At 41.0% G+C, this 66,397-nt stretch overlaps 1 protein-coding gene across 2 annotated transcripts; it reads left to right on the forward strand.

Annotated features, from left to right (window-relative positions):
• The first annotated feature begins 17,963 nt into the window (after window positions 1-17,963).
• LOC121863191 lies at window positions 17,964-58,507 on the forward strand. Of its 2 annotated transcripts, XM_042361673.1 has the most exons (15): window positions 17,964-18,017; window positions 40,234-40,325; window positions 40,644-43,626; window positions 44,629-45,749; window positions 46,900-47,088; window positions 47,787-47,968; window positions 50,040-50,177; window positions 50,552-50,777; window positions 51,676-51,798; window positions 52,004-52,141; window positions 52,661-52,783; window positions 53,433-53,588; window positions 53,931-54,056; window positions 54,406-54,513; window positions 54,725-58,507. In XM_042361673.1, the coding sequence occupies exons 2-15, from the start codon at window positions 40,266-40,268 to the stop codon at window positions 54,851-54,853; spliced, it is 5,802 nt and encodes a 1,933-aa protein (XP_042217607.1). In that variant the 5' UTR covers window positions 17,964-18,017; window positions 40,234-40,265; the 3' UTR covers window positions 54,854-58,507. The 2 variants fall into 2 exon arrangements, with proteins under 2 accessions (XP_042217607.1, XP_042217608.1); XM_042361674.1 differs by lacking the exon at window positions 46,900-47,088.
• The last annotated feature ends 7,890 nt before the right edge of the window (window positions 58,508-66,397 follow it).

A 66,397-nucleotide genomic window follows, 5' to 3' on the forward strand; every position in this document is an offset into this window, starting at 1 on the left:
TGGTGTGGTGTGGTAGCTCTTGGTGTGGTAGCTCTTTGTGTGTAGCTAGCTCTTGGTGTGGTAGTTGTGTGGTTGTGTGGTAGCTCTGTGTGGTAGCTCTGGTGTGCTCTGGTGGCTCTTTGTGTGTAGCTCTCTTTGTTTATAATATGCAGTATATGGTTGTACACACACACACACACACACACACACACACACACACACCTGTCAGGTATAGTCCGGGCCCAGGTGACGTCACTCCTGGCCAGCCACCAGGTATAACGGGAGACAAACACCTGACTACCTGCCTCCCCGTCAAGGTTACTGTGCACACTGCTTCCTGTCAAACTGTGCACACTGTTCCCCGTCAAGGCTACTGTGCACACTCCTCCCCCCGTCAAGGTTACTGTGCACACTGCCTCCCCCGTCAAGGTTACTGTGCACACTGCTCCCCGTCAGGCTGTGCACACTGCCCCTGTCAAGGTTACTGTGCACACTCCTGCCTCCCCGTCAAGGTTACTGAGCACTACCTCCCCGTCAAGGCTAATGTGAACATTGTTGCCGGGGCTCCTCCCTCAGCATCTCTCCCATCCCTCACCCGCCCCTCACCCCCTTACCATCAACTCCCCCTTTGATTGTATTATAACTACCCTGTATTATTGTTATTTAGACTGTAGTAATTTATGTAACTGTTTAAAAGTATTTTATTCATATTCCCACTTAATATGTTGACTATTGTATTGTATTCTGTAGAGACTAACTGTATTTCCTTCTCTACAGGTAAGCTGGAGGTGGTGTGAGGGTCTACAGCAGCTACGGTGGGTCGTCTACAGGTACAGTACAGGTGTTATAGGGATGTTGTTGAAGGTGGTTCTTTCTTAAGAACATAAGAACATAAGAATGGAGGAAACTGCAGCGGGCCTATTGGCCCATACTGGGCAGTCCCGTTTACACCCAACCCCTATTGCTATTGATAATGAAGGTCTTTTTTTATAAGCCTTCACACCTGAGCTTGTATAGTATTTGTTGTATGACCCTTTTATTTTATTTATTATTTATTTATTTTTTATTGTTATTTTCTTTATTCGTTCTTTTTATTATATATTTTTTTCTTCCCGACCGTTACTTGGGAGTCTCCTCAGGGATGAACCAAGACCTACACGGGTGCCTGGCTGCTGCTGCTGGGGGGCGGGGGTCCTTGTGGGTGTCGAGTCACTGGGGTCACAGGTCATGGTCGCTCTTGCTAAAAATAGAAATTTAGTGTTTGAGAACCGTTACTACGTGTTTTTGTGTACCGAAGGACATATTGTTACCTAAGTTTGTTGACCCTAGGGAATATTAGGTCAAAGGTCAAGGTTATTGTTTCTTTAAAAATAGAATTTTGCTCTCCCAAACATATAATGAGTTTCCATATGCAGATGATGATGTTATAAAGGTTAGTACTTGCCCATAGCGAGAACAAAGGCCTATGGATTGGGTCAAAGGTCAAGGTCTTTGTGTGTGAGATTTTCGGATCGTGTTGTTGTTGTTATAATTTCACCTTTTGGCTCCTGTTAAACCCTAAACCAATTTCTCACCTAGGTTAAGTTAGGTCAGGTCTGGTTAGGTTAAGTTAGGTCAGGTCTGGTTAAATTAGGCTAGGTTAGGCTAGGCTAGATTAGGTTATGTTAATAGGTTAGATTAGGTTAGGCTAAGTTAGGTTAGGTTAGACTTTTACAACACCGCTTCTATACCTTTTGTTGTGGCTGGTAGATCACACCTCAGGGTTCTGGCTCCCAACGCTTACTGAGCTTCGTGGTCGAGTGGTCCAGGCTGCTGCATCAGTTCGCGGTGATCTGGTTAATGAGTTTCTTTTTCACGTGAGACTATTTTTATGAGGCAACAGTGCAGTATGATGTTGAGGTCCATGCTTTAACGAGGTAGTTTAGTATAGTAGAAGGTTCAGGAATGAGGTGGTTTTTCAAATGAGGCAGTTCTGTATGTAGGTAGTTAATTTATATGAAATAATTCCCAGATGGTTTACTTCTTGTTAATGAAGGTTTTATATTATGTTGTATTGTGTTGTATTATGACTGGAGGGGTTATTGCAGTAGGGTAGTGTTGTGTTGAGGTATATCTTCAGTATTTAGTTTCCTCCTGTAGTAGTGGATGACGATGGTAATACTGATGGTCACTTGAATCAGCCATCCCACGTCTCCTGTATATTGTATTATAAAATGTCAGTAATATAAATCATGGAGTGCGTTAATGCCATACTACACATAACATTATAATATGGAAGAGTTTCTTATTGTTCTCATCTTGTGGGTGTCGTCCGTAGTGGGAGGGGAGGTCAGTGTGGTTGTGTTAGATAAGGGAAGGGCAGTGAGGGAGGAGGAGGTCAGTGTGACAGGAGGTGACTGCGTGAGGTTGGTGTACCATGGGTGTACGTCAGAACACTTGAACTGCTCTTTGTACATAAGTGCATTACGTGTCTGATCAGGGAAGGCGCTTGGTAAATACACACATGTGGTGAGACAAAAGACACACATTATATAAACGAGTGCAGGAGAGCGGTTATGCGAAACACACACACACACACACACACACACACACACACACTCCAGACAGTTGTGGACGTAATGAAAACAACCTCCACCACCACCACAAATCGACCATACATAAACAAGCAGTACAACAGGATGCTAATATACAGGTAATGATTATACTCGTAAACATATACACTGTTACTAATGAATAACAAATGACGTAAGGTTTGTTTTACGTTGACAGGTGATGGGGATTGGTTCTCTTGGGCTGTATATATTAAACTCTCAAGCGGTTTATTCCCGTCCATAGTGTGTGGCCCGAGCCTGCCTCACCACTGACACACTGACCCAGACCAGCTATCACCCACATGCGTCGCAGAGCTTGTTATCTCCTTAATGATCTTCGCCCTATGTAAATGAAGCTGTTGTCACGACTCTGGGTCTTTACTCCCCCCCCCCCTGCCCCCCCTGTCCCGTCCCGCCCCCTGCTGCCGCCTGTCTCACCCCCATCTCCACTCACAGGTCTCACTCCCACCTCTAATCTCTCCAGCTACCTCCTCCTTCCACCGAGTCTCTCCCATCTATCGCCTTTACCTCTTTCCCTCCCTACTTCCACTAGCCTCCCTCCCCTACTTCCAGCTAACCTCCTCCCCTCCTCCTCTAATCACTTCTCTACCTCCATCTCTCTCCCATCCTCCCACTCCCTTCCTCGACCTCTATCACGCTTCTCCCTCTCATCTCCCACTCCGTCCTCTCATGGGATTAAGAAACCTTGCTAATGGAGGTTTGATGGTAGTTAGTGCTACTACAGTTTCTTTGATGATTATGACAGATTTACATATAATCTATCATTAGGCGAAGGTATACAGCTTTATTGCTTATAATCTCTTGAAAAGTACGCCAGACGAACGTTTGTTTAAGTTTTATGGTGCGAGCATGAGTGCCAAGAGTGTGGTGTGGTGATGTGCTGGAGGTTGTGTTGTAGTGATGTGCCGGAGGCTGTGTTATGATGATGTGCCGGAGGCTGTGTTATGATGATGTGCCGGAGGCTGTGTTGAGCGTGACGTGAAAGTATTGGGTACTGTGTATAGGTGCTTCACTTACTGCTAGGAAAGAAAATTTACGATATAAACTATTACTTCCATCACTAATATACTCAGGACTCTTGCTGCAGCTTTCTACCTCTGGCTGGCGGGATGTTCCGGGTTTACAGCGCCGTAAACAACTGGTGATCTTCACTTGTTTAATGGCCACCTGACTCTTTATGTTACAGCTGTTATGTTTTCATCTCGTATTTTGTACCGAAATCTTCCTGAAAGTCAACAAACGGAAGTAATATTATTATGTAAATTACCAGGAATTTTGGTCATTTTGTTGGAGGCTGAAGGCAGTAATACCTACCACGTCAATTCCCAGACGATAAAAGTAATAATCTGTCATTGTTTAGAAGACCAATGATGCCGGAGACCTGTAGTGCCTTACCACAGTTTATAGCTCCGAACGCGGTCGAACCGAGATGTTACCTTGACGTGGTAAAGTAGAACAGATGGTCCAGTGTGAGAGTGAAGCCTCCCTCTGTTTTGATGACACACAGACTATACCTCTTGTTTTCTTTTGTGTTTTGGATGTGCAGTGAATGTGAGAACTGTTTGTGTAAGACCTTTTACAGTCACTGGTGAAGTATTATTTACAGGTTGACCCAATAAATCTGTCTTGCGTTTACGACTGAGGTACAGGAAGCTAGCGGAACAAATATGGATACTTATGCTTGTTTATTGGCAAATCTCTTTCTCGGTTTTCGTTGCAGATTTTCATGGAGGCCAGATTTAGAGCCGTGAGAGAGAGAGAGAGAGAGAGAGAGAGAGAGAGAGAGAGAGAGAGAGAGAGAGATATCAACGCCCGGGGCAGTAGTGATCCACAGTAACGCAGAGCTGTACGCCTGAGGCTCTTCAATGAACATCATGTAACTCTACGGTGACGGAATAACTGCAACGTAACGATATTAACACCATCACCCGACGACCACCCCAGACGCTCGTATAGTTGTTCCGGTGTGAGGTAAACTAACACCGGGTTATGTAAATAAGGTTTGAAGTTTATAATGGTAAGACCTGAAAAACTCTGCCCGTAGGACCCGGATGCCTCGCTTGGCACAGTTACCACAGAGGTTAATCACTTGAACTGAGTTAAACACGAAGGTTACAAAGCACTTAAACAAAATTAAAGAAAATGTAGCAATACAGTAACACTAACCAAACTGCTAGTGAAGGTAAAGTGTCATGACTGGCGACAAGTGTATGGGAAAAAGTATAGCTCATATTTCATCATTAATTCGGGTTTAAGGACAAACAGACAATGAAAGGGACAAGAGTTAAACACATTATGCCTCTTCTGTATTTATAGCGGGTCACAAGAATACGTAAAATGAAGTTTATTTGGTGGCTTTATTCCCACTGGTTGTGTCCAAACATCAGATCATAATTATACTTGTGTTCTCGTTACTGCCATGCCACCAGCCCCGCCACCTGCCCCCGCTACCTGCCCCGCCACCAGTCCCCACCAGCCCCGTCACCAGCCCGCCACCTGCCCGCGCTACCTGCCCCGCCACCAGCCCCGCCACCAGCCCCACCTGCCCCCCCACCAGCCCCGCCACCTTCTCTCTCCTCACACACGATCACCAAATATCAACATGGCTTTGTAAATATCGTCACGTATTGCCAGTTGTATTGTTTAATAAATGTGAAATATTATAATAATCTGATGGAAAAAAAACATTAATTTTAGTAATTGTTGGTCTGTTTTAATTTGTATTATTAACTTATGAAATTGTCTTGTGGTCGTAGAAACACATTGTTGAAAATAGATAAAACACACACACACACACACACACACACACACACACACATTATTTTTTTAAAGACAATGGAGGAAAATTTGCTAATCATTTAAACGATGAATTTTATCCATTTTATTAACTCGTATTGTGGTTTAGTGGTGAAATTAGTTACATTACACTGAAGTCATCCAAGCAAGACTAACTTAACCCACTGTAACTATGTGTAATCTAATCAAAGCTAAGCTAATCAAACATAATACACTAATCTCTCACCTAACCTCACTGATTTATAACGAAGCTTGAACTACCAATAACCTAACCTGACGTAACGTAACCTAACTTAATGCAACCTGATTTAACATTACCCAACCCAACTCGACCCAACCCGTAACTCAACCAAACACGACCTTCCTGTAACACATAACCTAACCTAACCAGACTCTCTATTTGACTGTTGTAAAATTAGCTCTCTGCTCTGTTAGTCAGCTAGGATCTACATAACACAGCACAGAGGGTAAAAAAAAAAGTTCGTGTTCCACCCAAAAGAAAAAAGAAATCGTTGTCACGTCACGCTACGTCACTGAGACACGTGTCAATAGGGATGAGGTAAAGCTGTGAGTGTTGGGCGTTGCGTCATGACGTTAGCGTGGGCGTAACTCTTGGCTGGAGAAGGCGGTGGTCAGTACCTGGTGGGTGGCGTTGTGTGTGTGTGTCGCAAACGCTGGTCATTGTGTCGTGTGTGTGAGAGAGAGCAAGAGGGGGGACAAGGAGAGAGAGAAAGAAAGAGGGAGAGAGAGAGAAAGAGGACAGGAGTGAGAAAAGAAGAGGGGGAGACAGAGAGAGAGAGGGGGGGGGCAGGGAGAGAGACAGTGTGTGTGTGCGGGAGGATCAACCACGGGTACTCATTAAAAGTACCATAAAAAATGGTATCGGTATCAGGGAAGTAGCAGCAAAAGCGATTAACAGTAATAATGGTAACGATATCACCCCCAACGGTAACAGTTGTGTCGATGAGAAGTACAGCCTCAATAGCAACAGGGCGATGACTGTATAGCGCCAACAGTAAGACTCAACGGGTAAACGGGAATAGCTTGACTGTCACTAACGGGGGCGGCGTTGACAGTGCGGTGGTATGCCTCAAATGGTAGCAATATCGACAATAACAGTATAAACGGCAGCAATATCAAGACCATACAAGTAGTATCAATGACAGTAGAAGCTTCAATATCAACAACAATAACAGTAAAATTAACAACAGTAGCTGCAGCAATATTAACGGCAACAGTAACAATATCAACAACAGCAGCAATATTAACGCCTGCAGTAAAGGCATCAGCGACATCAACCATGTAAATAATGGACACAACAGCTGAGGCGACAGGTACCATTGCATAGTAAACAATCATTAGAATGACATGGGCATCGTGGCACAGGTGGCTGGGAGTTCACTCTTGTCATGATGATTAGGTCACGTCCCACATGTCCCCTCTCAGGGCCCAGCCTCACACCCTCAGGGTACATCCTTCACCCTCAGGGCCCAGCCTACCCCATCCAGGTTCCATCCTACTCTTTCAGGGTCCATCCTATCCCCTCAGGACCCAGCTTCAAGTTTCGTCAGGATGTCTCCTCGCCGTGTGTTTTGCTGTTTTCGAATTTTCTGTCTTTTGACTTGCCATGTTGCTCCCTTGGTGCTAATGGCTCTCTGTAAAGCAGTGCCTCTTAGACCAAAATTTGGGTCGCCGAGCTGTTCAAGTGAGTGGTGAGACCGATATTGTCATCATGGTCCCTCAAGTGTTTGCATCACTGACTCAGGGCTGCAAACACTTCATTATATATTACTGACCAGTACACACACGGTGTTGCTCGTGACGACGGCCGGTTTCTTATAAGTTTTGATTCAACATTATCACTGACAAAGACGAAGCCTCGAAACACGCTGCAGCATGAGTATAATCTTGTGCCGCAGTCTGTCTGCAACAATACCCTCGCTTTGAAGACCTGATTAACACAAAACACAGTCATCTCTCTCATTACTTTGAGTTATATATTTTGTTCCTGTTATATTGTTCTATTGCTCTACTGTGAGGTCACGAGTATCCCTGGCCGGTCTAGTTTTGGGTCGCGACGAAAAAAGTTTAAGAACCACTATAACGTACGGTGAGGTCTGGCCAGTGCCCGGAGCTGCCTGTAGCCTTGAACATTCACGGCACAGCACCCTCCTCCTGTGCGTTACTCCCTGCGCCAGGAAGTCTTCGTGCCTCGAGCATTATTCAGAGCGTATTTGTTAACTCTTAAGAGGCGTGTTATGGCTTCCTCTGGGGGTTTGTTGCTCTCTGGGGGTTCTGAGAGACTCTTGCTAACGTTGCTTTTGCTACTTCCGGGGCAATACAAGGATACAAGTAGTGATTGTCTTGTCTAAACACTGTTTACTTCTTTCCTTCATATTATTATTATTATTATCATCATTATTGTTATTCCTCGGTTTTTAGAATTACAACGCAACGCAAAAATTATTTATTTACTGTAAGCTGATGAATAATAATAAAAAATCGATTTGCATATTTAAGGAAGACGGCCATTTTAAAACATTAATATTTTGCTTCATTGATTTTTTTATTGTTTTATTTAGGTTTTAAGGGTTTCAACTTCAAGGGTCAGCTGTGCCGTTAAACCACCTACGTGGTCCGTGTTGCTGCTTCAACTGCCAGAGTTATAAGCACCGGTCTTATGTTGGTTTTGTTGTTTTGTTTTGTGTGTTTTAACTGCTACGGATATAAACGCCATTTTTATTTCTTTTATTTTATATTTTATTTTAGAGATTTCAACTGGCAGAGATATAAGCATTAATTTCACTCCTTCATTTCTGTTTTAAGTGTTTTAAATGATTCTTTAGCTATTTTCGCCGTTAAGCCGAGTATGTTTTATAGGTGTGTTAACCGTTGTTATTTCCACTGTTAGACCATCGATGTTTATAGTGATGCTTTTGTTTAGGAGATTCAGTTACCAGGGTTATTTACACTGTTAGTGGGTTATTATTGTTATTGATGTTTTGCATTAGATCAGTTTGTACGTTATTACTAATGTTGTGATAAACACACACACACATACACACAGGGGATTAGATGTCCATGTTGAGTGTTAAGTAGAGAGAGTATGGGTGATTGAAACGTTCCTGCGTTGTCTTTGTTGTTGACTAAGAACGTTTAACAATATTGCGTGTTTAACAATGACTGAGAGAACGTTCTGTTATAACTGAGAACGTTCTATTGTGTAAAATATTTGTGAGTGCTTCAAATCGTTCTCCTCTCCCGAATGTTCACGTTTTCATGTAAATTGATTGTAATTGTTAGGCGAGTGAAGGCTGCATTGTGTAGGAGTCCACGTTTGTGTCTTATGATATTTCAGTTCAACACGTGGGAAGGTCTGGCCAGCGTTATTTACGTTTCTTAAATCTCTATCATCATGACTAACTTGTTTAGCCATCCTGTTGTGTAAGTGAGTATATAACGCAATACTTGTGAGCATGAGACAGCCCCTTGTGAGCATATAAGACAGCCCCTTGTGAGCATATAAGACAGCCCCTTGTGAGCATATAAAACAGCCCCATGTGAGCATATAAGACAGCCCCTTGTGAGCATATGAGACAGCCCCTTGTGAGCATATAAGACAGCCCCTTGTGAGCATATAAGACAGCCCCTTGTGAGCATGACAGCCCCTTATGAGCATACAAGTCAACAGTTGTGAACAAAAGTAACGATATATTTCCACTTCTTTGCCCCTACGAGAGAAACCAACTTGTATTCTCGTTATGGCGCGGCAAAAATGAAAGTTCATTATCGTGAGCATATGACACACCACCTTACTGTGAGTCATGAGATAACCTTGGACTGGTATTTCGTGTCACCAACAACTCCCAGAGAAATACTGTACTGATATTCTTAGCAGCTCAGGTTTTAGTGTACACTTGTTGTGGTAACGTGCGGTGCAGCGAGCCGTGGGCAGACTCTTAGACTAGTGTTATTATAGTGTCCAGTGCTCTTGGCTGATCATGACTCTTTGAGAATTTATGTTTCAGCTCTTAGTAGTACTTGTTGTAGTGTGAGTGTTTAGTGGTTATGTAGCAGTACCGGAAGTGTTTCGGGATCATTGTGGATTAGAAATAGAAACGAGACTATATTAACCATTTGATAACGTGGATTTAAACTATCAATCTCATGTAATTGAACCACCATAAAAGATCATCGTGTAATTAAACTATCATCCTGAAATGGATTGACTGTCATACCTGTACTATTAAACCATCATCCTCAAGGGTTAAACCAACATGCTATAAAACATCGTCATTTAACGTCTTAAACCTACATTACTCTGTATGAAACCAACGTCCTTAAAAAGTTTATGTTGTGCACGTGTGATATCGAGCTCCACGGGCACCGCCTTCCCCTCCGTCTTCCCCTCCCACTGTTGGCAATCTCCACGCGTATACTGGAACGACGTACACTAATTGGTCCTTGCCTTCTGCGATAACAACTTGTACATTACACCGATCGTACTAATCGAAACCGAACCTAACCTAACCTCACCTCCCCTCACCTAACCTAACCTAACCCAAGAACACCAGTTGATATTCATGGTGGATGGGGATTGGTCGTGGCGTGATGCCCCCGTACACATGTATTTTACTCTGCCAGGGGAGTAGAGAGACAACGGACCGTGGTTAGCGAAGTAGTGAGGCTAGATCGACGTTGTATAGTGGGCGTTCGCGGGTCGTGTTTGTGGCCGGCAATCAGGACGGAAACTGGCGTGTTTGTGGGACGCATGCAGGACGGGCGCGCACGGAGCGACGCACTCATTACCTTGAGATGACCTCTTGGGCTAGCGCTCTCGTCTTCGTTCACATACACTACATGGCGGTCCTGAAATAACGTGTCTGGGTTTTTTCCACAATATGTCTGTACTCTGTAGCGGTGATGATGTTTTGTTTATCGTTCTCTTCGTTCACATATGCTACATAACTATAGTGAGGTAACTCTTAGTGTTGCTTCTTGTTCACATACCTGTCAAGTCAGTGTTGATTATTACTTGATGCTTTGTCGTTCATATATGCTTAATGAATCTGCTGATATAACATAGGTTCAGTTGTTCTTTGTTGATAATACATAGGCCTATACTACGTGACGATGCTCTTGTAACATAACTGGTGTTTAGTCGTTCACATAAGCTACATGTAAACTGTATATGATACGTGGTGGTACTTTGTTTATATATGGTGCATGACGGTGCTAATATTGTGAAGAGTGTTTCCATAAATCATCATACACGCGTGGCTCTTCTAATGCCATTCATATAGTGAACAGTATCACCAACTCTTGTACAAGGTTGGATCCTACAATTGTAAGTAAAGATATTACCGGTAAATATTAGATGTAAAAAAAGTTGTTTATAGCAGATTGAGACTGGACACTGTTGCCAGGTTGGGGGGAGTTAGTGTTGCCAGGTTGGGGGAACAGAACGTCATATCTCTCTTTCTCTTTTGTGTATCTTCATCTTCATCATCTCTTGTTTATCTCTCTCTTCATCATCCTCTATTTCATTTCTCACTTATGAATAATCTTTGTAAGTTGTAGTGACACGTTACCTGCTCAGACGGTGTGTGGGTGTGGGCGGTGAGAACTTGTTGCACCTTAATACACACGCCCACGCTACTGTGTCTTGTATGTGGAGTATCCCAGTGAGTAAGACAACTACTTCTAGCCCCTTGAGTACAATGAGTTAGCCCAGTGTGGTAGATAAGCACCTGAGTACTCAAGGAGTTAAGTTACTGTACTCGAGGGGTTGAGTCACCGTACTCAAGGGGCTAATATATCTTTTGAGAATACCTTCATTTTATCTGACAGGCTCCGTCATATCTTTTGCCACAGTCACCTCAGTGAAGACTGGACTTATTTTCAGCGCCAGTTCCTTCTGTTTTATCGAGGAACAGTTGACGATCAATTATGTAAGCCGTCATCTGAGGCTGGGTGTGGTGTCGGGACGCTTAGCCTCAAGGACTCCGTGTATAATAAAAACAACAAAATATTAACCTTGGTGGAAAGTTCCTCGTGCTGCACATCACTGGTATGTCTCGTTGCTTTCATTATTCTTCCTATTCCTCCAGAACCACTGACCTGACTAGCAATACTTAATACTGTCACCAGGGTGGGGGGGAGGGGGGTTCCTGGAGGGCCCTTGTCTCAGTGTTCTAGCCTGCAGAACCTTAACTACCAAAATTAATTTATGCTCCAGACAAGCACTTTGCGGAACTCCTTGCCGCTAGATGATTTACCAGTATCATATATGTAATCTCCAGCAATTTAAAACCTTTTGCTTCAGTTATCTTGTCCTTGGCCGGGGTAACGCCTCGGTGAATAGATCTAACACTGAGCGTCCGTACGTGCGCGCACACGCTTTCATATACAGGGAATTGGAACCTCCAAACGAAGGTTTCAAGTCATGGCCCTCACGCCGCTGAGCCTCCAACGAGACAAAGGCTAACCAGGTCAACCGCTACAGTCATACCTACCTGGCCCACCTGTGTGTGTCAAGTGTCAACAACCAGCGCTGCCGGTGCTGCGCCGGTCCTCGCCCACACTCCCCTGCTAGACAACTTTTTGGAAATAATCTCTCGAGGAAATTATTTAGCATCATAACGCCGAGGTCTTTTACAGACTAGTCTCTGAGACGTAACGATACCGCTTGGTTCTCACCTGTAGTGAAATTAATAATAATAATTTATTGGACAGGAAAACGGGTACAGATTTATATTAGCCCAGTCAGGTGGGGCTGTTGTCCTTCACTTTACGTCTAATGTTTTAGTTACTTAGAGCGAATGTTGTACTTTTTCACACATAATAATAAAGCAACACGAATGTATGCTTTTGTGAATCAGCCCAAAAGATTAACAAAATAATAAAAAGTTTACAGTAATAATTAGCAGGACATGGCAGATAATAGGCTCTCAGTTGGCCAAGCATGATACTGTACACGATGGCAGGATGACCCAGGGAGTCTTATTAATGTATACAGTGTGGCCCTATAAGTGATGAAGACAGTGGAGGTGAGGTGACCCCTGTGTCACTTCCACATGCTACCTGCCTCCCGCCGCTCCCCACAACAATGGCTGTTGATATATGTAAAAAAAAGTGAAACACATTTTTTCTCCCTCACATATAAATACCGTGACCGTGTCCTGTTTGACGCTCAGCTGCTGCCAGACAACCAACCCATTGTCTGGTATTTATCTTAAGGTTTATAATGATGCTGTTTTAAATATAGGCCAGGAAAGTCATTATTATACACAGTAAGTTGTTATAGACATATTATAGTGACTGATATCTAGAGCCGTGAAACTCTCATAGGGACTCACGTGTAGACAAAACTTACCTATCAGGAATTTGAGTCTAGATGAATTGTGTTAACCTTTGCAACAATCTTTTTAGAATTGTCTGAACAACTTTACCTCGAACATTTAGTAATCCATTTGTGTGTATTGTTGACTAAACTATATAATGTACATAAGGTGGTGTCTCGTTCCTGTGTTGACTACTGTGTGGGTGACGTGTTGTGGAGGCGTATGGAGGGGTGTGGAGGCGTGTGGACGGGGTATGAAGGCCTGCAGACGTGTGTGGACGTATGTGGACGGGTAGGGAAGCATGTGGACGTGTGTGTGAGCTTGTGGATGTGTGTGGATTGTTGGAAGTAATTCACTATACATTATTCGCTCTCATACACTCGTTAGTTTACTTTTCTAGATGATGTAAGACACTCGACTACATCCTGGTGTGCTTGACCAATAGTCTCACAGCTTCTGACTCACAAGGCAAGACGGAAAAGTTTCACGTGTTGTTGAAGTGAATTGATATTGTATGCGAGGTCAGTTGTTGTGTATAGGGCGGAGTATAGAGCTTCATGCAGGGCTCCGGGTTCCTGTCTCAGTGTATGCTGGTGCAAGATTACTGGGTCATGTTGTGTCTTTATTTGTCTCATTAAAGTCTTAACTACTCGTGCTCATCCTTTGAGTACGATGCCAAGCTCCTGGGTACGATGCCAACTTCCTGAGTACGATGCTAACCTCCCGAGTACATTAAAATAGTCCAGTGAATAAGTATACAATGGCTTACTCCTTGAATACGATATCTTAACCCTTGGAATATGATGATTTTATTCCCTCAGTACGATGGCATTGTACTCGGGGTTAAATCGTCCTACTCACAGCTCAAAGGGTTGAATATATTCCACTCATTCCCTAGTGGTGATATAACAGCCACAGTTCAGTAAATATCATCAAATAAAAGGTACAAAAACACACAGTAACAGTCAGTCCAATGCAGCTAATTCTGTTGGGAGGATTTTGTCTCTGTACTGTTGAACGTTTGTTGCTGTATGGTAAAGGAACTTAGATAAATACAACGTGTTATAAAGAGAGAAATGTTTATTGTATTAATGTTTGATGATCCCGATAGGAGGAAAGGGAGTGGGAGAAGGGGGAGGATGTAACACGGAGGAGGAGGAGGAAGCAACACGGAGGAGGAAGCAACACGGAGGAGGAGGATGTAACACGGAGGAGGAGGAGGAGGCAACACGGCACGGAGGAGGAGGATTGTAACACGGAGGAGGAGGAGGAAGCAACACGGAGGAGGAAGCAACACGGAGGAGGAGGATGTAACACGGAGGAGGAGGAGGAGGCGGCGGCAACAAGGAATGGATCATACCTCTCCACCACCTGGCCACTAACTCTCTCCATTACTGTGCCACACCTACACCGCCGCTCCTGGCCTGTCACTCGTCAGTCTCAAGGCCGAGGATTTAGACAGACAGACAGACAGTAAACAAAAACAACAGACGCGTGACGGGGTACATAGGTTTACTCTACAAAACGCTGGAATATTTTGGTTATTTTTTTCGAGTAATTAACAGGTATCATGAATGGCCAAAGGTGTGACATGATGGTTGTTTGTCAGGCTGAGTTTTAGGTCATGATGTGGCTCTCGCTTGTGTGGCAGTGGTCAACAAGTTAGCTGGACCTTGTTGATAGCCAGAGCAGGTAGACGAGTCCCGGCAACACGTCCCTGGGTGTAGGTGTGCCAAGCTTGTACCTCGGGCTGGTTAGTGGATGGCATTTTTTTATTTAGTTGCAGTAATAAAATTTCTTGGTATTTAAATATGTGTACTGGGTGTCATTAGCGTTTTGGTATTATTCAGTCAGAGGAATGTTGATATAATGATAGTCTTAGGCGATTATGTATTACGATTATGAAAAAAAACAAAAACACTCTGGTTGGTGTGTATTTTGTGTTGGGTGACTGCCGAGAGGATTTACATACGGGTCTCTTGCTGCTGTTGTAAATGGTTTTATTATTATTAGTATTATTATTATTATTATTATTATTATTATTATTATTATTATTATTATTATTATTATTATTGTTGTTGTTGTTGTTGTTGTTGTTACTGTACACTTCGTTTTTTCAGTGAGGTGGATGGGCGGACACATGTGGGGTCAGAGCCACCAGGGGGAGGGATCCAGGAATTAGTAGTCAGGTTTTTTCGCCAAGGAGCTGGGCGCGTTCCGGGAAGTTTTGTCGGCGAGTGCTTTTATCTGGGTGCTTGTTTTGGCAGCGGTTTTCACGGGTTTCCCACCACCAGCTCTAGGCACTTCTCTGGTGCATGAAGCAGCTGGTAGGCCCTTCTGTAGTCACCTCCGTTCACCTTTTGTTTTTCCTTTGCAAAACTTAATGTATAACCAGTTATTTTTACATTCAATATAAGGAAAAGCCTCGGAAATTATTAAATTCGTGTTTGAAGAAAATTAAAAACAATGTTCTTGTCCTTCGCGGTGTTTTTTTTTTTTACGTTGTTGATGAAGGCCGGACTTAAGGCGGTCATCACCGAGTACCTGGTAACAGAGGTGAGACACTGGTGTACTGTGTGGTGAGAGGCAGTGGGTCCAGGCCTCAGGTGAACCAGGTAGAACATCTCGTCTGGTGTGTTTATGGGGTGGGAGATGACAGGCATTTTAAACGATCATGTCTTGGTGTTAGATTTAAAGAATTGTTTCCCCTTCAGGTAGAAAATCTGATTGTTACTTTTATTGGAGATTAAATATACACTTTTTAACATTGAACACAACACACGTCATGCCCCGCGGTGTCAAGTATCGTCGGGTCTTGGTATGTTGTCAGGTTGTCAGGCGGGATTGTTGGACGACTGTGTGACGAACAGAAAGAAAAGATGACTCGTGCATGTATCGTATTGCGAGGTCTTAGTGTGAAGGAATTCTCACAAGGTTGTTGAGTGTTGCTCCGGGGTTGACAGTCAACACCCAGGTGGAGTAGGTACTTCTTTACCTGGTGTTGGTGGCCGTCAAGTGGGAGTTAATGACCGGTGTCTCGCAGGGTGACAGCCGGCGGCCACTGCACCGCCTCGGGAGCTGAGCCTTATACAGCTGAGAATGTGACCAATATCCCCGTCACGCCCGCAGCCCCCTGGCATCTTTCTCACCCTCATATACGACTCCAGCAGAAGGTGAGAGTGGATCACCTTCACTATCCATCAGAAACCTGTAGGGGTACAATAGTGGCAGGTACATAACTCCTCGCCCTTCACCGCTTGGTAGTGAGGACTAGCAATTGATAATGTGACCAAGTATGCCTGTCACGCTCGCCCCTCCTGGCATCCTACTCGCCCTCCACCACGCTTAGAAAGGGTGAGAGTGGGTGACCTTCTCCCATCATTCGCCAGAGACTTGCAGCACGAATACCAGCAGGTAAATCCCCCCTCACCTCTGTTTGGTAGTGTTGAAGGAGGAAGCCAAACAGAGACGTGCCACACACCACCAACAGCCACCCACATAAAACAGCATTTGGGTTTGTATTCGACACCCGCGATCACAAACAGATCCTGCGCATACATCAAGTTTAGTCCGTTGACGCGCTGGGACGGTGGTGATGAACTTTGGCAGGTGTGAGTGGGCGTTGGTTGAGCGAGTGTTAGTGTGAATGAGTGGGTGTTAGAGTGAGTGAGTGGGTGTTAGTGATTGAGTGAGTGGGTTTTAGTGTGAGTGAGTGGGTGTTAGTGTGAGTGGGTGTTAGTGTGAGTGAGTGAGTGGGTGTTAGTGTGAGTGAGTGAGTGGGTGCTAGTGTGAGTGAGTGGGTGTTGGTATAAGTAACGTAAGAACCCGACCATCATCTAAGTGTCAAGGACTGGTGGCTCGTGTGTGGTGGTGCTGCTCACTCGCTCAACACCCTGGACTCTTACATTAACCAACCCCTTATAACCGTTCAGAAGTCTTGGTCCTCATCTTGTGTGGATAACGAATACCTGTTTTGTTTTCCTACCATAAATACCCACATATTAATTATCTTGACGCAAGTTTTATGAGTTGATTGAAGCAAGTTATGGTTACCTCCTCCCTGTTATCTTTTCCTCCTCGCGTCTTCCTGCTATAATCTGTCACTCCCTCTCTTCTCTCTATATGACATGCACATTTACACGGAAGAACACACACCTTTGTTTATCCACTCACTCCCACGCCCTCACTCACGCACACTCAGGCGTCGGCAACTCTAGCAGGATCCTGGCAGTGTATTCCAAGTCTCCGAGAAGTCATGCAAACTCACACACACACACACACAGAGGAAAGGCGGCGTGTACTTCTCGTGATCTTAAGGAGTCATCATCTTCAGTTTGTTCAGCTGTGAAAGAATAACAGTTACCGTCCTCAATGAACAACTTGGCTGTGGTTCAGTTTGTTCAGCTGATCGATAGTCGTGTGGTGTCATAGTCTCGTATCATAACATCCATTAGTTGTGTTTGTTCTGGGCGGTTCAACGTGTTAGTTTGAACTCTTTCCGTTAGTCTTTTATTGGTGTTATTGGGTGTCAGTTGAAGGTTTTAAATTTAGCTGTGTTTGTTGATTGTTGAACGGTGTTGGAGTACTGTTATTTTGACGTCTCGGCACATTTACGTCCTGGTAGATAGAGACGCCATTAACACCTGTCTCATCTATCTATAACCATTATATTTGCTGAAAAAAAAAACACGCCAAAAGTAAAGTAACAAAAGTAAGTGATAGGACTTTTATTGAGGCTGGAAACAATACACAATAAAAGGTATAGAATAATTTTTTTTTTTAGGTTTATTGTGTCATGTGGTGAAACGGTGCTATTAACGTCTCTCTCTCACTCAACAGAGAAAGTTTAGGATTTTAAAAACTTGTAGAGATAAATTACGTGGTTTTGTATTTTTTTTACTAACTCCTTGATTACAGTGACTTTACCCCTTTAGTACAGTGACTTTACCCCTTTAGTACAGTGACTTCACCCCTTGAGTACAGTGATTTAACCCCAGATTACAGTGACTTCACCCCTTGAGTACAGTGACTTCATGTTCTAGGAATAGGTCACTATTTTTATTAAGTGCAATATATAAGTGTAACCCTCTCGTGTTTTTCCAAAGTGCACCATATAAGTGTATCGGATGTTATTGTAAGTGCATCATGTAAGTGTATCGGGTGTTATTGTAAGTGCATCATGTAAGTGTATATCTCTCTTGCATGTTTTCCTAATCCATTATTATTTCATTACAGATGACGATCGTGTAGCGCGGCAGCACAGACTCAGCACGACTCCCTGCTATAGGTGAGGTGTGTGTGTGTTGAGTAACCTACATTGGTCCACGTATATTCTCTTGTCTTCATTCAGTTCAAGTGACAATTATAATCAGCTTGTGTTCCGAGATGTGTGTGTTGTTGACGAGTCTGGACATGTCACATTATCACGCGGAGATTAAACCTCAAGTGAAAGTTTAACTCTTAACACGATGTTCCCCCAACTCCCCCCTACCCCACCCCAACCAAACAGCAGGCAAGAAGCTAATCTAAACATGACTACAGGAAGTAAATGTGTTCTTAATGTGATAGAAGCAGTCACTCAGGTACTTCGAGTTTTTATTTGCCACTCTCTCTCTCTTCCCTTATTTGTATTTGTGGTTATGCATGCCTGAGTCCGCGCACAAACACGAGCATGCACTACCTCATTCACTCTCTTAACTCACTCATTTACTCACATACACTCACTCACTCATACGCGTATACACACACACACACACACACCTACACACACCTGCTATCAAGGTTTATATTTCCCAGGTTGATTTAGGATGAGGTGATGAAAATGTTGACTCAAGAGTGTAAGACACGACTTGTCAACACAATGACCAAACACTGTGTGAACTCTGCGAGGACACTGACTTTATACCCCACCCTGCTGCTACTGGTGGTGGTGGTGGTGGTAGTGGTGGTGTTAGTCGTGGTGGTGGTGATGGCGCTGGTTGTGGAGAGAATGTGTTGAACTACGTGTTAAACCAGAGAGAGAGAATTAATGAACGAATATTATCTAATAAAAATAGACAGCAAACGAAGGATAATTATACCAGAGAGTGGAAGTCCTATAACCCCCCACCATTACCACCGCCGTCGTCACTACCACCACTCTACCACCTCCACCTTCGCCGCCGCCAGCACAGCCCAACCTGAAGAAGTCACCTTGACACTTCGTCATCCCGGCGTTCACGAATACACAACAAACACTTACCAGCAGGAGGCCCTTCAACACAGCAGCTTGTTGACGTTAATACTCAGTGAAAGTGTCAGGAATCCTTGTGGTAGTAAACAGTCTTTCTCGGTTTATGGTCATCTGGGTGTTTCTTGTACGGGAGAGGCGGCACAAAAGGCTCGACTCTGTTTGGCCTAGTCATAGATTATCGTAAGTGGTGTTTGGTGAGAAGATTAAGTGAGAATTAACATGAACTGTCTTTTCTCACTTGGGGGGGTGAGTGTATACATCGCTCGTGTCCTGTACTTAAGGTCCACAGGTTAACTTTGTGCACCAATCAGTTTATTGAACAGTTGACTTCGTACACAGAATTACCGAGTGTAATTTAGTGCACCGGATGACGAGGTAGACTGCTTGAGTGAACGCGTAATGTATACACGAGCCGGGTGAGTGTAATGGTGGGCTCTGGTGGGGAGGGAGGTCAGGCCCACTCTAGCGTAGATAACTGTTAACTGTTGAACTGTCACGACGTGGAGACACGCTCTTCAACTCCCGTTAGTCTCCGTTTATATGTTTTTCTGATTGGTTAGTTACGAGACCAAACCCATAATTTTTTTAAACTCTTGTCTGTCCGTCCGTCCGTCTGTCTCCATTAATGGCCGTCCGTCCGTCTGTCTGTCTCCATTAATGGCTGTCTGTATTGAGTTCCTGTCTGGTTTTTAGAGCGTAGTCTGATGCTTAATTCCTACCTTTAGTAAATGTTTCAATGCCACCAGAAAGTTGTGTGTCAGCCTCTATGTCGGTCTTCTCTGCCACGAGGGGATGATGTAATATTGACTCTGTGGTAACGTGAAAAGACTGGCGAACGTTCACCTTAAGGGGTCGTATCGAAGGGTCAGAGTTAGCACGATACTGTGTTCTGGTGTGAGAGAGAGAGAGGACGTCAGTCATTCTCAAGTCACGTCTTCAGTGTAGATGTCCACTTTACTCCCCGTAAGGACCACCAATAATGACGTGTATATCTACAGGCATATTTCCTTACTACCTCTAAAGCTCAGATCCTCAAACGAATCCCTCAGTTTCGACACTTTGAACCCTTTTTTTTACGGGTCTCACACCTTAACGTCGTTTTTTAAAGTACAGTGTCCTTTTTTCGCTCCTTGTTGACACGATCAGGAACGTCCCTGAAGGTGTTTATAGCGATTAAGGTGTAAAGTCTCCTTCCTAAAAAGACGACGCTTCCGCCAGTACCGTACACCGACGCCGCTCCCACGCTGACCTTTCCTCTCCACAAAAACCAGTCGTACATTTTAGTGGAAATTGTTGTACTGTTAGGGGTATTTCTTCTCCTGAGTTAGACATATATAATACGTTCTTTTGAGACGGTGTATTGTTTAAATGAATAGCAAGTGATGTGTGACTTGTAAACATGAAATCATAGACTTAAATAGTAGACGTTAATTACGTACTTCCCCCATGCAGTCAGTGAGGAAGTGAAGTTAATGATGGGAATCTAGACAAATTACAGCGTTCCTCTCCTCCCATCAACATTATATTGTGAAAGTCTATTAAACAACAGAATTCGTATTTTTATAATCCCTACCTCGAGCGATAACAGTAACCCCTGTAGAAGTAATGTGTTAAGGCGTACTTCGTATTATTAATTGGATTTTTACTTCAAATATATACGTAACTTTGACTGATTGACTGACTGACTCGCTGACTCACTCACTCACTCACTCATCCATGTAAGAACGAAAAAACTGACTGACTTACTCATTGAGGGAGAAGGTGGATTTTTAATACTACATGACGCAGCATTGTGAAAGGTACTCGTACTTGTTATCTTAGCCACTTGAGCACCATGATAAACCCTCGAGTACGATGATATAAAGATGATAATCCAGGAAGCGAGTACTGTAGCTGTCATAATCTGATTGTTTACATCATGGTGTGTGTTGACTGTCGTAGTGTTGTGTCCTGACTGTCAAACCCCCTCTAGTGTTTGCCACCCCAACTAATGGACCGAGTATCACTGTTCCTCGACTTATACATAGAACAACACGAGGCTATTGAATGCTATAGAAAGTTTTCAGTCAACACACTTCATGAAAACCCTCCCTCCTTCCCTCCCAGACCAGTGATTGAAGGTGGCAGAATACTAGTCATCTTATCAGCGCTACCATCTGAATTATTACTCCTTTCTTGGTCAGCTGACTTCTGGTGTTAAGTTCATCTCCGTCACGCCGTGGGTTTTGTGTTACTACTCCACGAAAACCCACCCCCACCGCCCTCTCTCCTATTTTTTTTATATTAGTTATTGGGTTATTGGTGGTGTAAATTAGTTTGGTTGACTGCAGTGTGGATATGAGAGAGAGAGAGAGATCCTTGAAATAATATACAATAAGTTCCTCTCTAGTTATAACAAGAATTACTTGGTAGTTGATTTAAGTCGCTGTTGATAATGTTACACAGGAAGTATCAACCAGTTAAGTCGAGGGAAGATAGAGATCTGGCGTTAACTTATTGGCAGATAACAATTGAAGAGTAAACTTGTTCTGTATTGCGGGTGATATTTCTATTTATGTACACGACGCAGGACGGAGCCAAGCATGAAGAACTTGCCTAAGAATGCTGCTCTTATTTCTCTCTCTCTCTCTCTCTCTCTCTCTCTCTCTCTCTCGGGTAAACAGTTGCCTCGCGGCGCTCTGTTCGGGAAAAAAATAAAAACAAAAGATAAACACTTCTTTTGTATCACTCGTAAATTTGAATTATTAAAGTAGTGTTATGGTTAATCTAATCTGCTCACTTAAGGCCTTAGGTGTTGAAGCGCCGTAATGCATCAAAACAATGATAGAAATTATAAATAGTGGAAGTTATAAAATGATAGGAGGAATGTAAGGAGATGGGATACACAACACGAAAATACAGTTTTATATACGATAAATATTCTGAGTATATCTTCAATTCAATTTCAATTGTTTATTCCTTGATAGAGGAAGCGGGATCCTAGTGCTGTCACTAGGTACCCCTGTACAATGACACCAGAAGCATCTGGCAAGTGTGACAAGTATATACAGTATAAATATTATAAAGGGGCTTACTGAAGCCCAAGGAAGGAAGGATATTCCTTTAACACATAATCAATGTTATTTACAAAATATCTGGCCAGTATGGGGAGGATCATCGTGTCTCCGTCAGGGGGTCGTGGAGTGGTGGTCCAGCAGGCGTCACGGAAGCGTTGTGTGTGGGGACATCTTAGGAGGTAGTGGATAAGGGTGCTGCTGTCGGGTCTTCTGCATAATGCACAAGAGCGTTGCTCAGGGGATGCTTCTCCCAAGCAAAGTCATACCCAATGATGATACGGGCAGCAATCATGTCCCCTTTCCGCGACCCTTTCCCATAGACGTACGAAAGGTCAGGAAGTTTACGGAGGACATCGTACCAGGTGGGCGGGGAGTCCAGGGGGATGGCTGCTTTCCGAGCTTCTCTCTGTTTGCGGCGAATTTGGGTCAGTATATCATCTTCTTTTTAATTAGTATTGTTTGGTAGTTAAGGTATTATTTGAAATAGATTGATCCTTATATATTTAAATCATTTGTTAGGTATTACATTAACATTTTTATACTAATGTTTCCTTTTCATTAATTAACATCAATTGGTAGTTAGGTGTTGTAGTTGTATAATTAGAATATACAATTATGAAGGAGAAAGTTGAGTTTCTTCGTCTCGCACAAAAAAATATACCGACTTCCCCCCTCAATCACTGAGGGACACTTTTTCTCGCTCTTCCCACGTTAATTATACTATTACTTTCACTTAGAAACTATATGCCCTTACTTTCCATTAGGTAAGGTTAGGTTATCATTAAGGTATCAAGGTCATATGAGTGTCACTAATTCTCCTCTCATAAAAAAAAATCTTTCTCAAGAAAAATTATTTAAGGGAAGTTTTATTTGAGGATTATTTTGTTTATTGTTTATTGAGGAAGTTGTCTTGTTTATGAGCCCAGACTTGACTGAAACGTTACCAGGCAAGACAAGTGCACTATATAATTGTTATTGATTTACCTTCGCACTTGCTTGTTTTTTTTTAGTTTTCTTATCAGTGTATATATTTGTTCCCTATACGTTACCTTTGTGCATTTCTTTATCTATTTGGCTATTTTTCAATTACAAAATAAGAAATTCACTCCAGAAAACCTTATTTTATGTTACTGTTTGAAAAATAATATATATACAGGGTTACAGGGCGTTTCAAAAGGCTCAGTACGGGGGAATGTGCATTAATCACCGAAGAAATTCACACGGAACTTATGAGGGTTTTGCCATTAACGTGAACGAGATACAAATTAAATATATAATAACTTTAAGCCCGTAATACACGATTCATTCACAATGTATGTTTAATAACTCCTATGTCAGTGGACTCTAGGAAAACTGTGAATATCTAAAAAGAATTTATATAACAGTAGTTAAGGTTCTCAGTTCAATTATCCAATACACAAACTCATTCTCTTTTTGTTTGGTGTGAAAGTTGAACTGTGCTGTACCATAATCTTAGTCCATACTTTATATTTATGTGCAGAGATTGTGAGACTTTTAATATACGAACCTGGCTCTGTGGATAGTGTGAGGATGTAAGAAAACTGCTCCCTTCATTTTCCTTCAATTTCCAGTTCTTCTTCTTCCCCTTCACCTCCTCTCGCCTTTCTCTTCTCCACTTTTCCTCCCACACCTTCTGGAAAACGAAGAAAAAAAGAGAAGATTTCATCACACGTTAAGAATACGCAACTTCCTGTTTGCGTGAGAGTGATGGAGGCAGGAGGTATTGAGAAAAGATGAACTATGTTGAGAGTCACTGTGATAAGCTGTGTTTAGTTGTGATGGAGAAGGAGAGAATTATGATATCTTTCCACGCCGAGGTTGTAAGTGGCAGTGGTGGGGTGCGATGACACAGCCTCGATATCATCAACAACAATCATAAAAACTGATCCGACGCTCCCTAGTTAAGAAAATGTTGACACAAATGTACACACTAGAAGCTGTACATCCCAAACATAGTATTAACCAGCCCACGGTGTTGCTATATTTAAGCTAATCCTTTGAAAATATGAGCTGACTGGTTTTTTTTCTAACTAATAATAGATGTTTATTTGTTCGATTATTTTTTATTTGTTAGTCTTTGTTGCTGTTTCGTGTACAGTTGCAGAAAAGATTACCTCGAACACCAAACAACATCTGGCAATTATTTGTGTACATGTGTATACTTTTTCTTAAGCCACTAACAAGATGTTTGACAAATAGTGTCTGGAATACAGGAATATAATTAATGAGGTATTGTACAACAGCGTGGGTTGAAAAATAAAAGGATGTGTTTATCATGTTTTTTTCTGAAGGTTCAACGGTGAAAGATGTAAAAAACGGGATAATTTTTTGTCGTGTTTAATGTAATTTATTATGTGTCGTGGAGGAGATACTGGTGGGCCAACAGGAAGTTACACAGACTTTGTTCATCTGATGCGGGGAACACGAGTCATTGCTTCAGCCTTATATTATTTTGTAATTTTAACTCCTCTTTTACTACATCGAATCTTGTTACGATTTCATTAAGTATTGTCTCGGGGTTTTTTTTAGACATATTTCTTGTCTTTTGTCTGTAAAATTTGTTAACTAGTTTGATAACCTAAATTTTTATCAATGTTCACTTCCCGTTTTTATACTGGATTGTTTACCAGCCTCTCCACCACCTTAACCTCTCCTCCACCCTAACCTCTCCTCCACCCTAACCTCCCCTCCACCCTAACCTCTCCTCCACCCTAACCTCTCCTCCACCCCTCCAACCTCCCCTCCACCCTAACCTCCCCCCACCCTAACCTCTCCTAGCAGCCTCCTCCACCCTAACCTCTCTCCTCCACCCTAACCTCCCTCCACCCTAACCTCCCCTCCACCTCCACCCTAGCAGCCTCTCCTCCACCCAACCTAGTCTCCTCCACCCTAACCTCCTCCACCCTAACCTCCTCTACCCTAGCAGCCTCCACCCTAACCTCTCCTCCACCCTAACCTCCCCTCCACCCTAACCTCTCCTCCACCCTAGCAGCCTCTCCTCCACCCTAACCTCTCCTCCGCCCCAGTCTCCCCTCCGCCCCAGGACATAAAATGAAAACGGAAAACATAATCTTTGAATAATTTATACCGTAAAAATGACTCTGAATTCGACTAATGACGTTGTGTTAAGAGGTGGCAAGGTTGGTTACTTAAAAATTACATCATGTTTCTTTCTTCAGTTATGTTGTGTGAAGGTCTTGTCTATGTTTGGGGCGCCCTGTACAGAGTAATAATTTTATTTTATTCCTCGCCACGAATGCGGAAGAAACCTCTGGTGGTGTTACTGTTAACCTTATCCATCTGTACGTAAGAGTTAAATTTTTTTCAAGTATTTCTCAACTATATCTAAGAATACTACAGAGAATTACATTATAAGTAGGTCCGGATCCTGTGGCATGCATTTTGACTATAGAGAGGATTTTGGTTAACTTTTCTGGTCATTGTATTCAAAGTGACTATGGACTCGGTGTTCTAGCTTACCCAGTTTCGATGTTTTCCTCAGTTTTGTCTTATTGTTTATTCTTTTTTTTCTATTCTAATCCCGGTGACGAAGCCTCATGATCTTGTGTGCTCGCTCACTCCACACTGACCAACAAGTTGTCCTTGTCACCGCGCGCCTCCCACAGCCACCCCAACATCAGTATTTGAAGTTGAAGATTTAAACGTTGATAAATACGTCTCTCTTGTAGATGTAAACAGTTGAGTACGATTTATCTGTCGACGACGTGACCAGGGCTTACAATTTATCTCTCGTGAATGTGAGTTGAACACGACATCATTTACGGTAATAAGAATTATGGAAAGCTTCTATCGAAAACGGGAACTTGGAAACATATCTCTCTTGTGGATGTAAACTGTTGAACACTCTCTCTCTCTCTCTCTCTCTCTCTCTCTCTCTCTCTCTCTCTCGGATGTGAACTGAGAAACAATATATCTCTCAAGGTTATGAATTTAAGAGCCAACACTTCATTCCCAAGCGTGTGAACCAGATAGAACGACATCTATCTCGGTAAGTGTCTTGGGGAGCACGACAACTCGGCAGAGGACGGGAAGACAGTGATGTGGGACACCGCTCGGGGACGTAAACAAAAGAACTCGGGTCACACTTGGTCATAAATATAAACGTTGTGGATTTAGTATGACTAGGACGGTATAATTTACAAATAAAGAAATACATAATAGACTGTACATACACCGCCTTCAGCTGAATACGAAATGGAGGCCACTATAGACTGGAGGCTACCTCGTAAGCTGGAGGTCGTGGTAAGTTTGAAAGCACTTTAGGCTGGAGGCCACTCTGTCATCGTACTAGCCTGTGTGTGTGTGTGGGTCTGTTCACCAATATTTAATTCCAATGGACCAAAACTTCTTAACCAAAGAGGACATATATATAGACTTACGGTACATAATATGGAAATATAAGACTTGTAGTTGTTTTAAAGATAAGGAAGGTGTATTTAAAGTGACTAGTTGTTGTAATGTAGATATATACGAATTGAAGTTAAATATATTTAAAAAAACATTAGTTAGCATATCCACGAGTGTGAAGAAGGTTGCCAACTAGCTCATTACTGGCACAAAAACTAACAGGTTCAAATCTCTTTACCTTAGTAATGTCAAGCGGCAGGAGGAATACAAACCTCAAGTAGCCGTTACCCACTGCTGACTAACTTACCGATAACAGTTAATATATATATGGAAACCTTTGAATTATAAAATCTTTACTGTGAACACTAATGTACTGGTGGCGCTCGAGTACAGGCTGCACTCATTTATACATACATACATAAACGAGCTCATGATTGTATCTGACGCCCACAGAGACAATGGCACACACAACCACCCCCCATCACCTCCCCTCCGTCCCACATCACTTGCTTCATACCCCCTCCTCCTCCACCACACATACTGTACACATCTCCATATGCCCGCTGGAGAAAGTTAGCCCATTTCCCTAGAGTGGTCATAGAGAGCCCGGCCATATTAATCACTGTGGTGGGGTAGTGTAAGGGTGATGGTGGTGCTTTTCCCCCTGGGCACACACACACACACACACCCTGACCGATACCCTGCTGTGTCTTCACTACCTGGTGATGGGGGAGCTCATGGGGCAGGAGGTAGTATATGGTGAGGGGAGGGTCGTTGGAGTGTGTACTTAGAGGATTTTTTTTTAAGGGATCGTATGAGTATTTATGACACCTTAAGAGACTATATTCACAGGGTTAAAGTTGCTACGATGCGGATTTTTATTTATTTTTTTTTAGGCCCGTGGACACACCTTAAACGTTGTCTTTACACACATACAAACACAAGTTCCTAAAATCCAGCATAAGGCTGATCTATTGACACGGTAATTTTCGGGGGTTTTGTGTGGGAGTCAAGGTTGCTTATTAATCAACAGCTACAAAAAAACATTTCATTCTTCCAACATAGTCTTCATAGTTTGCTGGACCCGGATACTGTCCTCTGTAGCTCAGGTAAAAACGTCACGTTGTTACTTGTATAATATAAGCAAGACCAAGTCGCTGTATCTATGTGTAGTGTTCTCTAGGGTGTAGGTTTAGTCAGTCTGGTTATAACTTGCTTGCACCTTCAAAAACCAGTTGAGCAGCTTCAGGGTATTAGGGAGGGGAGGCGGCTGCAACTAGCTACACCGGGGCCTGACCATATCCGGTGTTGTATCTGGCTGGGGACTGACGTGAAGGCCTGACTTTTACGTATCGGAACGTCAGTAACTTCGATCGAGGAAGCTTCCATATTTAGATACCCATGGAAATGATGTGAACGTTTCCAAATACCGACAGCGATTATGTGTACGTGTGTGAAACAACGTACGTACAAGCTGTCTGGGTGTGTGTACGTGAAGTGTCCGGGTGAGCGGGTTGATTGTGTGAGTCACCAAGGACACCCGCCTCATGACCACACGACAGTACTGCTATTTTCAGCGTTCATTACACAACACATGTAAAAAAATCATCATTATTATCGAAGTGCATTATAACAAGTTTCCATTATAAAAGAGAAAATTATATCAATTTAAATCATACACGTTGTAATTATTTTTTTTAGAAAGTTCCTCCTTAGTTTCAAGACCACCCTCGCCTCTCTTACCTCACCGCCTTCCTACATTACCTAAGCTCTTCCTCATATATCGCTTCACCCCACGTCTTAAATTACTTCCCCCTGCCCTTGTACATTACGTTACCCTCCCACCTACCGCGCCCTCAGTGTCCCGCCCCTCCGACCACACACCACCCCTCTACCATATGCCCAGCGAAGAGACAATTACCATACCATCTGTGACGTCGCGAAAGTTAGTAGTACAGGCACAAGAGGGGGGTCTCTTTGTTGGGGGACTCAACCGGGCTCCCGAGGTCAGGTTACCGGGTGACCTCCCTCGGCCAGTGGTCCCTGGGTGTTTCTCTTTCTTTATTACTGAAGTGTCGTCAGTTACTGGAACTTCAAGAAAAAAGTTAAACGATTCAGTATTTTTTGTTTTATTTCGGCGTCTAAAAGATGTAAACATGTATCTTAATCATGAAGTCAACTCTCCAAACCGGATGTTTGAACACTGAAGCAGTTTTACTTAACGTGTGAGGAGCTTCTGGATAGTGGTGGTGGCCGTTGTAAGAGATGCCGACTATAGCGGCCTAAGATAAGACGTTGGTTTTTACAGCGTCAGTCATACGATACTCCATGTCTGTATCGTCTCCGGGAGTGTCTCGTCTCCTGGTGTGTCTCGTCTCCTGGTGGGTCACGAACCGGTGTCAACTGAGTTACGGTACCGTAAATTGTACCTGACAGCGAGAGATATTCCAAGCTATCAGGAAAGACAAACGTTGTAAGACGGGGGATGAAACGTGAGAAGTTTTGTGGTTAAGGAACAACGATAATAACAAGAGAGAATATTATAAGTGACGTACATATGTCGCAACTATACACGGTTGTTATCATGCAAGACTTAATCTGAATATTTACACACAAAGTCGAATTATCGCAATCGCTGTTCTGCTCCGTAAGACTCGCGCGCGTTCCTGTACATAAGGTATACAATCGAGACGTTTAGACCATGGTTTAGACCCACTTTTTGTACCTATGGCAGAAAAACGTAGCCTTGAAGACCCATTTGTGCACGTTCACTCGACAAACAGGATTTTTAGAACGTATCTATCTGAATATTAAGTCGATAATCTGACCACCTAAGAATCGTTCCTGTTGTTAAGTGATGTATCCTTAAAGGGTCGTTTGTTTCATTTTGCTTGTGATTAAAGACGCCTTATAGGGGACAACGACGAGAGAATGGCACGTCGACCCATTAATACCTGTATATACTTGAGGGAGTGTCGGGTGTAGCCAAGGAGTGTATGGGAAGACGTTGAGGTGTAGGTCGCTGTGAAAGACGCGGTGCATGACGAGTTGCAGAGGTGCAAGGTGAGGTGCAAGTAGTGGTGCAGAAGATATAATTTCTAGTGTAAGATGAACTGCTGTAAGTGGAAAATGCAAGACGCGGTTCAGGACGCGGCGGAGGTGAAGGAGAGGTGACACAAATAAGGCAGGTGACTACTGAGTGTGGGGCCAGGTGTGTGTGTGTGTTCCAGGTAAGGGGGTGGGTGAGAGGTGAGGAGGTTGTATGGATGCTAAGAGGGACGTGCAGATATGCGATTTAGAAATGGTTTTGGGTGGAAGGGAGTGAGAGGTGAGTGTGAGGAGGAGAGGTAAAGAGGTAAGAATGAGAGGGAAGAGATAAGGGGCAGGTGACGGGGGTGAAGTGAGGTGCGGACTGGGGTGAGGGAAGGATGGGGTGTCAGGGAGTGAAGTGTTGAGGGTGAGGTTTACGGGGAGGTTGCAGTGGAGGGGGGGGGGAAGGTGAAGAGGTGCGGTTGGAGGGGGGAAGGCTGGGATGTTGGGGGACTCCGTTATAGAGGAAGGTCACAGGCTGGGCACGCACCACGCCTCGAGGTTTGTGAAGAGGAAACTCTCCCACCAGGTGAAGAGGAGGAGGAAGAGGCTTGTTGACTCATCAGTGACACCTGTACTTACACTCCTGCCGACACTTACATGAACAGTTACAACTTACCCTCCCACTCACACTCCCACTTACACAGTACACTCACACAGTACACTCACACAGTACACTTACACATGTCCTTGAAGAAGAGAAGGGAAGCCGCCTTCGTGTACATACTATTTAATCAGACTCACAAATAGAATGACCAAGTACCTCAGTGATCCTTCCCACTTGTGAAATAGACGAGCAGGTAATGCTGACTGCTGGTGATGATGTTCGTTTTTGAGGTGCAGACCATCCCGCTCACACTGGTAAGGCGGTGAAGGATAACTACTTATGTGGTGTTGAAGTCCCTGGAGATGCACGCGCACACACTGACCAACCAATCGAGGTCAACAATCACCTCCTCAGTCGTTAATTACATAATTATAATGACCATCACCACTATGTAATCTATTAAAATTAAACGCCAATTAATTCAGCTTGTTACCTCCTCTGTATTAATTACACTGTAACCAGATAATGATAAACCCTCACACTGTACCCAAGGACAGTGTGAGGGTTTACCGTATGAATTAGTCTGTTTCTTCGTCGTGTCTTAGAGCAGGTCTGTCATCTGTCTTACTACGATTTTGAATTTGATTTTATATATGAATTTATATTAATTTTTAATGTCTTTGTATAGTGAACAGAAAAAGAAAAATAAGATACTTTGGTCATATAATTTGCGATTAGAGGATAATAACAGAAATATTAATGGACAAATTTTATGGTAGGAGGGCCAGGGGAAGGCAGAGACTGAGATGGATGAATTAAATTAAAAAGTGGGTCCCAGAGAGATACAAGACCTCAGAGGCTTGGTAAAAACAGCCCGAGAACGATTAGAGTGGAGGACTGTGGTCACCAACCCTAAGATGTGAGGACGGTACTCTGATTGTTTAATTGAGTCATTAGGAGAACAATTTAGTTCCTCTCTCTCTCTCTCTCTCTCTCTCTCATATATGATCGTCTATTGCATGACCATCTTGTGAAAGTAATCGGAGGGGGGAGGAGGGGGGGGACTGACTGTATACATGCCTGGCTGGTCTTCTCAGTTATGAGTGACTGGTGGAGAGTGGGTTGCCCTGCCTGATGGCCTTGTGTTAGCACGGCAGGGCCAGGTTGGGTACGGGAGGTGAATTAGGTTAGATTTTATTGATGATTTCCCAGGTTAGGTTAGAATTATTTTAGGTTAGGTTAATTTTAAACAATGTGAAGTTAGGGTAAAGTTTGGTTTTGTTGATGTTAAATTTGGGTAGGTTAAAGTTAGTTCATTGTTAAGTTAGGTCAGTGTTGCATATACGTTAAGTTACGTTGTGAGTTAGGTTAGGTTAATACACTGATTTATTTCACCACGCCATTCCTCCACCATAACCACCACCACCCCCCGCCTCCACCACCCCACTGCCCCCCACCGACCTGCCCCCACCACCCCCCCACCACCTCATAGACATTTGGCCACCAGTTTCACTTCAGTTGTAACTTTTATCATCAGTCATCTGTCGGCGAGTACCTCCATCATCACCCCAACACGAGATAACTCCCCCTGGCAGTACTGGAGAAAGTTGGAGTGCGGAAGTAGCAGTTTGATTTATTCCACTAAAGTCTTATAGCCGAATTATTTTCTACGTGTTACATTAAATACTTCAGGAGCCAGTAGTTGATGTTATTTTGTGTCATTTTAATACTTTGAATAAGGTTTTAGTTTGTTCAGAGTTTTTTATGGAAATTTTGTCACATTTTTGCCAACCTTTAATATGAAAAATTACTTCTGTCATTCCAGCATCACTAAATTAAAGTTGTTGTTTTTTAGTCATCGTTGGTTTAATGTTGTTGAGAGTGTTTTATTTTTGTAGTTCTCAAAAGGAAAAAATTAAAAAGTCGGTTGATTGAGATAAGGGAAAGTGAAAGCACACATGATAAGTAAAAAAAAATATGTAGATTTTTGTACCTGGCCGGGTTCTGCTCGGCTGCCTCACTTAAATACTGCCATTATCTTATTGGTCCGCCTGTGGTACTATCGGGGAGGGGAAGGTGTGAGGTGACGCTTGAGGTAGGCGCTGTAGGAGTGCCAGAGTACTCAGTGCCTCGGTAGTGCAGGAAGGGCACCTTGTTGTGGCCTCGAATGGACTCTTGAGGGCAGCTGGGATAGGGAGGAGGGAGATCTTTGGACAGATTGTGTTGGGACAAGGTCTTGGACCAACTCTGTCAGGAGATGGCTATTTCGTCAGTTTATGCCTGTGAAGAGAGAAGGTTGTGAAAGCGTTAAACCCTAATCCTTAAAGGGTTAAATCATCTTCCTGAGGGGATTAATTAGAAAGAAGAGTGCCCATGGATAAGCAGCTCTTCGTGTAGGTTGTGTAAGGGAAAAAGGTCAGGAGAAGATCTGTCGAGGAGGAGAAGGTTAGAGTTCGCTCTGTGTGTGTGTCAGGTTAACAGCAACTTGCTTTACTTCGTCGCGTCACACCGCCAGTATCATCCACCAGTGTTGGCTTGTGTGACAGCTGCTTTAGCATTATTTGGGAGACTTGGATTGCAAAAGTAAGTAAGAGTGTGTGTGTGTGTGTGTGTGTGTGTCCTTCATATTTTTTATGCTGGCATATGTTATCAAGGAGTGTGAGACACCTGCAACAGAACATCTGAAAGGTGTGTGTGTGTATGCCTGTCACCACCTCACGAAGGCGCCGTCTGAGACAACTAATCCGTCAAGAAAAAAAAAGCAATATGACTGAGGTGGCGGATGTGTTGATATTATCTTCAGAAGGAATATTACTTGACTTGTATTAAAGAAAAGATACATACCAAAGTATTATTCTGGTCGGTGATGCATCAGACACGAAGGGGAGTGTCCCTCTCTCGTGTGTGGGGGCAGTTGTCCTAGAATGATATGAACTTCCAGTCTGGCATTCTCCCTGACCTTCACAAGATGGAGTAAACAGACGGAACCTGGGATATGTCTCTTCGTTCGATTACTGTCATCATAGTGTAAAGCAAAATACGTTGTACTCACGCAAGAATCCAACCAACAGACCAAGTTTTTGTTTTTCTCTGTGTATTGTATATTGTGTTAGGTTAGATCAGGTTAAGTTAGGTTAGGTTAGTTTTTTTATTAATCTACCCATTTCTATGTATTATGATGGTCTATGTGATTCTCTATGGTCAGTCACCCCTCCCCCCACCCCCCCAATACATAGTAGTTATCGCTAATCGGGAAGATTTTTCGATTACAAGTTAGAAAAAGAGACCATTTAGAAACCGGAGACAGGAATAATGTTGTTTTGTGTGGTGAGATCGTTGGACAGACAGACAGACAGACAGAGAATTACCAAAAACCACATATGCAATGGAGAATGAAAAAAAAAAGATCAGACGGTTATGAGACAGACATAAATTTACACAGACGGACAAGTAGACAGAGGAGAGGACCACTACGGGGAGATGTAACACCTGCAGACAAAGAGAGAGAGAGAGGGGGGGCGGACCTAGAAAGAGGAAATAGAGGGCGGAGCTGGGAGACGGCAGGTGACCTAGAGACAGAAAGACAGGTCGCGGTCAGTTTGTCAAAGAGAGAGAGAGAGAGAGAGAGAGAGAGAGAGAGAGAGAGAGAGAGAGAGAGAGAGCACACTACATTCTTCTCTGTGACTCTCACTGCCTCTTCACCACCATTCTGCATCACACCAATCCCACATCCACGTCTCTCATCTTGATCGAAAACATGACTGTCTCGGATCTTGTTAAAATTGTCTTCCTCATTTACCTGCTGCGATCTCAGACTATTTTAGTACAATATATTTTTTTTTAACTTTCCATTTACATCGTCACGTTAGCTCCCATTCTCACACCTTTATAGATTCTTTTGATTTCTGTCGTGTTGCTCGTGGGAGACTGCATATTACAGCTTTCAGTTCTTAGTTCTTGTTGTTTTAGAAACTTTGGGTCATCACACCCCTACAGGAGGTATAAAGTAAGTTACTCCTTCATGCCCGTGTCTTCATTATTGGTCATTTAACAGCTTCTCAAACACCAGGCTCACAGGTCACCTCAGTTCTCCTTCTGTGTGTGCTTCTGCTTACAGTTTTAGCTCTCCATTTACCGTCTAGTCCAGAGAAAGCAGGACGCTACATTTTAAAGGTTAAGTATGAATAATCAACCTTCATCTGCATGTCAAGTCTCACATTTGTATGAGCGACAGTGTTAGCGAGAACTGATTTTAAAGCGAAACAAAGGCAGACTTGCTCAAGCGTGGATGTAAGTCACACCGACCTACTCTTGGCACCATAGTCGAGTAGCCCTGAAGAGGCGTCAGCTTGTCAGATTTCGTGATTAGCGGAAGATCCTTGTCTGGACAAATGTTCCTGAACACAAAGAACGGGTGAGCGAACGTGAGGGTGAATGGGGGACTATTGTCATGTCCTTCCCCTAGTGTACCTTAGGATTAAAACATCCTGTATCGATTTATATAATTTCTACTTCCTCTCCTCTCAGACCAACGTTACTCTGAGACTGTACCTTATCACCAACACAAGATACCTCATCGTTGGCCTCACTGACTTGGCCAAAGCAGCACCACTTAATATCTTTCATACTGTGTCACTGTGATCTATCTCCACCCCATACATCCTTCCCCTTCTCGGGCTGCCCCACTCATGAATATCTAACCAACTATGATGATACAGTTCAGCCCTCCCACATTCATCACACTCTCACGTATGTGCTGATTTCTCTATTATAGTTCTGGCAGCATTCAATAGTCTTCAACTCACTCAGAATCTTAAGGTTTCCCAAAGTGCATGACTCCAGGTTGTATTGTGTTATATCTCAACCCATAAAAGATAATAATACTCGACCTTCTTGGCCAATACTCTCACAACTACCTACTTACATCTACTTAGTCAAGTCTTCCTTTATTATATTTTTTCTGCTCATCACCAGTATCTTTCTTAAGTTATAATGGGTATAAAAACAGTGAGTAAACGTGTATGTTTTTTTTAACCCTGTGATGTTAGTATCTAAGACTCTCTCATGGTCCGTGACTCGCCAGGGGCTTCAGGATGCGGGGTAATATTAGGAGTGTCCTCGTGAGCCGGTCGGTGGGGATCCTTGTTGTTCACCTTGGGCATTAGTCACGTTTTCTGCCGGGGGGGGCAACTATATAGTGTGTGTGTGTGACAGAGACGTAACCCTTTGTGCGATGGTGCACCTCCTTCTCTCTCCTTGCCCAAGTGATGTGTGGGCTGAGGGTTCCCTTGTGACCAGAGAACCGTTATCTCTCTCTCTCTCTCTTTCTTTCTCTCTCTTTCTTTCTTTCTCTCTCTCTCTTCATATACTGTACTCGTATTGTAACAAACATTCTTTTTCATCCATATCCAGTTCCCCATTCCTATCTTACACATAAACAGACTTAATAAGCAATACATTACAAGTCAAACAATAACAATATATTAGTAATGAAACTAGTTAAGATCAGGTGTGTACCCGTCCTTGTCAGTGCCTCACGGTTCAGAGGCTGGTGAGGCCCTGACCTATACATCACGTTCTCACCAAGTAAATTTCTATAATATTTTGTTGACCAGGTGGTATTGTTATGAGTAATGTCAAGCGATTTGTTTTCTTAGGTTATTAATATTATTGTTAGTCATTTTGTTGATTGGTGAATGTTATTGTTGATGTTAGTAGTAAATGAGTCTGTTGGGTGGTAAGTAGTACTGTCGTGGTAAAGAGTGTAGGAGGTAGGGTGTTGTTGGGTCGAGCGCCAGGAGGGTAATGTGGTGCTCCGACAGTGAAAACATAGACAAATAGCGCGGGACGCCACCCAACACATTCTTCTATCTTATTCCACCAATTCTACACGACTTAGGCAACGTCATTCTATTCGTTAACTAACATTATAATAAATCTTGATAATATTATACTTTCAGAATCTCTTAAGGAATTGTAGATAATTGTTCTTAAACGAATTTTGCCGAGATATCGAGTGAGGTGGTGATGGTGGAGATGTGGCACATTGGCCAAGACGTGGGCAGTAGTGGGTGTGTGTTGCTGGGTCACGGGGTCAACTTGTATGACATCTTCCTGTTCACCAAGCAGCTGTATCTATGATTGGTGGAGGTATTGGTTTACTTGTGCAAATATGTGAGCCCTTTTTAGTGCTGTCACATTTCGGGTGTTTTACTGCTGAGGGTAGAGACGAGGACCACTCTGATTTGTGTTTTTGTCGGTAGCTACGTACTATTTATGTATTGTTGTATGTGTCAGCCACTGGACACTCGCTGCAGAAAGTGTCTACTGTACAAGGTGGCGTCCGATGGATGTTAAAATGAACACTGTGACTTCTGTTGTCTCGGTACGGTTGCCAAAATCCTTCGCATATGATTAAAAGACTTGGTTGTTGAAACACAGAAAGGCATGATTATATTAAGGAAGATCTGTTCATCATGATGTCTTGTTGTTTAGTGTATGAATTAACTCTGTGGACGTGCTGAAAAACCTTAAGCAAAGAAGAGAGAGAGACTCGGATAGTTATTTTGTCCACCTGAGTCAACCTGTCTACCTTATCGTGCATGTGGCTACTCTATTTGCCTACATTGTATATATTGTAATATAGTCTCTCTCTCTCTCTCTCTCTCTCTCTCTCTCTCTCTCTCTCTCTCTCTCTCTAGGCAGAGAGAAGCATCGTCACTTCGTCTTCAACGAGGAAGGAATGCAGTAAATTGGATAATTGGTGACCATTACGTTGATAATAAGGATTTGCCTCGGCTCGATCATACGTTTCTGCCACATCTGGAACCACAAGTGTCCCCCAAGCACGAGTACTCCAAGCATGGTCAGGTGTGTGTGTGTGTGTCAAGTGTATGCCATCTATGTATCAGGTGTATGTCAAATGTACAGTATGTCATCTACAGTATGCGTCAGGTATGTGGTTTTACTCAAGTCATCATCATTTACGTGAAAAGAATGATTTTAAGAGTCTTTGATAATAATCTTGAATCAGTGTCATACTTCCCTTTGGCGTCACATTCTAACATAAAAATAGTACCGTCGCCGCTGGCCTCACTCAGTCCTTGGAGAGTTTTCACGGTGTAGTAAAAAAACAAATACTTGGTCTTGCTCTCTAATTCTGACCAGGAAATTTTACGTAGGAGATTGAACCACACCCAAATGTACTCAGATTCATAAATGTTTGTTTCCCAGAGACATGCAGTTTCTCGTATCTTAATCTCACGACTGATGGAAACATTGAATAACGTGAGCCTGCCAGCGCCAGAATTTTGACATCCGTGGAGTAGTGAGAGACGTCGACCAATACGGTGAACTCGTCAGTATGTTTGTTTCCTTGCAATTGTTTGTCCATTCCATGATGCATCTTACCGAGAGAATATATTAAGAATGAAAATTACAACTGGGGATACTTTATTGCTTCTCAAAATGTGTAGATCAAAACTAAACTTAAAAACAAGGGAAAATGGGCATTCACTTTAATCCTAAAATTCCACATGAACCGATTATTTGACGGTCGTAAAATCCATAATGCTGAATAACTAGGATATAAACGTCTGCAAGTCACTCCCACCAAATACCTCGCTGTGTGTGTCCGGTTGGTGGTCCTGAACTCTGAGCAGGTAGCAACGGGGCCCAGGTTGTGGTAATGAGGCCTGGGGAGGAGAGGAATAGTCGGCTAGACGAGACCTTGACGCTGCTCGGGGCGACAGTACGAGTGGTTCCTCGGCAGCCCTTCACATAGTGGGGGAGGGGGGGTGGGTGACAGCTGTATCATGTCAGAATAATTAAAACAGGTTGATTAAATTTTACCAACTAATGGCTTAACAGTGAAAGTAACTCGCCTAATTGGTTGACTTTTTCCTGAAACGTATATTTTTATTTTTTTGTTTTCAGTGAAAGTAAAATACTTTTCGTACTTTTTTTACGTACTTGTTTTCTTTGGTTCCACAGCGAAAGTAATTATTTGTGAATTCCTTTCCGCCAAAATAAGTTGTTTTATTTTACGACAGGTTGATATAACGCAACAGTGACTTTCTGCGTCAGCTTGACCGTGACATTTTCGATGTTCTGGTCACTTGTGTAAAAGTCATAAAAGGTCACAGACCACTCATATGCATTGCCATTTCTGAGCTGTTACACTGAGATACAGTCACAAATTTCATTACAAGTGAATTTAAAACATGACATTAATAACACACACACTCTCTTCTCTGAAAATTAAAAAGAATATGATAGCTTGGTACTACATTATTATAGGTCAACTGGAGATCGTTAGTGAAGGTAGAGACAATGCTCGATTGTTACACCCCTTCCTCTTCGTACCCTTATCGCTTGGCTCGGGAGAAAACTTCACTTTGATTGGTCAACCTGTGATTCATATTTTTTCCCTGTAAGTGAATAATGTTACATGGTAAAGAGAAAGTACTGGGAAGTAAATGGAGAACATGGTGATATGGTTAGGCCATGTGAAGAGACTGGACATGGTAAGGTGGAACGAGATTAGTGGCTGAGACCAGGGAAAGACAAGGTAGGGATGGAAACAGGAGTTGGCGTCAGTCTGCATATATGTCCAAAAATATCTGAAATACACAAGGAAAATATATTTGTGGTAATATCAACCAACCTTAACTATGAATAGGACTGGAGATGATTAAAATGAAGAGGAGTAACTGAGATGACCTGGCTGGGAAAACTGTTCTATGAGGGAGTGAATATTTTGGAGTTGTGTAGTACTGTTAAAGAAGGGCAGGGAGGAAGCTGAACACTAGCACACTGCTGAGTAACAAATACTCGAGATATTGGCCGGGGAGGAGGGGGTAAGGTTAAAGTTATGTGAATCTCTGTTCCGAAACTGATCGCCTGTAGTCCACAAATCATTTCTAGCTAGAATCTTAACACAGCTTTTTAATTTCCAATAATTTGTCGCGATTGAACGACATTTTTTGGTTTGGATTAACAAAAATACTACCCAACTTAATGGAGTAAAAGAGAAACGCAGGAAAGCTTTGTAGCGGATAAACATACTCATTGTTGATTAGCCACGGGTCGACCAGCAGAGGGAACCCATATCACTGATGTTCTGGCTGTCAATACCCTCAAGAAACACTCGCGTCCTTCCAGTACAAATGTATGTGTTATGTTTTCTATTAACTCCACAGTATAGCTCAAGTATTGAAGCCTGAGCACTAATACAGTTAATCTAGATAAAGTCAAATTCAGTATTGAAGCTGTTTATGTATGGTCGTGTGTGCTGTATAGAAACAATGCTTTGTTTCATGGTTCGCTTCATCCATCCCGTGGTTATCTTCCAGGTGTGTGTGTGAGAGAGGGGGGGGGGGTTAAAATGAATATTGTGTGTTTGTCAGTCACCCTCCAGGGCCACGTTCTTTTCGTCCTTTAGAGCGGCAATAGTATCCTTGGTTGTCATTTTACTCCTGGCATAAGCATAAAAGGACTTGGGATTTTTCTCAATATTTTGGACAAGTTTCATCCCAGTGCTATTTAGCTGATCTAATTTACTGATTGATCATTTGGACAAGTTTCATCCCAGTGCTATTTAGCTGATCTAATTTACTGATTGATCACATTTGAGGCTCTCGTGAATACAGTACTACATACTGTACTTGCATGATGTCCTGTGCTCTGATATTTCCTTAGAGGGTGACTCTGCATTTTGGTCTAGGACTTCTTGTGTGTATTGTTTCACAGTTTGCTTTGTAGGAAACCTGGTCATTTTGATCTGTGTAATACAGCAGTCCAAGGCCTTATATTGTTTACTGGATGATACATTTTTGGTTACTTGTATAATACAAAATTAAGTATAGACATGATGCTTTTTGGTAGAGTAAGGCTGACTTACTGCCATGCTTTATTATATACTAGCAGAGGTACCCGGCTTCGCCCGGGTCAATAATGAAACAAAATATCAGCCGTGGAGCCATAACCAAAAATGTGGTGGGGGTGAGGGGTCCCTTCTGGAGTGATAGGGGAGTATTGGAGAGTGCTCGACCATCCTCTAGGGCAGGCTACCCACACCTCCCTACCAAATTTCAGTTTTCTATCTTCAAAATTATGGAAGTACATAAGGAACATAATCACGGACTCACACAATACAGGATGGCACATTACAAATTTGTCTTTGTTTCAGGATGCCGTGATGCTTGAGGATGTTGGGTGAGGATGGAGTCCATTCGGGCCTACTACGAGTACCCCCCGTCCCATGCCAACATGCCGGCCAGGGTACATAAAGCACCTTTCCTGGTTTGCCAACTTTAGTAAAATAGTTGTTAACACTGATGTAATTATGTTTGATATGCTGGAATTTTTCCTTTATATGTTTTATATTTTTCAACTAAATTTTACATAGTATTTAATAAGTATATTATGAAATTGAATATTGTATACAGTATAATAGTTATAATAAAATTAGCCTTATATTTAAAATGCTCAATTGAAAAGTTTAAATTCATAAGCTTTTTTTTTAAGTGATGTATTCAGTCTTTGTTAATTGTATCAATTAGCTTGGCATATCAGGTTATTTTGTGGTTGGTGTTTCAGGACTACGGGGGCAGTGTGAACCCGGCCAAGGCAAGACGTTCCTGGGGTGACTTGCTCAAGTTTCGATCCCGTGGCAAGGAGCGTCATCTGTCCCCTGTTAGTGCAACCCTCACCCCACCAGCCATGCCTGTCCAACCCACCCACAACTACATGGCTGAATACAGGCAGAAGTACGGTGCCTACAATGGAACGGTGGGTCGCACGTCCTACCAGGCTATGACGGTGGTGAAAAGCATCTCCCCTCCACCAGTGCCTCCATCATCCAATGCCCCTAAAGGTTACCCCAACCATGGTTACCGTACCAACGGTTACATCAGGCATGCTGCCTCTTCTGGCACCGTGTCTGCTTCTACTGGGGCCACCATGTCGTCCACTGTGCGCTACACAGATTGGTTTGGCTCTGTGGTTGGTCGACGGCCTCCTGTCAGGCCCCCATTACCTACCTTCAATGCAGTGCCTCCAGCAGGTCTGCATAACACAGAGAAAGGCGCTGCGTGGGACCACTATGTGACGTTAGACCCTGTGTATGAAGCTCCACGAGTTGTGCCCGTCCAGTTGTACACTAATGTATGTGTTTGTCCTGATCAGATGCTTAATACTAAAGGACGCAAGAAGAAAAAATGTAAGAGATGTGGGAGGAAGGTAGCAACAATGCGACATGCTACTGCAGGTGTGGCCTCCAAGGTGCGACCAGCCATCCCTGCCAGCATGTATCAGCCGCCACCACAACCCCCACCGGCGGCTGCTCAGCATGCCTGGGGGTGGCAGGTGTTGGAGGAGAGAGTCTACGAGCGATATGAAGTTCGAGCTCCTCGTCCCAACCACGTATCTGTTCGTCCACTTAGTGATGAAGAGGAGTCGCCACCCCCAACGCCAGAGACAGTTCGTAGTGTTCGCAGCATGAAAAGTGTAAAAAGTAGTGACAGTTCTGCTACTATCACTCGCGATACACCAGAACCTGCACGGCCTGCCCCGCCTCCACCTACCATCCCTCGTGTCCTCCCAGCTACCCCAGAAGGTCCACCGGCCGTCACACCTACTAGTAGTGCCAAAGAAAATGCTTCAGCAAGTGAAACAGGTGATAAACGTAACTCCATATTATTAGAGAACCCTTCAGCGTATCAGTTAATCTCTCGCTACCGCCAGCCAGTTAAACACATAAGTTCGGACACCGATGAACTCAGTGACAATGCCGTGGACACCTCTTATGATGGTTGGGATGCCGAGTCATCTCTAACTGTCACAGACGACGTCCAGGAAGGGCAGGTGAATGTGATAACAATTGGTAGTAACCAGCCTCAGTCTGTAGCTGTGACACACTCCTCTAAGGTAGAAAATTGCAGGGACATGGGCAATAGAGTTAGAATACATACGAATTCTAGTGAAAGTACATTCAGTTTGAGTGATCAGTCTTCCTATCATAAGAATTTAGTTTCTGGTTACAATAATGATTCTGTGTCAAGGAACAATTACAATTCATCCAGTGATGAAAATTCACCAAGCATCTCATCCAGCAGTAGGAGTGCATCATCAAATACCAAGAGTTACAGCAAGAACAGTATATCTGATCATAAAAGTTCTTCAGTTAATAACAAGAATGGAAAACATCTCTACTCAAGTGATAAAGGTATTTCCTCTAGTAGTAAGAACAATCTCCCCAAGCATAGAAAAAATTTGAACAACAAAAATTCACAATCCAGCAGTAAGAATACATTAGTGAATGAGAACATATACTCTAGTGGCAAAAATAACTTGGCCAATAAGAAGATTGCAACATCTGCATCCAATGTAAAAAAGTCGATGTTAAATGGCCACAGCAGCCCCAAGTTGAATGGCAACGGCAATGGACCCAAATTAGAGGTGAAGAAATTGCGCGAGGCAAGCGAATTGAAGCACGGTGGTAGCACTGTCCGCATTGCTGGCCAACGCATGCTGGTCATCACTCCAGGCATGCCTCATCCAGAATCTAATTCTGGATTTTCAAGTGGTGAAGATGAGAATGAAGTGAGTATTGAGGATGATACCAGTGATTATCCCATGTCCTCACCAACTACTACTCGAGGTTCAGATACTGATACATTGCTAGAGGAAGATGATTTGCCTGTTGATTCCTCAGGTCCAACATATGATCCTCCCACTGAACATCTTGAGCTTCAGAGTTCTAACTTTGAGTTTTCAGATTCACTCCTTGATTCTTCAAATATGCAGTGTGAGCGTTGGGAGCCTGTCAGGGATACCATTTTTGAGGAGGAAGAAAATGAGGATGAATGGAAAATAGAAAATCATCGCAAGCATGAGATGCAGGAAGATGACGAAGAGTCCGCCTTACTTGGAGATGAAGATGAAAAAGATGATCCAAGTGTGAGTTCCTCATCAACCAGCTCACCAATCCGTCATGAGGGCCTACATCCTACTCTCTCTGAGCTCCTGAAAGTTAAGTCTATTTTGAAAAAGCCACCTTCAGTTGACACCAGCTCTGAGACTGACTCTGACTTTTATTTGCCAACGTTCTCTGAGTTCAAGCAAAACCAAAGGAAAAAGAAGCAAGTGCAATTTAGACCATCCCACGAAGTGACAGTGATTGAAGATGCAGGAGAGTCCAAAGGCCGCAAGGTATCTTCAGCAAGAAGTCCGAGGAGAGAGCGGGAGAAGGCAAAGGAAAAGCAGAAGAATGACTATAATTTGCTAGCCGATTTACGTGATGTGTATTCAAGAAAAGGTGATTCCGAGATGCAAATGAATCATATAAAGGCTGATTTTAATGATGTAAAATTAAACCACGAACAAACTTTCAATGGCGAGTGTGACGGCGAATATAACAAAGTGACACTCTCTCTTGATGGTGACCAACCTACCCATGAAGAGTTTAGAGAAGATAAGGAAAATGGTCAGACTGAGGAGGAAGGGTTATTCTATGATGGTGACAGAGGAGCTGACATTAAGATGGGTGAGGACCAGGAGCAGAGGGACCACACTGGGAGAGGTAAGTAGCTCCTCACTAGAGATGTAGCGAAACCAAGATTTTGGCCGATAACGATACTCTGATCCTCATAAATGACTGATACTGTACTACCAAAATGCACAATCACAATAATATTAATAAATACGCAATGCCAGTATGCTATTTCGTATGATACACAAACTCTATAACAATAAAGCATTTAACTTGATGTAATATAAGTGTATAACAAATGTGTATAGTAATTTAATTGATTTAAATATACGTAAAGTACGTTTAACATTATCAGTTTCAAAAGTGTGCAAAAATAACCTTAGATGTTTGAAATATATTCCAACTTTCCCCTATTATTATTTATTTAATTTAGAAGTGTGTAGCTGTTTGCTTAAGAAATGCCTTTATTGGACATTTCTTTGATGTATGTACTGTAGTACAGTACAGTACAGTACATACTTGCCACAGAGAATGCAGATGCTATCGCTTTTTAATGTTTTTTTTTTACTTCCTTTGACCAATTTTGAATTCGTTGTTATTTGCGGCCTTTTCATCAACCAAGTACAGTATTAATGTTAGTAATACTGTACAGTATTACCATTATAGGCTTTGTTGTGATGTGGTTTGTTTAAGGTACAGTACCTCCATGTTTTACTTTTTACTTTTATCTTCTTCACCACTGATCAGCTCATTAGCCCCTTTGATGCATTATAAAAATGAACAGTTAATACACAGTAGAAATTGAATTGTATACTAGTGTGGGGTTTAGTGCAAGAAAGTGAAGATATTTCCAATAAGTTTTATTTAAACCTACAGTTTTTTCCCTGATGAATCATGGCATATGCAATAAATATGCAATCATTTATCATACAGTTTTATTAAAAAAATTTAAAAAGTGTAGTAGAGTACTACAGTATTCATGGTTCCTTTACTGGTATCAGTATCATGTGATGGCATTAATACATAGTGTGTTCATATATATTCAGTATTTAAAAAGATCATCTTCTCATTGTGGTGTATTCCTTGTTGCAGCTGGTGAACATGAGGACTCCAGTCTCCATCTTAGTCTGAGTGATTATCAGACCTCAGGTGTGAGCACAGGAAGCTCCCAAAATAACCAACACCTGCGTCTTAATACAAATATAACGCAACCCGCTACAGGCTTTAGCACCTTTACCTCTTCTACCAACATACCTACCCGACAAGCCCCACCCCCACCCAGAGGTCGTACTCTCAGTCCCACAAGGCCAAATGTACCACCACCACCCCCTCCTACCACAAGACCGTTGTCATTATGTACAGCCCCACCTAAAATTTCACAACCTCAGCGACCATTACCATCTCCTCCCGCATTACTGCTCAATCCACCCACAGAGTCATCTCCTCCATCACCACCTCCTCCTCCTTTACCAACATCACCCCCACCTGCCTTGGATGACACACATCAGATGTCTGTTGTAAATCACACTACTCAAGATTTACCCTCACCCCAGAGTCCAACCTTCAGCAGCTTTAAGGCCCACTCAATTTCTCTTAACCCAGCAATGAAGATCAGTCCCTCTCTGACTCTTCCTGCAACCTCCTCAGAGATATCGTGCTCAACAGAATGCCTTCGGGAAGTGTTACCGCCATTAGGACATGTTTCTGTGTTTGGTGCCGACGAGGAGACTCGCACGGCAACAATACGTGGGCGAGGTGCAGCCCATGCCCGACCATCCATCATAAATACTTTTACAACTGGAGCATCTGCTAGCACTTCATCAGCTTCTAGTCCTCCTGTAGCTCCTAGGAGACGGAATAGAAATCGTTCTTTGAGTCCTGAAGCAAATGAAAGTGCAGCAGGGAATGGTACACGAGTAATAGGTGGACGACGTCGAACCTCATTTCTGAACAGTCTGGCTGGAGAAGAGCACCCTTACGAACAGATCACCGATCACATTTATGAGGAGTTACTCTCTAATTCACCATCCCATGCATCCAATTTTGCTGGCCACCACAGTCCTACACACAACAGTTCACCTCACAAGTCACCTTCTCCAGGGAAGTCCATGTTTGAAGGTGCATCTAAATATGAAATATTAGAATATCTCCAGGATGCCCGACGAAGAGTAGCAATCACCGTAGATGACGAGGATGAGGATGTCACTTTACAGGTAAGGTTGAACACTTTTTCCTGCATGTGTTTGAGCTTACTTGCTTTCTTGTTGTTAGTCATATGTAGGAATTGTCTTCTTTTATATTTTAATGTCTCTTAGAGCATATCTGTGAAAAGAAGCATTAATGCTCTACCTATGAATGATTACAAAATGCATTTTGCTGTTTTTTTTAAATTAGTTGCTTTATAACATGTACTATATTGAATGATTTTTCTTTTGATGTAGTGACTGTTATATTGCTTGTGCTTTTGTATTTTTGTATTTTATATTTTTATGGACTCTAGTTAATGATATTACAGTACAGTATCAGGGATTCTCAGTTCGTATGATAGTTCAGCCCGTAATATTTTTTGAAGATGGGAAATTGCAACAGTATCTAACTTCTTTTTTGTTCAATATGTCAAAAAATTATTGAATTAACATGATAACAAAAATAAGTGTAATATTGAGAGACAACTTGAAGTATTGCATGTAGTACTAAAATCTTAATACAAATCCTGGAACATATTTGGATGACTTATCTATTTTGCATACAGTATCTCTTCATAACTTAATGATATGTTAGCGTTTAATGTGCATGTTCTCTTTTGAAGGACATAATTGTTGTTTAGATACTCTCTTTATACTGTACTGTGCAGTATATACAAGTACAGTATAGTATCTAAAAATACAAGTCAAAATGAGATTGTTAAACTGTAATTATTAAACTTTGAACAACTTTAGAAAAACCCTCTTTTGTGTCTTTATTCAAGCAGAAAATACATTGTACACCATGATTAGACATTTTTATTTGGAATGACATTTATTTACTACAGTGTATAAAAGAACAAGGGTAAATAAAGTGATTTATATTATGATATTCATGAGGATGCATTACAGTACAGACTGTGCTGTACTGTACCGTACTCACCATTTAGGTGGAAAATTGACTTAGACACATACTGCATATGATATTAGAAATTTTACAAAATGGAATGAAAATAAATGTTGCACATTAAGTATGTAACAATATACAGGGCATAATTTTCAATAAAATTGGCAGTTAAAAATATTGTGACTATTCTAATACTTTAACTGGAGTCTCCATGTTTTGCTTTGAGTTAAGTTGTTAAGTATTATTAGTAGTAGAGTGGCTGACTGTTCTTAGGGTTTGGAGGATGTTCCTCTGGAGGCTGAGGTGGACCTCGAGGATGAGGAGGAGGAGGACCAGTTAGGGGTTGACCCATCTGAGGACCACTTCACCGTCCTTACCTCAAGGAACAGAGGAAACAGATCCTCCAACATGAGCTCAAATTCTGACTCATCAGAAAACAGTGGACTTCTGAGGTCAGATAAGGTAAAGGTGGGGGGTATTTATGTTAGTTTTGGTCTTTACTAATTATGGTGAAATTGTGGTCTTAAACTTCAGACGATGGAAATCAAGTATTATATTATTGTGGCAGAAATCATGTTATCACAAGGTAAGGATTAAAGGTGTTATAACTGTATTTATGGCTAATATAGTGACCTTTTTATATGGAAAAGAAGACCCAAATTGGGTGTGAGGTTGTTCAAAGAAATACCTGTAAAAAAATCACTCTGAATAAATTAGAAATCACATAACTACAAGGTTGCTAAATTAAATAACAACTAGTTATTTCTTGTTTCCTTCACAACAGGTTTGTTTTGCTTATTATTACCACTATATTCTCTTTTGTGTGTTATGCATGTTTGATGTTGCTTAATTTTTACAGGATCCTGCATTTACTTAGTTAGTTTTATGATTAATGATATTCGTTGAAACTGATAAATGTTTTGGATAGACATTTTTAGTAGCCGCTTTTTGTTACGGTGATAAAAATCATAAATTCTAAAAAAAATAGTCCTCTGCATATTTTTTTTAAATCTCATGCTTTCCCACTAACATCTCACAAATTTGTTTAATATGCCTTTATTTTTAATTTTTTGTTGTGTCAGAAAATACCCTCCTTTTGTCTAGTACATTACTCTAAAATCGCTTTATATCAGACAATTCACAAAACTTTACATGAACAGGAGCGGTTGACAACAGGAGAGGTTGAGAGGACTGATTCTGGTGTGGGATCAGAGACCAGCAAACCCTCAGTGGCAGTTCGTCGTGGCCAGCGAGGTGTAGGAGGAGCCATGGTGGCCAAGGATGGTGATGTACCTCTCTGTGATGATTGTGATGCTCCTGTTGACACCCATGTCACCAACAGGTATGTAGATGGAGGGTTCTTATACCTGTACACCAGGCATGGGCAGCCCGCAGCCTGGACCACGTGTTTGTGCGACCCGTGGAGTGATTGAGAAATTCTATTTAATGTGGCCCTCGGTTCAGGTAGATGCAGCTAGTTTACGGTGAGTACAGTAATATTTATTAAAAGAATAATCTTAACAAACAATTCGTTACTGTTTCATCACTTAAGAGTAAGTAAATACAAAAATGTAACAGTGAAATAAGTATATACAGTACAGTGCAGTACTGTATAGTCAACAATATAAACATTTTAACTTGTGCGAGTTTACGGGCCAAGTTCGGGCGGTGGTCACACAGAGTTTAACTAATTAAGTACTTCCAGAATTGCACAAAAACACCAAAATTGCACCTCGAAAACCCATAGTTGGCGAGTAATTTTGATGGAAATAATGTAATTAAAATTTTCCAAGTGTCATTATGACCACTAATTACCCAGCAATTGAATTGTAATTTTTGGCCAAAACTGCCAAAATATTAAGTAATTTTTTGACCGAAATTCACTTTTCTCTTGGAATTGGAATTTAAAGGGTTTAACTAATTAAACACAGTACTTCCAGAATAACACAATTCCACCAAAAGTGCATCTCAGAAACCCATTAGTAAGATAAATGCTGTAACTGTACAAAAAATCAACATATTCACAGAATGCTTCACACATCTTCTGTTAAATGCCAAGAAACTTTGATAATTTCTTATAAAATTATTATGATGGATTTGTTTCATAAATGGGAAAAAGGCTGTCTGTAAACCGAAAATATCGTAAGGTGGACGTGACGATAAACTGGTTCACTGCCCTTGTTAATACAATGCTATATTAACATTACTTTTGTGTTAGATAGGATATAAATTATGGTGAGTAGGCCCGCAGAAAAAACTTAAATCGTAATGTGGCCCATGACTGAAGAAAGGTTGCCCATGCCTGCTGTACTGTATTGATAACTTACATGTGATAAAATGAATTTCATTTGTATAGTACAATGGTGTAATGATAGTACTGGAGTGCAATGGCTGAGTGAATACAGCAGTTACTAGTTACTTCCTCTCCAAAGGGTCACTCCTGGTCTACCCAACTGTGGGTAAATAATTAAATTAAAGATAAATATATATATACTGTACAGTATATATATATATATATATATATATATATATATATATATATATATATATATATATATATATATATATATATATATATATATATATATATATATATATATATATATATATATATATATATATATATATATATATATATATATATATATATATATATATATATATATATATATATATATATATATATATATATACATACAGTATATATATATATATATCCAGCACCTTCAGAAGCTGTGTCAAACATGAGTACCTAGGTTGTTCCATTCATGATGGTCCATCATGGCATTGCATATAATACTACCCGGTATCTATAGTACTGTACTGTACTTTACTCACTATGCTGGTCAGATTGACCTGCCTGTTATTAGTTGTGCAATGTTGATCACCATTTTTAAATATAGGCCTCCTATATGCTAATTTTCAGTCTTTGGGATCTTTTGTTACTTCTTAATTTTTATTTTTATCCTCTTCTCCACTGACCGGCTCGTTAGCCGCTTGGGCGGATGGTCACGTCTGTTACGCACTGTTGGCAAATATTGGGCACGCTCATCCATACTTCAGGAAAACTAGATTTTTAGGAGTTCTGAGAGCTTGTTGCACAACTCTCTTAAAACTCTAGGATGTACACTGCTCTGCTTTGTGCTAACATTTTTTACAGAGCTTTGTATGTGTGTATTTTGGAATTACATATTGGAGTGCAAACTGTAAGTTTATGAATACTGTATGTGCATGTGCAATGTTATGAGTGAATGTCTGTACTGTACTGTATACATTAGTACTGTATATAGTTGTACGTACTGTATAGGCATATTGTTTCAAATTATATTTATATCTGTTGCTTCTGTGTTCATAAACAATCATTTCTTTATTTGCATCAGAAAGATGGTAACTGTGTATGGTATTTATTACAGCGGAGTGGTCTACGCACCCTTGGTATGTCGTCGTTGTTCTCGCCGTCGTCAAGAAAGAAAGGAAATTTTGACAGAGATTATGGAGACAGAGATAAAATATGGACGAGACTTGCGTGTTATGGTGGATGAATTTTACAGGTACACAATTCGCTCTGTTTACAAAATCATGCAAGAATGATTGTTTAAAATCATTTATATCTTGGTACAGTATATGAAAGTGACAAAAATACAGGTTTTCCAATAAAGAAAGAAGCTTGAGATTGGTCTGTTTTTTGTTGCTTTTTGAAATCCAAAAAATATTGAACAAGTTTTGAGATACAGAAGAAAAATTTGCTTGTTAATGGAAAATCTTTTGGAATTTCCAAGATCAATTACCATGAATGAAATTAATTTTTCCAAGGTACAATAAATCTTAAAAATTTAGATTACGGTACTCTCTTTTGTGTGATCCAAAGATATCACATTTTTATCATCGTCGTTTAAGGTATTTAAGGTATTAATGTTCGCTCCAGACCCATCTTGGTAGCTGGATTGTTGACCCGTGATCAGCTGAAGGGAATATTCCTAAATGTGGAGGAGCTGGTGGAGCACAACCGGATGTTCTCCTTACAGCTGCGTGATGCCTTGGAGATTGCTCTGGATCAGGGCGATGAGGATCTCCTAACTGTCAATGTGGCAAAACTCTTCCTTCATGCTGCTCCAATGCTTCATGCCTTTGAAAATTATTGTGTGAGACAGGTTTGTGGCCTTATTTTATGTTGTATTTTATTTCTGGCTTTTCTTAGATGTGTGGAAGAGCCTCTAATTCAAGTAAGTAGGCCGAGTAAAATTTACTTACTTTATCCATTTTGCCACCGATAGGTCTGTAAATCACTCGGGCCACGGTGATTGGTCACATTTCTGTATGTTACACACTGTTGGCTCAACTGTACTGGGCATGTACTGACTCCAGAATGTATCTGAACCTGTGCCAGTGTTGGTCAAGTTTGGCCTTGAATAAGCTCACACTTGGATGAGAGTTCACAATTGTCATTCAAAAAAGTTTGGCTTAATAGTTTTCTGAACTTGTGGCTTCTTTTCCCTGAGGCTGTGACCTCTAGTGGTCAGGCATCCGCTAGTTCCAAGTATAAACACTCGACCGAGTACATATTGTACAATTGGACAGATCTCATAGAGACATTAAAAATAAGGTAAATAAGGTGAGTACAGTATGCTGACCTTTAAGTTATAACTGTAGATCTAGATGTCTTGTATGAAAACAGGGTTTGAATGTTGTAAAATCACTAACCTAGTTATTTTAGTTGTGATTAGTTTTATATAAACTAAAGCATACCTGGGAAGAGGCCTCTGTCCAACAAAAACTTAAGTATCTTAGCATTCAGACACCTCACTCTCCAAGAGAGGCTGGAACATTTACAGTTGCCCAATTTATACTACAGAAGGGCATGGGGTGAATCAATAGAAGTTTATAAGTACGTCAAAGAGTATTACTCAGTCAAATAAACATATCTGGAGTTTGTGGATGTCTGTTTCAGTACGAGTTAAAGAAGCGTACATAGTATTTATTAGATACCCTCTTCAATGCAGTATTCTGAGCATAAAATATATTTTCTTTTGTTCTTTATCATTTATACAGGGCTCAGCCTCACTATTGCTTCAGACATTAGAGAAGGAGAAGGAGCTGCTAAGAATATTCCTAAAGGTGTCGCAGATGGAAAACACATTACTGCGTCGTATGAATCTTCATTCTTTCCTTATGGTAAGAATTTTTATTATTCAAAAAGGTTGATCTAATGACACAATGCAGTATTGCTGTATTAATAGAGTAAAAAATAAGTATGACCTTGAATAAGAAAGAAGCCCCGGAGGTACCCGGGTACTGTACTGGGTAGTTTCCGTCTCTTACAGCGTTTGAGCAATAAATAAATATGGTATATGACTGCTAAAAGCTTTGCATTTTTCAGGTTCCAGTTCAGCGTGTAACTAAATATCCTCTGTTGTTGGCAAGACTATACAAGGCCACACCCCCAACTCATCCTTCTCGAGAGGATTGCCGACGTGCCAAAGAGAAAATTGAATTGCATTTACAACACATGAATAATGTGAGTAGACTTATGAAGCTGACGTTTGAATGTAATCAGTGAGTTATGTTCAGGGCAACTAGGGTAGTCTTAGTCCTATGGGACTTTTATCTCAAGTCCTTACGAACGCCTGCCAATACGAATGGGGTTAAACTTGAAATTTACAGTATTTTATTTACCCGACAACTTATTTTTTTACTTTCATTTACCGTATTTTGTCATTCTATTTCTTCTTTTGTCTTCAATTAAGTGACTAAAGCTATGATATAGTGGGCTTTTAAATTTTTTTCTGTAAGTACGGTAATGCACATACCGTAGCACGCGTTCCGACTTACGTACAAATCCGACTTAAGAACGTCTTCGGGAACGGAACCCGTTCGTAACTTGGGGACCCCCTTTACGTATATACTACATACTGTACTGTATGTGTGTGTGTAGTACTGTACAGTAATAGGAACCCCAATAATAAATTTGACATTAAACAGGTACAGTAATCAGTTTTTAGTGATACAAACTTGATTTGCTGGTTCCTGTTTACAGGAAACAAAGGAGATGAGCCCAACAAAACTATGGCGCCGTATCTCCATGAGTGTGGGTAGTGGGGCTCCTCTCAAGCGGTCACCACAACCACATGACTTTTCCACCAATCTCAAGCTCAGGAAGGTATAGTACAAGAATAGCCCTTATTGATTTTGACAGCCTTATGACTTAATTAAATGTGTCCAAAGTAATACCTGTATTACCAAGTGATAATATATATGTTATTGAGATAGACATAATATGTTTATGGAGATGCTTATATTCATTTCCTTGCATCAGATATTATTTTATAGAAGTAAATGCGCTCAGTATACAGCATGTGGTGAAAATTAATTTCATTAACTTTTCAGCTCTTCCATTAGTAAGGTTCTTGATTATTAACTTGAAATATGTACAGCATGTACATTTTTTTTTTTTGTGTGTCTAACCCAAAGTAGGGGGATGCACCCCATCAAGTATCTTTTCAAAACATTTTATTTTCTGATCATATCAGCATCTTCAAGTTGTCTTCTTAATTTCATACTGTACTTTAGTTCCAAAATTGTGGATACATATTTTTAATAATGATTTCATAAATAGAAGGAGCAATAATCTCTTTGAACATGCAGTATTGTGTACAGAAATTATACAGTACTGTAATATTTACAGTATTACTTTTCTAGTAGAATAGTGGTACAGTATAACCTGTATAGCATCACTAGAGATTAAATTCATATGGATTAATGCATTTATGAATGACTTGTATTACATATGAGTACTGATTTTCCAACAGCTGGCACTGGAAGTATTGGAGTGGAGTGTAGAAGAGGCTAGAGTGGTCAGAGAAGGTCGTCTCTTTTGCCTGGCACCAGACTCAAACAATTGGACACGAAGAGGACGCACCCTTAAAATGGCATCGGTTCACGTTTTGCTCGTCACGCAAGGCACAGTAAGTGGGGGGAAAAAGGAAACATTTCAATAAAATTTGACATGTTACATCTTTAAAGTTGAAATAGTATACAGTACTATCCAGTAATTGTAGTTTTGCAAGCGATTTCAGCGATACGCTACTGTATTCACCGAAGATGAATCGTGCACATCTTATCCCAGTTTCCAATTTGGATTGATATACTGTACAGTCCTCCCATACACCCACTAAGAGGATAAAAGGTCTTTAGTAAATAATACAGTACTGTACTATATGAAAATTCATCTTAAGCAGTCTCTTTATATGGATAAAGTTTTGCTTTATGGTCTTACTTCATTTAAATGTGATAATTTTTTTTTTCAGCCAACAGCTGTGTTTGAGGAAAAGGTTCCAGAGGATGGTTTGGTGACTCCACACAATTTGGGTATTAGAGATGCAGCAATGCTTGCCTTTAAAGATCACAAAGTGTCAAAAGCTGCTCTGATCAGAGTAAGTAAAATGAACATGACTGCTTTTGTATAAAAAATAAATAATATGATCACTATAAAGTACTGTAGTATATTAGTATAGTTGGACATTACTACAGGTCAAACTCCAACATTAACCATAATAAAAATAAATGATGATTTCCTTTTGTGTCTTTATAAACAAAATTGGATAAAATCATATTCATTGTACAGCATTAGGCAATGAGCAGTCACCTGTAGTGTGATTAAGTATATAAAATGAAGTTTATACTGCAGAGTGCAGTACAGTACAGCACTATAGAATATCAAAGACAGTATTATCTATGGCATATACTGTATAATACTTTTGAGCACTTTACTTGTTTCTGCAGCATGACCCATGGCTACTGAGTCGGTGTGTGGTAGCATGGGAATCAGAAGGAGAAACCGAATGCTTCGAGGTGACAGATCTCAATTCCAAGGATACATTTATCTTCAAGGTAGGTCTTATTTGGGAAATTTGGGGATTCTTGAGAAGTTATATATAAATATATAAATATATATATATATATATATATATATATATATATATATATATATATATATATATATATATATATATATATATATATATATATATATATATATATATATATATATATATATATATATGTGGAATAATTTTTTCTAATAATAATTTTTTACTAACAGGGAAGTGACAACACAAGCACAGAGGCATGGTTCCGTTATATTCAATTCCATGCACTCTCAGTTGGGATGTGGAAAAGACGAAGACCTGCTCTTGCTAATATTATGATTAATGGTATGAGTAGAAGCTAGTTTAAGATTATTCTTCGTTGAACATGTAAGTGACAAAAATCAGAGAAATAGATAATTATAAGAAAAATCACAGAGATGTGGAGTATGTGATTCAAATGGTGAGCCATTGAAACAGCTAATTATCAGTAAAGTACAGAATCAGATTGGATTGTAGGAAAATTCCTATCACTGTATAGGGTTAGAAGAAGGAAATTGCTTGAAAAATTGATTAATACCTGAAGTCTCAAAAATCAATTATTTCAATAAGAAGGTTATTAAAAGTCTCACAGAACTGTTATAACATACGAGTGAAAGTAGAAGGAAGGAACCCGTAAAGTTTAATGCCACATGAAATGTAATTTACGTCGGTGGACAAAAAATTTTGACGTGTAGTGAAGCCGAAAAAGGTGTGGTATTACAAAGTACTGTACGTATTGTGAACATTTAGAAAAGAGAAAAATTCTAACTGTTCATATAGAAGAAAAATGTATGTGCCTTACATGTCTTATATATTATAAGGTTTGACAGTTTGTCAAGTGATAAATATTTTATTTTTTTTTTTAATATTTGTCAAGTCACACTAAACCAAATAAATTAGCATTTGACATTCCTATTAGTATAGTGTTATACTGATTAATATCACTGTGATGTGACAAGTCACCAATATTGTACAGCGTTGTGTGGAACAGATGCATTGTTGTGCCACTGGCGTTACCGGTGCTGATGTGCCAAATCAACCTTTCAGCTAATCTAAGCAGACAATTTAATGTGGGCAGCATCTTTTTGCTATGCCAGTGTTGTTTTCTCTATACTGTAAACCCTCGATAACTCGGCACGTACGGGGCTCCGACCTTGCCGAGTTGTCCTAAATTTTGACTTATCGAGGCACTTCTCCCTCCTACAAAAATACCATGGAAAATTATCGACCCACATATGTGTACATATAATTACTAAATTTAAAAGAGTAACACCTACCAGCACTGCAGGCAAAGAATGAAGCATCATTGTAGGATACACAGATGCAAGATAGGTGACACAGAGGTATGGTACGTGACACAGAGGCATGGTAGGTGACACAGAGGTATGGTACGTGACACAGAGGCATGGTACGTGACACAGAGGCATGGTACGTGACACAGAGGCATGGTACGTGACACAGGAATGGTAGGTGACACAGGAATGGTAGGTGACACAGAGGCATGGTAGGGTACACAGGGGCATGGTAGGATACACAGAGGCATGGTAGGTGACAGAGGCATGGTAGGTGACACAGAGGCATGGTAGGTGACACAGAGGCATGTTAGGTGACAGAGGCAGGGTAGGTGACACAGAGGCAAGGTAGACAGGTAGCCAGATACGCCGAGATTTCCCAGATAATTTTATGTATCTCGGCATTTCCCAGGTCATGCCGTTACATTCCGTGACCACGTACGTGCAGAATCGTACGAAATTCCGAGTTATCGAGGGTTTTACTGCATATCTTTTATAAGATTTCAACTTTCTATATTTTGTATAAAAATATTATTATTTTTCTTTTGTATAATAAATTTAAAGATAGGATAATCTATTGTAAACTCATATTCATTTATAATTTTGTTTATACTATCAACATGTTTTCCTAGTTGTAATTTATTGTACTGTATTTCCTTTTCCACCTCCTTTATGTAATGTACTATGACATATAATGATGCTGACTGAAGAATTTTTTTTATGAATATATATTGTCTGATATGAATGCAAAACTGTAAAAGAACAGTTACAAAAATTTTCTTATTTTCATTTGGAATTCCATATTACTATTTTGCTTTTGTAGCATCTCTGGATGTCAGAATTACTATTCAAAGAAAATTGATTTCGGTTTGAGAAATTCTTTTATGTTCCTTCTCAGTTGTATGTGTATACAGGACAGTACTCACTTGCTTTAAACAAGGAATAGATTCCCAGAAAAGGGTGTTTAAAGCAATTTCTTTTCAAACGAACCTCTTTTTAACATGGTACAAAGATTCCAAACCCTGTCCCAAGACCCAATATTGAACCATATACACGTGTTTGAGGTAGCTGGGTAACTGCCTGGCTGAACTGTGTGGTGTCTCCCAGAGGATGGTTTGAGTGCAGAAGGAGTTATTTAAAATATATGCTATTGTATTTTATGATGTGCTATGTATAAATTTTATTGTTGATTGTGGCAATTTTTGTTCAGTTGTGGCACATGCACTTTGGAATATATTCTAATTTGGCTCACTAAATTGTTGAACTCTGAACTACACAGTTTATATAAAATTTTTGGCGTTAATAAATCGATCGTTTAAAGTGGGGGAGTACCGTACCTGCATATGTAGATCTCTGTAGTCCTTTATTTTTTGCATTTGTTAAACATTTTTGCCGACCTTGCTTTGGTACGCTATTAGTCGTCTCTCAAATTATTAACAAAATGGAGGACAGTAATATATTTATTTTTCCACTTTATACTGTACTTTAAAATAATTTCACCAATTTCTAGATATTAAATTGCCGACAAGATGGGAACAATATACGGTACTTCCAAAAATATATACTGTACCCAGTAAATCAAATTTGATGTAACATTTACTTTATATACCATCTCATTGTTTATTAATTATTTGCATATTCCATACACTCCTCAATATTAGTTTAATTACTGTACTGTACAGTACATCTTTACATCATATCTTCTATCATCTATTCCCTCCCACTCAGCATGCCTTTTCACTGATGCTATTCAGTTAAACTGAACAAAAGTTATCTAGTTCCTAAAAGTATTGTACTGCAGTGCTTAATCTTATATTCAATCTTTATTTTTTTTTTTATATGTTGTACAGGCATCTCCCATGTTAGGGAAGGGGTGCATTCTTACAGATCTTGTTTTGGCCAAAAACATAAAAAAAGGTGGATACAAATTAAATTAACCCTTTTTAAGCACATTTCAAACGGAAAATATAATATTTTGTGGTTTAATATGATAATAAATACACTAAAGACTTGCATTTAGCTAACCAGAAATTATGTTGATCACTGCATCACCTTGATGTGCAAATTAAGGCACATTTTTAACCTTTCAAACCAACCTTTACAAAGTTTGTTTTGCCTGCAAATCAAAACACAATCGGTCTTAATTCTCACGAGATTTTTGTACGCCATTTGTTTTTTCTTTTTTTAATTGCTATCTCGGTTCACCGATCTCTAAGATGAGTTGTTGGTAAGTTTCTCTTGCAGATTTGTATTTGCAATTCATACATAAAATGTTAAAATTGAATTTAACTGCTTGTGCAATTGCATAATTGTATAAAGATATTTAAATAGCGTATTTCACCTTAAATAGTTTTCAGAGTTGTTCTATCTTTCTCTATCCTCATCTGTGTAAACTTTTGTCCTCCTTTAACAAACCTTTTCTTGTATTTATTAAAATTCACCATAGGACAGTCTTTAGTATTCATTTGCATCCCTCTTAATTTTTATTTTTCTTGTAGTGTCACATTTCTCCATTTTCTCTTCATCTTGCTTGCTAATGTCTACCTACCAGTAATTTCGGCCCACCTTTGATATATATATATTGGGCTGTTGTACAATTTATGTACATAGGGATGTAAACATATGATACATGTAAATAGCTAGTGTCATATATTAATGTGATTAATAAATACTGGAGATTAATAATGCCTGTTTAAAATAAATTGTTCCTTTTTCCTTCAATAATATATAAGTATTACTAGTATTAATTTTTGTAGTTCAGTAGAAGGCAGCTACCAAACAGGGAGGTACTACAGCCTAGATATTGTAAGCATAATGTGTGTTGTCTAATGGTAGACCCTGCTGCCATACGGCATCACAAAAAGTGTGACCAAGTCCCAGGTTGTTGATCTGGCTGACTTTGTGGAATTACTGCCTCATTTGCAAACCTCTCATCCACACCCTCCATGCCCACTCCTCTCCTCCATACCCACACCTCTCATCCATGCCCTCCATACCTACACCTCTCATCCATGCCCTCCATACCTACACCTCTCATCCATGCCCTCCATACCCACACCTCTCATCCATGCCCTCCATACCTACACCTCTCATCCATGCCCTCCATACCTACACCTCTCATCCATGCCCTCCATACCTACACCTCATCCCCATGCCCTCCATACCTACACCTCTCCATCCCTCCATGCCCTCCATACCTACACCTCTCATCCATGCCCTCCATACCTACACCTCTCATCCATGCCCTCCATACCTACACCTCTCATCCATGCCCTCCATACCTACACCTCTCATCCATGCCCTCTATACCTACACCTCTCATCCATGCCCTCCATACCCACACCTCTCTCCACACCCACACCTCTCCTCCATACCCACACCCCTCCTCCACTCCCTCTATAGATAGATAGAGATTTTATTGATCACAAATTATGAATACTGTACAGAGTTTACACTAAAGTTTTACATAAAATGGTCCAAATGCAAATGCTTTAAACTACCAAACAATAAAAGTTCACCGATTCAACCAGTAACAAAAAACAGGAAAACCCATCCTCCTCTCCCTGGTAGGGCCCCTGTGAAGGCCCCTAGGAGGACTCCTAATGGGGTCCCTGGAAGGGCCAAAAAGCCTTTGGGATGACCCCTGGTAGGGCACTTGGGGGCGGTGGTCCTGGTAGGGCCCCAGGGGGCAACAGTCCTGTTAAGGACCCTGGGGCCGGCGCCCCTAGTAAGGCCCCTGGGAGAGCTCTTACGGACCTTAATAGGGCGCCTGTTAGGGTATCCAGGAGGGCTTGTTTTAGGGTCCCTGGGAGGGCTACTGGTAGGGTACCTGGGAGGGCCTCTGGTAGTCCCTGGAAGGGCCCTTGTTAGGGTCCATGGGAGGACTCGTTAGGGTCCCCTTGTGTATATCTACGTACTGAGGGTACCGAGGTATATAATGTAGGGAGATATATCTACTGTAGGTGCGAGGAATATTGGTATTATAATGGGTTAAACGATCATAGTTGCTTGTAGAATTCGCTTCGTGTTTAGTAATGTAATATGTGAATATAACAGTACAGTAATGGTGGCGGCGAGTATATTACTGTAGTGGTAGCATTGTAATGTACAGGGTGTCCATAAATGATTACCCTGATTAAAACATGGCACACTGTTTTTAGGGTAATCATTTATGGAGACCCTGTATACATAGTTGTAGTAGTAGCAGTAAGTAGTTACTGTGGTGCCAAGATTACTAGCAGTGTTGGAGGGTGTAGCAGTACAGCTATTAAGGTAATATGTTCTAGTAGTAGAAATAATGCAATGTAGTAGCAGCTAGTAAACCCTGTCAACCTACCACCACCCATGACGAGCAAACTTTTCAGACGTGGTGGCTAATGGTGTTCTCAAACATCTGTAGTAGGGTGTTCCAGAAATGCTGCAGCCTACAGATTCGGAGCTACCGGTACAAGTGGTGTTGCTGTGCTGCAGACATCCCTCGGTAGCCAGACCAGGGTAACTACCAAGCTTTGTGAACATTTATGTAGAGGTTATAATAATCATTTTATGAATGTAATTTCCTTCCAATTCTGACGAGTGTGGTAGCAGGAATCGGGCCTCGCCAATACAAAGTTGTTCCATCCTTGGGTATTCTCCCACAATTTTGGGTGCCCAAACATGGAGCTTTCATTTCATACCGGTTATTTAGGAATTGGTTAGGGAGACGTGGAATTAAAGAGGACTCGATTGTGATAGTTTAGCTTAGGAAACTAAAAGCATATTCATCAACTAGAAAATTTTATGGAGCATTTAATGGGAGTTTAGTGTTGTATCAGAACCACTCCATCAACCAGGTCTTCAACAGTAAATTCGGCCACCTAAGCTTACAGCTTTTGACGAAGCTGCAGGACCAGGTTGACTAGGATACCAAGTTGCATAACGATACATAGGCTCATTGTTTAGGGAGATAAGTTTAGTATTACTTCCATGGCAGAGGACCAGTCAAGAACTAGCTTCGTTTAAGGCTTGATTTCATTAGTGAACGATTTGAACATAGATTCATGAGGAAAGTTTTGGATGGATGAAAGGTTTATAGTTCATAATGCTTGATGAAGCTAGGAAGGAGGTGTATTGAGCTAAACGATTGGGAGGTTCCTTTTTGGGGAATTAAGTATTATCTAGGAAAATAACATTAACAGTTGTCCCTCACGGTCTCCTGAGGTTCCTTGGAAAGGAAGTTAGTCTAAATGTTCAGGTCGTCAGTAAACCTAAATTATTTAAACATGTATATAGGTCATTAGCGAGGGAAATGACGTCTAAACCACCCCCAGAAAACGCATGGTTAAACCTAGAGCTATGGTCGGTATAAACTACAAAGCGACCCAATAGACAAGGTCTTAAGAAATAAGGCACGCTTGGTTATAATTAAGTTTATTGTACAAGTACGTACATTAAGTAACTTAACTTATACAAGAGTATCTGTAGAAAATCCGGTATCTTCACTACTACGGCCGGGTTTGTTCTTTGCTGCCCGCAGGACCAAGGTATGTAAATTACAGTTCCCGGATTTAACTATTGTCACGGGGTGCTGGACTTGGTTCATCCGGCCGTCGAAACGTAACCAATAATTACCCCAGATACATCCAAAGCGTCTGAAAGAAGAACAAATAAACAATTAAAAATACAAAAGTGTACAGTACTTCGTAACAAACTCAATCATAAGTAGAAATGACTCCCCAATTACACTAATAAATGGCCAAGTTAAACCAAATATAAATAAATCCCAACAAAACACATTTTTAAACAAACAAAAAACATACTCACACAAATTACCAACAGCAGTTACAAATAGACGAGACGTATATCCTTGGGTCTTGTAGTACTGCCTCCCTTAGGGTTGTGGTCTGCACTGGTCTACCGCTGCAGCCTTCAGAGTATTTAAGGACGGCGGGGAAGGGGCGAAGGGGGGGTGGGGGTGCTTGGATTTTGGCGGGAAAATCTTAACTAGGTTAACTACCACTTCACAAGTGTTTAAGATATTTCATTTTATTTATTTTGTCTATAAGACTTCACTATGTCTTGACTATTGCCTTTGCATTGCTAATTTTACTGTTTTTATATATACAGTATAACTTGTTAATTTTTCACTATAGAGATTAATGAATGTGGTTTTACCGGGAGTTAAACAGGCGTAACAACCATTAACAGCTCTACGGTGGTCTCTGTGTGTCTGACCGCCCGTAGAAAGCCACAGTATTTGTCATGCTATATTTATGAAAACTTCAAAAGCCAGATTACAATTGACTTTCATTTGCAAGATTATAGATAAAAAAATAATTATTAGAACATAAGAAAATAAGGAGTCTGCAATAGACCGGTTGGCCTGTGAATCTCTAGGTAATCGTCACTCATAATAAGCTCATAAAAAAATTTCAAAAGTCTTTAAGCTTCGTAATAAAATAAACCAATTCAATAAATGTCTGTCTGTGTTGCGTCTGAACATTCCCAAATCTAATATAGAATTCATTGGCCAATTTAACAGTGAAATGACCTTTATCCTTTCAAGCAGACTATAGACTGCCATAAGCTTTATATAACAAGTAATGGTAAGAGAAAAGAAATATTAAAAATGGTTCAACTTCACACACATATAAATATAAGTTTCACACCCTTTAAGTAACCCGGGCAGTGTTTAAGTACTCCAGGCAGTATATAAGTACCACCAACATATAATATTTACTAACGTACGGTATTGTCAGTGGCTATAGTGAGAATACTTCAAAATTTGTAGTTATGTAATAGATCTATAATTTACTTTAGTTCTTCCAAGATTTATAATTTTCTTTAGTGCCCCAAGAACGAAGTAACATTTTCTTTCCTGTTAAAAACCCGAATTCTTTACGTTTTTAGTTATTTCACACCAAAAACTCATTTTATTTTTACAGACTCTATTACACGCTAATATAGTTTTATTTAAATTGTAATAAATTATTATTCAAATGGCGGTTTTATAAATTCAACGTAAAAAAGATAAAAAATGCTGTGGAGGTGAGCGCCATCTATGAGTTAACAGCGCTACTAAACCTTCATCACGGGGTACAGGGGAGAGTTTCTCGTCTGGTAATTCTAGGATCCATCAGCAGGAGCAGCCACTTGACAGAGAACCAAGATGGAGGACGGATCAAGCATAGAGAAACTGACAGCCCTGAAAATATCCCCTTGAGGCATCGGTAAGACATTTATTGTTAATATTATATCAGATATATAAAGTTAATAATACAGAGTAGTTGTTGGTGTATTAATACGGTGATAGAAAGTGTATTTAATGGGTAATTTAGTCCGTTGTTTGTTGATGTTATGAACGAATTTGACCTTCATTTGTGGTGCAAATTAAAAATAATTTTTGTGGTAAACCCCCTGCAAATTATCCCAAGTGGACAATGTGTTGTTCAGATGGTTGATACACTTTTAGGTGAATATTCGTCCATTGGCTGTTCTCGAGAATGAGGTTTATTCGTAGTTCTGTGTTTTACTCAAATCTGGCATTAGTTTTTGTTTGCAAAGTAGCGGTTTTTGCCCCCAAAAATGAAATTTTTGTTTTAACAGAAGCTGCTAATTTGCACAAAAATGGAGGTCAAAATTGAGTAAAACACCAAAAAAAAACTAATCTCATATCAAAGGAACCATCCAACCTACCTAACCTACACTAAATGAGTATGGTAGCCTCGGGTAAACATGGCGGGAACCTGTGGACAGCCAATGGACCAAAATTAGCACACTTCTCTTCTCTTTTGAAATACTATAATGATAAGAACATCTGTGGAGAAAATGAACAAAAGCGAACAACTCTGACCTAACTTTTCCTAACCCAAGAAACTTGTGTGTTCAATGTTTTGATGTTTTGTCAGCGAGTCGTTTCTTGTCTTTGGCATTTTTAGGTTACGGGGGAGGCTTAAATACACCCAGACAAAAATGTTTGCTCAAGCGTAAATATCCCAATAGATTTGAACCGTCGTCTGATCGATCACGGCAGATTATGCGAAATTCGAGTGAGAGAGATTTAAATAATAAATTCCGCAAAATTGTGTCTTTTTCCCCGGTAGCACAATAAGAATCTGTCAATATTGTTGCAGCTCGATCCTACGTCGGTCTAGTCCACGAAATGTAACCACGATTGGTCGGGTACGAAAGCGGGTTTACCGATTCGGCTTTTGCACGTCCTTCACAAAAGGTTAGGTTAGGTTAGGTTAGTAGGGTTTTCAATTTGTTTAGCCCTCATGTTGAAAGTATAACTCACTTTGGAAGATTCAATGTTGTAGGTAGTGTTAAAGGAAATAAGGTCATATTTATTTATTAGTAAAAATAGGAAAGAAAGGGGTAAAATTATCGAGTTTCGATCGAGCGCTTATTTTCCGAAGGTCGGAATCGTTCAAAACGCACAAAAAACGGCTGGAAAAACATAATTTCAACCTGACCTATTTGACTAATCAGTTTCTCCATGCCGTATTAAAGAAATAAGTACCCCTTTATTATACGTACAAGAAGTCGTCGCTCGATCCGTATTCCGGGCCAAAGGAGCACAGGCCGTTTGACCGGGACCTGCGGGGATTGTAGTCGGGATGGTCGTGGGCATTAAACTAGTCATTACTTCGGTATTATTTAATTAAAGGTTTTACTTTGGCCAAAAGTATTTAGTTTTATTTTAGATCCCGGTAAAATAACTAGCGGTTATTCTGCCAGATATTGGTCGAATAACCGCTGCCTATAATGTAATATAAGAGTTTTACAGTGTTGTGTATTATATAGGTATTGGTCACATTATCAGGAAGCTTCAAGGACCAACAACGCACATCAGTACGACAAGTTCGGACTCTGCTACACAGACCCGTCCGGGCTCGCATACAGCGCCGTTAACGGCAACCGGCGAAACACCTCGGACTCGTGGGAGGTAAGACCAACATTCTGTTATTTCACATCATGTCATTAGGTGTACAAGTCGAGTCTATTACAGTACAGGTGCTCCCCGACTTACGGCGGGGTTAGGGACCCAAATCCGGGTCGTAAGTCCGATTGGTCGTAAGTCCGACATAGATAAATATATATATATATATATATATATATAAAATCTACAATGAAATACAGTACAGTAAAAGTAAATAATAATGAGGAATGGATACAGTGTGACTGAGCACTTACCTTTAATGTAGTCAGCTGAATGCACATGGGGCCCCCATAATTTTCTATTTACAGGATATATGGAGACTATATTAATGGGATGAAGCAGAGGAAGAGACAGGGCTGGGTGGGTCATCAATGTCGCTTTCTTCAGACAGGTTTAAGTACTGTGGAAACTTGCTGGTTGAAGGTATTGGCAGTGCCAGATTTAGACCTGTGGAGGCCCATGGGGAGCCTCTTTGTGGAGGTACCCCTTATTATAACGACCCAAGAGGGTGGGGTGGCGCCCCCCGGGAAAATTTTGAAATTTGAACACTTCTTTGGAGAATTTTGAAGCCATATGCAGTTATATTGAGGAAATTAGAACATTGAGAAATTTTTAATTAACTGTATCTTTATTGATAGTGTACAAACACCAACTAAGCGCTCCACCGAGTGAGCGTACCCACGCGGCGACCCAGTCACGCCACGCTCTCGCCCGGGACGGAAACGTTTCGGTATAGAAAATGCGCGCGTCATTTGAAAATATTTTTGGTCACGACTGCCGCGGTCGTATGTCCCGACGGTCGTAAGGTCAGAGCAGGTCGTAAGTACCGTCGGACGTAAGTTGAAGCAGTCGTAAGTAGGGGAGCACCTGTACTTGTATTTATGTGCACTTGTACAGTAAACATATAAAAGTGGGCATTTACGTAAATGTTTGTGCATCTAAAGTTGCGTCCCATCGGAAGTACGCTACATCTTGAAAATATGGCCCGGATTCACATTTTACATCCCATAGCAAATTTTGAATGTTTGTATATTTTATTAGTACAGTATAGTGTACAGTATATTAATAAGTTTTAGCTTCGTTTTCAAAGCAGAATTTCATTGTTTATCAATTATGATACTGTACTTTACAATTTCTGTGCTACTTTTTCTACTTTTATATACTTGTATGTTTCACTTCAGTTAATTGAACTTTTATTTGCATAGTTTTGAAGAAGACTACTGTACTTGGTACAAGTTTTAATTTGTACATAATAACAGTGGTGCAGTACTGTATCTTAAGTAATATTTTTAGGCACTTTCTCCATCACTGCTTAAAGTGGACCTGAAGTGAGCTGGACATTGAGCAGATCTGCAGTGAACTAGACGTGAAGTGAACCGGACCTGAAGTACTGTGAGGTATTTTATTTAATATTGTTGTGGTACCTAGAATATTAGGAAGGTTCTACAGACATTCCCCAGTTTATGAGAGAGTTCTGTTCCTTAAAAACCTAAAGTCAATTGAATAAATTTTCCCATAAACTCCCATACGACGATTACAAGGCAACGCGGGAGCTCCCGTAACAAAGAACGAGTCGCGTTCTCAAGGCTTGTTCGCGAGTCCAACTTTACTCTTGTAGATAAAGGACGTACAGTACAGTAGAGTTATATATACCA

This window comes from Homarus americanus, unplaced genomic scaffold (assembly GCF_018991925.1).
Source record: "Homarus americanus isolate GMGI-L3 unplaced genomic scaffold, GMGI_Hamer_2.0 scaffold34507, whole genome shotgun sequence".
Taxonomy (NCBI): domain Eukaryota; kingdom Metazoa; phylum Arthropoda; class Malacostraca; order Decapoda; family Nephropidae; genus Homarus; species Homarus americanus.

Excerpts from the sequence above, each read along its gene's own strand:
- LOC121863191 (XM_042361673.1), top strand. The coding sequence starts at position 40,266 with ATGGAGTCCATTCGGGCCTACTACGAGTACCCCCCGTCCCATGCCAAC. Across the intron at positions 52,142-52,660 it reads ATTTACAACACATGAATAAT|GAAACAAAGGAGATGAGCCC; the intron begins GTGAGTAGACTT and ends TCCTGTTTACAG. Across the intron at positions 54,514-54,724 it reads AGGATACATTTATCTTCAAG|GGAAGTGACAACACAAGCAC; the intron begins GTAGGTCTTATT and ends TTTTACTAACAG.